Raw genomic sequence first — 70909 nt, 5'->3', positions numbered from 1 at the left:
TGCTACGCTGCACTATGAGCAATATCTGAAGACCTACTGAAAGCTGACTAAATAGTCTGTGATCAGAGTCTTGGATTCTGGAGTTCATGTAAAGTGTCACCCAAGTTTTATCTTAAATTCTCCTGAATGTTTCCATATTTCTTCCTCAACCACAGACACGTATCAGGCAGTTGCACAACTCAAAAGGCAAAGATGGAGAATAGTAGAGGACCGGACCGATGGATTTTAATGCAATGATAAAATACAGTACTGTATAAGACAGTAAATATAAATATTGAACCATGCCGTGGAGCAAATACTGTAATCCTTGGTTTAAGAGCTCTGAGGTATGTTTCATTTTAGTTGTTCATTATTAATGTGAAACAAACCATGCCTCCGGTTTCACCATCCAATATAATCCTTCATCCGCAATCCTTCATCCACAAAAGCTGTCAGCATTTTGCAACAACATGGCTCAGGATTGTTCACAAAGGTATCAGTAGTGTAAGTCCAGCTGACTAAATTGTTCTGGAGCAATGTTTTTTTCCAAGTGCAAATATGATTATGGATTTGGTCATGGTTAAAAAAGAAAATAAAACTTCACTCATGTAAAACAAGAACAAAAAAGAAAACCCAATTATTATCTGGAAAAACAACAAATGTTCAGCAGTTCAAAACATTTCTCTCAGGGTCAAAGCAAAGTGTTCCTACACTCAACATGCAATAAACTGAAGTGCCAACATTCAAGGTCTCATCACTCATTTTGCTATCAACTCATTTAAATGCTCCAACAGCTACTTGCTAACTGTGTACAATGGCTTTTTAAGTTTTCTTCGCTAAACAAAACAGCACCCTGTTGCAGCTGGAAACATCGCTGAGAATGAGTCAAAACAGTGAAAAAATTGGGGTACGTAAAACCAAACCAAAGTGCTGAAAGACGCAAAAACAATCCATAGAGTGACATAGAACTTCATGCAGCTTTGTAGGTGATAAGGTGATTTTTATCGGAGCGTTACACATCCTTATGTGAGCCACTCTTAATATAAAACTATTTATTAGAGCAGCTTTTCAGTAGTATGTTAGATCACCATGCATTGTAGCCTACTCCTCCCGTTTTGTAGCAGCTCTGTGTCGCTCTGCACCTTAGTGATTACTCTGTTTTATAACTACCAATAGTTAACAGTGCCACCCAATGCATACTGAGGAACAATAAACCAGATATATGACCACTTATTAAAGGCCCTGTACGCCCACACTGGAGTTTCCACTCATTCTGTCTGATTAGACCTCTGCTCGGGTCGTAGTTGGGTGGAGCTCTGCTCATCTACACAAGGTCACCAAACTTCATGAACCAATGAGAATGATAAAGGTGTAACTTCTCCCATTCAAACCAAATTAAGAGGTTCAGATAGATAATTAATCAGGCATGCACACACAGTCAAATTAGGCAAAATAAGTTGCAGGTAGAAATAGTGTATATCATACAAAAATAATAACAAAGCAACCTAAAAGTCCAATAAATATTGCCTGTTTCATGCATATTGAATAAAACATACAGTTTATTATTATACATATGACAGTAGAGTGCAGTTTTCTCAGTTCCAAATTGAGCGACGTTATCAAGACAGGCTGGTCAGAATGAACCAAACGATAAATGGATGAAGTGTCTTTAAGGTGACACGGTGTTCCCCCACCGCTGTGTTGGAGGGCCAAGTTAATCTGATCATTATTGTCTATTATTATTATCTGATTATTGGTTTTACAGCAGGAAGGCTGGTATGTCATTACCGGCTGCTGACGAGTGAAGGTCCAAAGTGGCCAACCGACAAGTGAGGACACACCGTGACTGTGGTTGGACACAATCAGATGTTCATTCTTAAGGTTCATGCGGCTGGAATGCAGAGTGAAGTCTGTATGTAAACTTGCTGTTTTGCCGCAAATGGTGGTGTTTGTAGGCCTTTTCCATGGCAGACATTTTGACACGTCACAGCAGGCAAAGCCCAGGTTGAATTAATAAGGACTGCATTCCATTTGGTTGTGCCAGCTCCACTGTATTGGTGTTGCGCAAGTTGGGCCACTGACATGACATACTGGGAGACTTTAATGAAACTTTATTTAAAGTGTGTTTCCTTCTATGAAAAGTCAAAATGTGAAAAAGACTATTATTGACAATTATGCAGCAAAGCCAAATTATACCATTGACCAAGGAAGGCTGAAAATGATACTCAGGATCTGTGTAGTATGAAAACACTCCTGTATGCTTCATAGAGAACAAGTTCAAAGGGAGACTTGAACCACGTATTTTATTGTTTTATTTATTACTTAATCACTTAAGTAACAGTCAATAGGTGTCATTTATCAGGGCAGTGGACAATGCTCGCACAGTTATGCAATTGAGAGATTTTCAGCTGTAGCTTTGAATGCCATTTTTCATTGTTATATGCCAAATGAGACATTTACAATATCTTAATATATTACCAAAACGTGTCTTTTTTTGTATGAAAATGCTCTATACTTAAAAAGTGGTCAACAGAAGTTTCACCTATTCATAGAAGAACAGTCGCTGTAGTCGGCTTATATTCATGTAGGTTACAATCGATTCCCATTATGATCCAGTTTCACAGTGAAAAAGGAGAATGAAAATGTCCACAGAAACAACTCCTGCAGCATGCTCCATTTTTCCTCTGTCCACTAATGTACTCAGTAGTCCTCATATTTCCGTCAAAATATGCAGAAAAATGGCGACATTTTCCATTTGCAGATAGTGTCAGTTGTTCACATTTGTCACGTTTCGACTATATTTGCTTGTGTGACCGACATAAAAAGCCCACTATCTTATAGCAACAAAGAGAAACAGCGTTCTGAGCCATATTTTGATGGGGGGGGGGAAAGCTCCAAAATGTGCCATGTTTGATATTGATTCATGGTATTGTGTCCCTGTGTGATGTGAAAGGGTTGTTGTTGCTAATCACACAGAGGACTACTCAGCTCTTTGCAGTGGTAAGTTGCTTTCACTTCTTGTTGCTCTGAGATTGTTGCGTAAAAATCAATGAATGCACCAGAGAGTACCAGGGAACTTTTCAAAGTCTTGGCGCTAGCTAATTTAGCTACTTATGAGCTTTAAAGAGTAACTTAATACCAGACAGAAAACCAGTGTTTCACTACCGTCTCTGGTTGACCAGGGTCAGAGGTGTGCTCTGTTGCACCCTTAACCACACCCGACAGTGATGACGCACTCTGGGGTACACTTCTACCTCACTGCAGCACTGTCAGAAGTTGCAGCACTGTCAGAAGTTGAACCACTGGAGGTCAGCAAAAACAACTTTTCACCTTGTGTTAAGTGGCACTTTAAATATTTTTCAGTCCACTAGAGAGCAGGGCACTGGAAATGATGAGGACATGCTCGAACAAATCTTAAACATAAATCCTGCAGCTGAGAGTACACTGAATCATCACTGTTACTGACCCAATCAGTACTTTCTGATGTGCGAGGATGTGTTTGAATTGTGAACTGAACTTAAACAATTTTAATCAGCGAAAGAATTTGTAATTTTCCCCTCAACAGTGCTCTTGTGCCTGCTAGTATCGTGGGCAATGACATTCTTTATTATTATTATATCATGGTTATTGTTATTATTTCTTATTTTGTTTTCTTATTTAAAATTTTCAGTTGGTGATTCCTAACAATTCCACTGATATTTTAACTTTCCAGAAAATACATGAAAATTTACCAACACTTTTCATTTTGTATAATGACATATAAGTGTGAGATGATATCGAATAATAAAGCACACATTTTAAATAAATAGAGGCTTCAGTATTGTCAGCACATCCAACAAAACAAGAACCCCTACCTACCAGCAAAGCTACAGGCTGTCATGATACAATTAGAAGTACAACACTTGAATATAGTACCTGCTCTGCAGTGGTACATGAATACCAGCCTCCCACTGACACTGAGAACAACTCTTCCTGGCACGTCGCCTCCCCACCAAATACTTTTTATAATTTCAAGTAAGCTAACACTGCCAGTAATTGCAATGAAAGCATTGCAACTTTCATTCGGTGTGGACAGAATCACTCTCCGGTGTATGAGTTACTGCGAGAAAGTGTAGCTTACTTTTAGCAATGCGGGTGGTGACACATGTTTTCCCCTCGAGGCTTCCCGCACAAACTCTGATGCCCAGATGCACTCAGTCTCGGCACAGTGCATCAGGACTGCAACTGCTGAGAACATTCAGTGCTTTTATTAGCTGATGACATTTTTAGGCTAAGTGGTATTCTGACCTTGAGTCAGTCGGGGCTCAGGGTCTGTATCATTTTTAACTGTTGATACTGTGTAAAAAAAAAAAAAAAAAAGGCAAAAGAGAGAGAGAGCTTGTTCCACAGGGCACCAGAAACCCTGATAACATTCCTGACTTATTTCACATTGTGCTCTCCTTCATTCACTCACATTCATTTGCTACATTTACACACGTTTTAGAGTTATGAAACTCATCCATGTGCCCAGCAGCCTCTGACCACCAGGGGCCTCGCCCTCTGGTCAGCCACGGCTAAGGGCCCATGGGAGCCCCTGCTTGTGGACTATAATGCAATAACATCTATTAAAATTGCCTGTGTGTGTGTGTTGTGCCTAGTACTGTAAGAATTAGTGCTAATTGTGAAACCACCAAGTACAGTAACTAATTTCACATGAAATAAACTTATGAAAGAAAATGTCCGCAATGCCTGACTCATGTTGTGTAAAAACAAACCTGCCCAAATGACCAGACCCAAAGCTAAATGTTTTCTTTTAAAGGTTAACACATTCTTTTTCTGTTTCAGAGCTCAACTCACATGAAAAGGCACTCACTGTGAACAGAGTAGGAATTTCAATGGAATGTCAATGGGGTGCTGGATTTAATTGCATGTTACAGAAGCCATTTGAGAAGAAGTGAAATTTAATTAGATGGTTACAGAATGTATCATCAAAGACACACGTCTTTCTTTGATTAAAAATTACTCTACAGTAACTTTAATTGCACTCTATAGTTGTGTAAAAGTGAATGGTGCTGACATGATTGTGTGTGCTTTTGTGACGTTTGTGCACATGCCATGGCCATGTGACGGCCGATGGTTTGAAACATCAAGACTGTGTAACATGTACAAATCAAATATTCATGTTTTTTCTTTTTTTCATGACAAGAATGTCTCCTTGTCAAAGGTTTGTACCCCTCCATGTTAATCAAATACTCTGGAGGGTTCAGTGAGTTTAATTCAACTAGAAAAAGAACGAACAGTGTAAAAGCTGTAAATCAATTGAGAGATGCTGTCAGCGTGTAGTTAAGCTGGTCAAAGTGTCTGTTAGCCATGAACAGTATACTGCAACAATTCAAGGTCACATTAATCGTGTTATGAACTCATTAAACAATCAAATGGAGATCAAGACTGTTCGCAACATAATTTAAAACCACTTGAATAATTTTGAATGAATAGTTTTATCGTATGCAACTTCAATCAAGGGAAAAAATGTTTAGCAAAACGTTATGACGATGATGTGAATTTAAATATTTTCTACAATATCAAACTGTGACTTGGCTCGAAATATTTTTTGGAAATACACTTATTCACGTTCTTGCCAAGAGTTAGATGAGAAGATTGATATTACTCTCGTGTCTGTATGGTAAACTGCTAGCAGCCGGATAGCTTAGCTTAGCAATAAAGACTGGAAACAGGGGTAAACGGCTGGCCTGGCTCTGTCCAACGGTAACAAAATCCGCCTACTAGCAACAATAAAGCTCACTAATTAACAGTAAGCTTCACTTTTATATCTCTTTTATATATCTTTACGTTATATAACGTAAAGACATAGAGACATAAAGGTGAAGCCAAAACGTCTCAATCGCCGCCTGGTGGCGGGCTCAATGTTAGCGGATGGGACTAAAAACTCAAAGTACATGACAGATAAAGTTTTGGAAAGAAAGATGGTTTCTGTCATTTTAGATAGTTCTTATCACGGTGGTGTTTGTTCAAGTGTTCATTTTTCTGATAAGTTTGGTTTTAATTAGTTATTTGATGCTATAAAAAGGGGGTGTGACGTCATGATTGACAGCTGTGATTGACTGTGGTGTGCTCGCGATTGGGTCGGGCGGGTATATGGGCCTCGATACCGCGGCTCCACTCATCTTTCACTACTGCGCAGACTCTGGCTCCAAATGACGTCACCAGCCCAAGATGGCATCCATCTTTAACAAACTATTCCTTTGAAACAAAGCTTCCTACATTGTTTTTTGGAATTTTACCTTATTTGGGGTATCAGCGTAGATACTTCTCAAAGAGATGGGGTATCAGCGTCAACACACAACTTCATCCACAAGCGTTATAGTATCTAACATGTACATTTCCTTTTCACAGTTGAGATTCAGTGTTAAGCAATTACCTATGGCAATACCAATAGAAATACTATCACATGAACTACAGAAAACGGCTAAAAGATTACTACAGTGCACATGTGTTACAGTGTGTAATGTTTTTGTTTTGGTGACCTGTCCCTTTAAAGAAAGAGCCACAGACGGACGACATAAGGGAAGAGATAGAAGACGGAAGAGGGAGATCATTATTCCGTCTCCAAATTATATACAGACTTCACTCTATACTGCAGGAGCTCCACATGGTGCTGTTTACACTGTGAAACTCCTTATTTAACTAATGACAGCTCCATGAATACCAGGCAACAACACTCACTGCTATAAACTGCACATCATCACAAGCCACCCGGAGCTGTAAATAACTGTTAAGAACTGACTAACCCTGTCTATTGGCAGCCATAGAAACAAAATCCCTCAAAGGATATTTCCCATTATGTTATCTTTATGAATACGTTAACAACAGCACCACAGAGGAGTATTACTTTTTGACTAATGCCCCAGCAGCTGCTATAAAAGATGTGTTTGAGGTGTCTTCCATTGCCATAGTAACTTATCCTTTCCAAACTTTTCTTGTTATTGTCTCCCATAGCGATGGCTAAAACTGATATTGTCTTATCTTATGTATCGACCAGGAGCACCTGCCCTGCCAGAGACTAAATCAATAACTTCTGAAATTCCATCGCTCTGGCCTTGTACAAAATGTTTAAGTGCCCCTGCATGCTGTTGGTGCATGTCCAGTCTCCTGTTAGACACTTATCATCGAAATGTCACTGATATGACCAGGAACAAGTCTTAATAGCTGACCTATTAGACCACAGCTTCCGGTACAACGTCTCCTAATACATCCATCTCTGAGGCTGATCTTTTATGCTTTTAAATGCGCAGCCATAGGCAGAGTATTTGTCTGTCAGTTTTAACAGTGCTATGCTATGACTGAAATCGAAAGAGAAATTACTGAATTCTAAAAAGAAAAAATACTCAAGTGTTTTACTGGACTTACACGTTGCATAACAGGAGCTTCACTCTCCCTCCTTGGCACCACATCCCCAAGACAATATAAACTGTAGGCCGGATTCAGCATTAATTAGATGAACTGCATGATAAGTACTTTAATTTTGCCGCAAACAAAACAATGGAAACATGGTTACTGAGGAAACATTATCAACACTCACTTCTCTCCTTCCTGTCTCATAACTTTAAATGAGTCACGCAACCTTCGAAACACAAATGTGTCACATGAGTAGTGCTGTAACTCATCCGCTAAATGTATGCTCTTACAATATGTAGTGTCTGGGGCTTTTGCTGTGGCTATTGGGTCACTGTGCTGGGTATTTTATGTCATAAGAGATGATAGAGGAGTGTGGTCCAGAAAGCACACAGGCACACACCCGACAGAGTCACAGCCAAATCGCCGGTCTGCCGGAGCCACTGCTTGCCATTCAGGATGGTAAGCCTTAGATTCCCTGTCGCTCTGTAGGTTCCTCCCATGATGCCATCTTGCTCTCTGTTCAAGTTGACACCATCTTGGCTGTCAGGTGATGTGCTTGTCCTCAGTGGAACCACAGGGTGACGAACCATTCGTTCTGTGTTAATTTGCAGATGAGGAGGATGAAAGGAGGTAACTTGTCGTGGCGGACACACACGATTACACAGATCATCTTTTGATGTACAAGTCAGAGCAAGAGGTAGTAAAACTAATATGTGGGGAAATTGCACCATCTTGAGGAAAATATGTGCAAGTGGGTGCAGTAGAGAAGAACACAATTACTTACCAAGACAGCTCTGCAGTGGCACAACGACAGCAATGACAAAGACAGAAAGAAGAGATGCATATGCCTAAAGAGAAATAAGAAGAATGATTTAAATAAATTATGATATTTTCTTTCTCAGAATAGCAGCCTATAGTGTCTTTAATGTCTTATTCATGATGAAAGTCCAATTTGCATTTTCACGTTTCAATAATTAAAGGTATATCAAATTATCAAAGGATAATAAAATATAGGAGTGCAGCTTCTCTTACTACATACAGTATGAGTTGATTGCCTTATGCCTACCAAGAGGAGCTGTGCACCGTTCTGAGTCATTCTCCTCAAGGCTTTTCCCATCTGGACTCCGAGCAGAGTTAAAGAACAGGGCGTTACTGCTTCTTCTTCCTCAGTCTCCACACACCTCAGGAGATAAAGCAATGAAAACTGTGTTGCACATGATAACAGATACCTAGACTTCATGTTTTTGTTAAAATAACACCAGAAGCACATCAGTAGTAAGTGCAAGAGCAGACGTGGGGGTCCGATAACAGCAAGTTAGCTAACTGACTCTGTCAGAAATTTTGGGAAATATTCCCTTTCTTGCCAAGAGTTTTAAGAGAAGACTGATGCCATTCTCATGTTTGTACAGTAAATATGAAGCCAGTTAGCTTAGCTTAGCACAAAGACTGGAAACAGGGGGAAACAGCTAGCTTGGCTCTGACCAAAAGTAACAAATACCCCACCTACCAGCAACTCTAAAGCTCACGAATTAACATGTTATATCTCACTTGTTAAATCTTTGAAAGTGTAAAAACGACAATGACAACAGCCAGATGTTTCCAATGATTTCTAGTCTTTGTGCCAAAGCGAATAAGTAACCCCCTCTTTGGCCCCCTTTTTTGTTGGAGTAACAGTAGAAGCACATTATATCCCAAGTATCATTACTACCAAGTACTATAAACAACCCTGGATCACCCAAATTATATTTGTGGTCATTATTCATTGTTGTGGCAGTTCATGGATTTTAAAAAAAAGTACCTTTTTAAGATCTTCTCCCCAACAATGTCCTGCTCATCATGATGTGACACATTAAAGAAGCTGTAGATGTTCAATGGAAGAACGTGCCCTTGTTGTGCCAAAACAGCCAAGCTGTACATTCCCTGTGAGTCCGTGTGAAAATAAAATCATAACAGGGCCTTATGGGTTATTCACAGAGAAAGACAGTCTCCAAATAATAACACTGTATAATGCTGTTTGTTGTTTTTATTGCGGTGGGCCTGAGCTCGTGGAAGTTTAATTAAGTTTATCATAGGGTGATGAGATTACAGCCCAAGTAAATCTGTCACCTGAGGGCTGCCTGCTAGAGCTGCTCTGCCATACATCGATATGGCCTGACCAACCAAGGATAATGAGTCTTCTCGCGTGCTGGAGGAAAAGTAGTAGTGGTCTCCCATTTTCAGCAGAGCTATAAAAGAAGATAAATACTTACTGTTTATCGACCAGATTGACAGAGAGAGGAAGAGGTTAAAGCAAAATGAAATGAGAGGAACTCACCAGACGGATGGGGATCATAGTTTAATATAGAGTAGTTGCGATATCTCCACTGACAATCATGACTGAAATTCAGTTCCTGCATTTGGGAGAATGAGTGCAGGGTGACAAAGAGCAGGACAATGATGAAGGTTATGTTATCAACCGCTAACAATTTCCCTCCGGCTTGGTTTTCTTCTTTTAGTAGGTGACTGAAATTATGTGCAATTTGTTCATCAGCTACCTTCAAATTGTTTTCAGAATAGAGAATTTCAGAACGGTTGAAAATCAGACTAAAAGAATAGTCAATGTTTTGTTGAGGACAGACACAAAGGGTTAAAACCTGAGAAACAGCATCCATTTACCTCACACAGGTGCGCAACATTGCTTTGGGCCAAACCCAGACCGGTTTCAGCTGCCAAAACATATTTCACAAAAGCTTCCTGCCTGTTTGCAACGCAATAAAACAAATGTGAAGAAACGGAGACAAATAGTAAAGTGCAGATAAAATGATTAAATGAGGACAATTGAAAAGTAATTGAAATTAATGTCCTTACGGAGAGCCCTGGAGGTAGGCCTGGAGAGCCTCTCTGATCATAAATCCAAGGTGTCCGTTCTGTTCACAGACCTTTTTTAGCATTCTGCATAGAGGGTAAAGGATGGGTGATGAATTATGGAATATAATTTTCTCCACATAAACTGAAAATATTTTAACATGATCTAAAAATAGTTTCTGATTTGTTGAGGTCATTCTTAAAAAAAAGCCTCTACAGCTGCAGCAGGAGCTTCTTTAAATTCATAAGATACCAGAGGAACAATGGTAAGCAGAATCTCTCTGTGCCAGACAATAATGCAGTGACAGTGACTCTTATTTTTAGATATGCAAATACTAGGTTCTGACCTTGAATTAGCCACTGTCATTGAAATTAGATGCCACTGAGCTGCAGGCTACAGTGCAACAGCCCATAACAAAGCTTTCTTCACCAAGCTAATGAAAGCCTCTTACATCACAGCCCTCTCAACATCCTGAGACACCCCTTCCAGGACTCCTGTCGAAAGGTACCAAGCTGCCTCCACTGATGCAGCTACATGACCGAACTGCGACGCATTCAGAAACTGCTGGAACGCAGCCGTCTGTGGATCATATAGAAAATATATAAGCTCATTGATCGTACCAGATCAGCGATAGAACAAAACTCTGACGGGGGGAGGGACTCGAACCTCATTCCTCCACGGGCTGTCCGGGTTTTTCCCACTGAGATGATAAATTCCCAGGTTGAACATGCCATCCTCACTCCCATTTAGAGCTGCTTGCTTAAAGTATTTCACTGCATTTTTGTGGTCGTTCAGTATAATCCCATGGTACCAGCCCAGACCATTCAAGGCATTAATTGAGCCCTTAAGCAAAGAAACAGACACTGGTATAGTGAAGGCAGACACTGTCAACACTCGGATTGATTACTAGGAGTACACACGTACCATTGCTGCAGCTTTCTCCAGCAACCAAAAACCTTGGGTGTAGTTTCTTTTCACTCCCTGGCCCTGAAGGAATCAACATCAATCAATGAATCAATAACTGTTGAAACACAGACACAGACACACAAACAAACACAAACTATCCAGGGTTCAGTTTAATTAGTCTTTATAATCGTACAGAACCTTCATCAGTAGGATGGCGTAGTCGTACATCACTGAAGGATCCTTCATCTGCATAGCACTTCTTTCAAACCATTTCACCGCACTCGCTATGTCTTTTGGGACTCCATGATGTCCCCAGTACAGTATTGTTCCCAGGCGTTTCTAAAGATAATACGTTTTTATAGGCATGTTCTGAACACCGACTATGTCTGCTGATCGTTAAGGAGGAATAAATGTGGGGTTTAAGTCAAACGTACCTGATATTCTGTGTCTCCTCTCTCTGCTTGGAGTTTCAGATACTGAAAGACGTCACTTGTCTCGTGTGTGAGGCTGTTTAAATCCTCTTGATTGTTTAGATAGATGTGTTCACTTGTGTATTGCTTCAGGAAAGACGAATGGAAACATTAATATAGTAAACTATTAGTACTGCTACTATTACAAATAATACTGTAAAAGTATTCTCTTAGTAGTTGTAATACTACTACTGCTACTGTAAAGTAGTGTTCACACCACAAAGAAGCTTGGTGATGGAGCGACTACTCGCAGGGCTAGCTGGTGGAGAGCTGTAGCGGGTCAGCTAACCGAGCTAACCTTGCCAGCCAACTGGGCTAGCGGTCGTCAGTCACAATAGCTCGGCGTCTCCCCATTTTCTTTTCTGTTTACTTTCACCGGCATTTTGTTCACCATTGCACACCATTTAGTTCAATGAAAAGTTATTGAAGAGGGAAAGTAAAGCTTGCTAACAGTCACTTCGCAAACTCGTTGACATCATATTCTTCGACTGAGCTCTGTTCACTACAAACCATTCAGAAGAGCTCAGACAAAACATCACAGACAAATATCGCTCGATTGAAATAAATAAAACAGTTCCAACTTTGGCAGAACATTTTGTGGTAATTTAGGACCATAACGCTTATGATAAGAAGCTGATTGAGAAAACAGGTTCTCAGTGCCTTTAATTAAGATTGGATCCAGATGGATTATTGTACTATCATCTACTCGGAAAGTTTCCAAGTTGGTCAAATTACAGAAGCTAGTGTTTTCACAAACAAACTTCAGCACAATTGTTTTCTTGGTGCATTGGCTGCCTATTCAAGGTCGAGCAGACTGTGAAGTCTTTCTGTTGTCTTCACGAACCTCTATTCATGTGATGCAGCTTATTTAAATATTCCAAGAATAAACAGGAAATCAGTCTGAAGTTTTCTCATAGCGAGCTCCTTATCTTTGGAGTGTTCTTCTTCTATTCATCATGACAGCTAACTCGTTCACATTTTTAAATTAAGATTTAGGACCCACCTATTCTCTCTGGCTGGACCTACAAACACACTATTAATCATATTGTGGAGACAGTCCCTTTTGTATCACTGCTGTCATGTACTTGTACGCATGTGCACAGTATGTGTTTGTGCATGTGTGTGTCTATGTACATGTTGATCTCTATGTGTTTTAATAATTTATTTAGAATTTAGTCATCATCCTTATCTGTACATTTCTTTATAAAGTTTGAACATCTGGTATAGTCAGTTTCTATTAATTGTTTGATGTTATTATGAACTAATTGTTGTGTTTTACTTCAGTTTGACATTTTGGGAAACTCACTTTCTTGCCAAGAATTAAAGATTGATACCACTCTTATACTTGTGCATTCAATTTGAAGTTGGAGCCGACAGCCAGTTAGCTTAACTTAGCATAGAGACTGGAAAAGGGGAAACAGCTAGTCTGTTTCTGTCTGAAACTAACAAAATTTGTATAAAACTGTCCTTTAAAACTCACTAATTAACATGCTACATTTTGTTTGTTTAATCCATAAAAAAAACTTAATGTAAAAATTACAATTGTTTTATGTTTTATGTGAAAGACTCTCTTGGCCGGGTGCAGTGGTTACCATCTTACAGAGCCCCCTGTTTTCAGTACTTATGCTAAGCTAAGCTAAATAACTTCTGGCTCTGGCATTATATTCAACTGAAAGATATGAGGGAATTATCAATTTTCTCATCTAACTCTAATGTCAACTATTCCTTTTAATACACAGAGATAAATTGTGTGTAGTTTAACATGGTAACATTTTGAATTTGAAATAATATGACCTGGTGGGGGTGCTAGATGTAAACTCAGGGGTTCACCAAAGTTATTACAATTCCTCCTCTAGGGAGCGAAAATGTCTGTTCAAAATTTAGTTGTCAGAACATTTTAGTCTAGACCAAAGCGGAGGACCGACCGACAGGCCGATGTTGCCATCCCTATAAATAATAATTCCTTTTTCGGTTATTTCAGTTATTCAAACATACCTTCTTTTCATGTGACCTGGAATTATCAATGCTGCTCTGAGCCCCAGCGTTGGAATAGTAGCTGTAAGCCATGTCCAGGTCTTTTGGAAACCCATCAATTTCTTGTGTGTGCTTGTAGCCTGCATGCATCAGGGCGAAACGGTTATCACCCGCTGCGCCAATCAGACTATAGACATGACCCTGAAACACACAGGAGTCAATATTATCAGTCATCGTTACAGAAGTGGCGTTGCGTGTGATAAAGTAGCTATTAAGGAAGGCATTGACTCTACCTGTTGTTGATCGACTGAGTGTTCCAGGCCGGAGATGTGGATGGTAGCCAATAAGAGAGATGCTTTGTGATTTCCAAAGCAGGAGGATGCTTGTAGAAGAGCAGTTGATTTGGATGTGATTTCACTTTGGACCTGATCCAAGGTGAACATTGCACGAACTGCCTGCTCGAACAAAGCACTCCTGAGGTCCTTCATGCCAAAAGATCCTACAGGAAATGATACAGAAACTGTGAACTGAAATGGTGTTGGAGTTATATACGACTATATACACATGTGGTCAAAGAGTGCAACAATCTATAACACCTGTTCTGATTTCCTCCTCTTTTGTTCGCAAGAAATGAAAAAGACTGCCGTATTTAAGTTGCTTTTCCCACGTCCATGTTTGTGCGCAGATTTTCTCCCCAAACTGACCCCACAGTCTTACAAAGTGAGAAGTACAGACACCTGAAAGAAAAAATAAAAAGCAACCTGTCAACAGTAATCTTCACATACTTAATAGGTGTGCAGTTGTTGTATTGACACCCTGTATATTACATCGATATAAGGTTGATCCCTGTAGAATAGTTGCAAGAATGCTTTAAAGGACTTGTCAAAATAATATTTCACCTTTGTTGATTGGTAACAGGAGGTGACTTTCAGTTACTTCTTGGAGAAAAGCTCTTGTAAATACTTTTATTTCTTGACATTCCTGATGAGTCTTATCCAGTTCCTGTAACGTTGACTTGGGATGAAGGGGATTTCTTACCTGTGACACAGATAATATTGTATTTCAACACACAGTTATTAAAAGTATCAAAAAAATGAAGTTTTACTTATAATTAAAAAGACACTTTACCTCTTCAGTTCCAAAACGATAGTACTTGATAGGCCCAAAATACCCATGGATGCCTGCCATGTACTTGCCTCCTCCGATCACAAAGTATCCATCAGTGTCATCATAATGGATACTGTCTGGAAATCTATAAGATATTTGTATCAGCAACAGTTGTATTTTGCTCACAACGTTTAAAGTAGAACTGACATGAAGCATCTTTTAAAAAAACACGTCTTACTCATATAGGTAACTGCGGGTTTCATCGTCCCACATTACTTTCAGCCACACCTGAAAGTCAAACATAATAACGCATAAGCTCACGACACACAGAGACAAGAAACCCACTCAGCTGTGAACAACTCCAAATTGCAGTATACACTGCAATCGCCTGGAGTTTCCCAGCTGGAAAGGACCCATCTTTCAGGATGTTACCGCTTTTCGAAAAAGGAAATCAAATACTGCAAAGTAAGGCCACCAAACGAAAGTCAGAAGAGAAAGGATGACTAGCAGATGTTGCTCTGAGCTGTATTTTGATTTCAGTTCCTTATCCCACCTCCCAGAGGCACACACCGAGGTGCTATACCTTTGAGTCCTGTATGTAACAGTCCAATCTAATCCATTTCCACAGGGGCAACACTACACTGGCTTGGAAAGCTTCATCTTCTCCTGTTGTCATGCGTGCCTGAATTATGATGTCCCCTACACAGGAGATATGACAGTCATATATTTCACCACAAGAGATCCAAAGCTCTTTATTAATACATAACACAGTCTGTTCCACAGTCTCACAAAACACACATCATCACTCACAATCATCTCATGATACCTCAATCTAATCCCCTAAACTGGTATCAGGTGTACCCACAAACTGCTGTGACCCACCTGTGCCTGTAAGCTGCATCAAAACGGAGTCGTATACATTTTTCCTGTCGACGTGATGGATGATCCCGCAGAGCTTCTTGTGACACCATTTCAGTAGGTAGATCCACACGGATAAGGTGACGCTGGAAACCAAGCAACGAAACATAATTTGACAAATGCTTTCTTTGGCCACTGAAGCGTGAGGTTGGATTTAAAACACAGCGCTATCTGCTAAAAATGACTGACCTCGCTGTCTGTCGTTGACCGTAAATAAAAAGCTTATATGCTCTGGTGAAGAGGCTTTGTGAAGCTTGTAAAGTCATTTGTAATGACAGTGAAGTAAAACTAAAAGTGGAGTGTGTTATAACAGCTACCAGCACTGAAAAGGAAACACTCACTGAGCCGTGGCCCATCATCTGCTGATATCAACACAAACCACCGGCATATACTGCACATCTGAGGCAATATGTGGTGGTTTGTCAGGATTATTTGGTTTTATAACATCAGAAAGTTCTGCTATTCTTTAGTATTTGATGCAACATCTGAAGACCCTTTTCATGCCGTGTAGTTGAACTTCATCCAGAATAAGCTCCAGCTAAAATTAACTGAATAAGAAGTCAAGTGTGTGAAGTTTAAATCCAACCTGGGCTGTGTCACAGCATGAAGACGGTCGCTCTCCAGGGCTCTGTCGATGAACGGCCGGAACCTGCGGACCACTCCAAAGTGCTCGCCAGTACTTGCCAGGGGGAACTTTAGCACATCGATTATGTCTATGTACAAGTAAAACAGCAAAAGATTACACACACAAACAATAATAGAAGCTTTGGCAATAAAGATGGGACGTGAACAATGTGAAAAGATGCGATTAAGCGTCTGACCTGACTCGTGTGGACAGCGATAAATCCTGTTTCTCGTCATCTGCCACATCAGATGAGCAGACCACGAGGGGCACTCAGCTGGAGGTTTAGTCGGACGCTCTGAGAGTGGCTTCACCTGCAGCACTTTATAAATCCTCAACATGGAGCCATGGTATGTCCCAGGTTCACTACCGTCATTAAGATGGTCTAACCAAGCACGAACTGTCACATTCCTGACGTCCAACACACGCCTGTTGAAAAAGTCCTGTTGATATAAAATGGATGGAGGCAATCTGAGCAGCACCTGGCGGATCCTGTAGACTCGGGCTGTGCTGCTGATCCATTTCTTCTTGAAGACCACTAAATCTGTCTTCCTTAATGTGGACACCACCACCTCCACTGCAAGCTGACATGGCCTGGAGCACTGATACCGCACACGGACCCCTGAGCCATCTACCACCTTGTCAGGGGCTAAGTCAAACCTTATGAAATTGTCAGGCAGGCTCTCACCAGTGTGGGATGAGGAGGCTGACATATTCGGTAACACACAGTGTCCCTGGAAGTGGAGTGAAATATATGTAAATAAAATTAAAAGTGAATATCAAGAAAGGCTAGCACACAGTCTTTCTCACTCAAACAAATTAGGCAGGACGGATGGATATGTTGCCAGAGGACATACTTTCGATGCTTAAACCTGCATTAACTGATTTTCTTGGCCAGAAAAACAGCAGCAACTGTCTCCCATGCAGTAGAATGAGGCTCTTCATCACCTTTTAAGTTGACATGAACCAGAAAACAGTTGCCGTTTTACACATCCAGCAGTTAGGAAGCAGCATTAGCTTTTCTATCAACTCCTGAGGGAAATATCTGTCTCTTTAGCTGCTAAATGCTCCTTTGTGTTCACCAGCTAGTCGCTAACTGTGTCTGTCTGCTGTTAGGTGCTGAGCAGGATGTGTAGAGTAGATTTTTTCACTGAAAGCAGCTGCCTGCTGCAGCCGAAAATGATCCTACGAGAGCTGGAACCTGAACAGTAAAGTTGCAGCCAGACAGCTGAACAATGAGCTGAAACTCTCTGTTACGCTCAGTAAAGCAGAGGGGAGCTTCAGATTCAGGTGATGATTCATGACGATGTAGGTTCATCACATCAAGTGAACCCACATTCAGTTCATATCAGGGTTATCACGGTAATTACAGTAAAGTGTAACAGAATTCCTTACCAGCATAATAGCAGCAGTGAAGACATATCCAAAAATGACGGAGTGTAACACGTTCATTTTTAGTTGTTTTGGCTCAAGATAAATGAAAACGTTAAAAGCAAACATGTAATCCATTAGTTCATTATCAATCCATTCGACAATTAAAGTCAGTAATGTGTAAAGTAATGTTACACCTTGGCAGCGTACGTCCCAAACAGGTGGCCGTGGTGTGAGGACATACCCTGTGCGACCAGGATTACCTGATATTCTGGAGTTGCAAGTTCAGCAATTTGCATGAGATGCCTTTAGGGCTTGGCTACATTGACTCTGCTGTGTAACAAAAAAGTTGTTTTACTCTTTTAATTTCTCCTGATTCTGTTAGGGAACTTTCCATGAGAGCGATTCATCAAAGCTCCGAGTCAAACTTAATTTGATGTGCTCGAGCGAAGGCCATGCAATCGTTCTCTTTGGCCTACGCCCACACAGGACTTTGAAGAAATCTGATCTGAAAAACAACCTGATATCGCAGCAAATGCTGCTTTAATGATGCTTTAAAGTCAAACGAATGAGGTATTGGTAAATGTTGCTGATGGGTTGTTTTAGATGACACATAGATGAGCGTGGTCTTGTTACCTATATAAAGGGTGACTGCTGTTAAAATAGATGATCTACAACTCTAGGTGGCAGACAAACCTTTGTCAGACAACTGATATGAATATATATGAAAAAATATTCAATGGCTTTACAGGATCTGTGCAACTCCCAGGACATCTTTCTGGACAGCGTAACCACCGAATGTTCTTCAGTGCCTTTTGGAAAGAAGACTGGTTGTGACTATGTGAATGGTTTGCCCTTTAGCAATAGCACAAGTCTGTTTAATTTTTATATACCAGTTGCAGGGTACCTGGGAGAAAGTCCGATACAGTTTGGGCAAATCAGCACCGTCCAGAGCTCCAGCACCGTCTCATGTCAAGACTCCATCTCGCCATCCCTCTCCTTGCCCACAAGCCTTCCTCTGGCCTCCTCTCAGCCTGTCCCTCTGCCTTTTCCCATGTCTCATGGCACCACCACCCTGGCCTTCATGTTTCAGGGCGGCGTGTTGGCTGCCGCAGACACTCGTTCCAGTTGCTCAGGGCTCGTGGCGTGCCCAGCCTCCCAGAAGATTGTGCCCATTCACAGTCACCTGGTGGGCACCACTTCAGGTACTTCGGCCGACTGTGCCCTCTGGAAACGGATTCTGGCTCGAGAACTGCGACTTTATCAACTCCGCCACGGCCGACGGTTGTCCACAAGCGGAGCGGCCAAATTGCTTTCCCACATGCTTCACCCGTTTAAAGGAACTGAGCTGTGTGTGGCTGCCACGTTGTGCGGGTGGGATGGAGGAGAAGTAGATGCATGCCATGACCACGGAGGTGTAAAGACTGATTTCAGGGGTCTCAGAGAAACAATAAAGAGTCAAATGACTGATCTTGGAAAGTCTGTAGATAGCAGTCTTGAAAAGACAAAGACTCAGAGCTCTTCTTCAACAATCGGTGGACAACAGCGCTTTGTCAGGAAGAGAGTGGGTTTCTCTGGACCCAGTCTGTACTATGTGTGCAGTGATGGTACTCGCCTGCAGGGAACGCTCTTCTCTGTGGGCTCGGGATCTCCATATGCCTACTCAATTTTGGACCAAGGGGTTCAATGGGGACTGACAGTGGAGGAGGCCACATCAATAGCCAGGGAGGCTGTATACAGAGCCACACACAGGGATGCATACTCAGGAAACTGTGTAGACATCTATCACATCTCCTCAAAAGGATGGACTCGCAGGAGCAGAGAGGATTTGAAAGAGGAATATTACAGAGAAAAGGAAAGACAAGAGAGGAGAGGAAGACAGGACGTGACTCTGTCTGAGTAAAGACATGAAACAAACAAAAATGGCATGAGAAAAGAAAGGCAAACATCGGGGAGTATTTTGGAGAGACGTGATGGCATCTTTGCAGCAGATACTAAATTAATGAACAGGACAGGCAGTTGCATCCCCCAGGCTATTTCTCAAATGATTTGGGCATGCATATCGTTCCCTCTAATAAACAGCTGATGTTTTGTTTGCGCGGATGATAAAATGTATTCTAACAGCACACTGCTGGCTGGCATTTTGATTTAGACGTTAAAACATTATGAATCATTTCAAGTATTGTGAGATAATTACATCCTACACCTGCATGTGCTTGAATCACGTAGACAGAGAGAAGCAGAAAAAGTGAATAGTCCAGGTCTGGAGTCTGAAGGTCATAATGTATTGCAGTGTGTAAGAGAAGTCATTTAGCTGTAGTAATAAACAGTAAGGAGTTGAAAACTGATTTGTGTCTGCTGTCAGAACTCGTTTCTTCGACACTTCAATAAATTAATAAATTAATGAATGAATGAAATTCTGCTGAACTTGCCTGTTCATTCTGTTTGAGCAGTCTGGTAGTAAATTAAGCATACTAGTAATAAGTAAAGTGACAATGGCTGCAAAGGATTTTAGAGCATAAGGTATAGAGCTGTTCACCCTCGTCCTCGCTGTCTTTTCAGACTTCAGTTAAGGCAGCAACAATATGGTGGTGAGAGTTTAAGAAGGTGAGGCAACTTACCACACGGGAGGAAACTTTATAGCATATGAATTATGCTACTACATGTCAAAATGTTGGAGTGGTGCTTAAAGGTTGTGGCTCTACATGCTGACACAGTGAGCTTATTTTTATAAAGCGCCACATATGGACGAGGTTTGGATGGCTAATGCGTGGATATGTGTGCATCCGCCTGTATATCTGTGAGTTATCCACTACAGGAAATAAACTACAGGCGGGGTTGCGTGATGATGCTCAGCAAATCTCCAGAGCACCAGAGCGGAGTGTCGTCTCAAACCTACAACTGTATGACTGACAGCAGCTGTGAGAGGGAGGAAGAGGGGAAAGCCTCCCTTCCTCCCCAACCTCATCCATAATTTCATTAACGACGAGTGAAAAACAGAAAACGAGGGGAAACCAATTCGGTGGTCCAGATTTTGAGAGCTTGCAGGGACGAACTTGCAAGTACCAGATCAAATCATGATTGTAATCAAAGTTTTCGAGCCTGCAAGAAGAGCTGTGACTCAGTGAGCGTTAGGGCTTCCTCTGCTTGCCCTCTTCAAAGCTTTTTCATTCCGTTTTGGCACTTTCTACTGCTTGCATGCAAACTCCTGCAGAGAGCAGAGCAAACTCCACTGGATTTGACCAAGAAGTGAAATGTGACAGTCCCTGCATTCAAAGTTACATCAGTATATCTTTTTTTTTTTTTTCAATCGCCTAAAAGAATTTTGAAAACATATGACCCTAGCTGCCAGAAATTTGCCAAAAAGTCGTTTGACAGCCCCCGCTCGCAGTCGGGGGTCAGAACGTGTTTTGCACTTGTAAATGTGTCCCTGTGTGCTCTCACATGCGGCTTGGCTTTGGGGTTTTTTTTTTGCTTGAGCAGCTGTTTTGGCATTAATAAACCTCCGTACCGAGCCGGGTACAAGGGATCTGAGGAGTGACCTTAGGGTTGCAAGTTTGCTTTCTAGTCATATCAGTGAACTGAACACGTGTCTCACCAACTCTTGTTTCTTAGTCAGGAGACAGAACTCAAGAATGATCGAGAAAACATCGTTGTGACTGCGCTGTGTAGATGAATGATCACTTTTTACAGTATTACAGACGCCCAAAGCATGTGATCCTGCCGCTGCCTACTGTTTTCATCAAATTCTGTTGTTTTTATCAAATTAAAACATATTCTGTACCAGGAGGTATTGGAGAAAATATGTCAAATATTATATAATATACCTAATATTTTTGAGGTAAATCTAATTTTCAACAGATACACTGGGTTTAATGTTTAGACCTTGGGCATTCAAAGGACTTTACAAATATAGACAAAGTATGAAAGTTAGTACAAATGTATATTGTCTTGTCTTAAATTGCTCATAAAAAGAAAATAACTTAAAGTGGAGACTTAATGGACGACTGAATTACAGAGATGTACTGTATATTCAACTGACCATCCGTTTTCAAGAAAAACACATTATGAACAATCCATTTAGCTCACTGGACAAAATATCCCATCAAAGTGGGAAGAAGGGGGGTAATTACAGTCATGCATTGTAGACGTGTTTTTAGCAAGTGGGAGAACACTAATGGTGAAATTTCATCTTTTCATGCACCCTTGAGTAGCAATTTTCTGGTCCAGCTTCTGGGCGCAACAACTGGGAAAATGCTAACTTATAGAGGATGATTATGCAGACTGGCGACACTTGAGCAGATTACAAAACACTGGATTGCTTCAAGGAAACGACACAGCCTGAACAGAAGATATTGAACGATGCAATATGGTGTCAATATGATAACAAATGTGACTATTAGAAAACAAGGCAATGTTTTTCGTTTTAAGAGGAACAAAGTGAGGAGACCTCAAACGGTATCTGGTCATGGGTGTACATGTGTGGTGCTGTAGTGGCCACTGCGTGTATAAAAATAGTAGGCTTTTAAGGTGACTGTCGTCTTTCTGAGATAGTTGGAAACTACTGGAGAGAGGAGAGAGAGGGGGGAGAGAGAGAGAGAGGGAGAGAGAGAGAGGGGGGGGGGAGAGAGGGGGGGAGAGAGAGACACGGAGAGAGGGAGAGAGAGGGGGGAGAGAGAGAGAGGGAGAGAGGGAGAGAGAGAGGGGGGGGAGACACGGAGAGAGGGAGAGAGAGAGAGACACGGAGAGAGGGAGAGAGAGGGGGGAGAGAGAGAGAGGGAGAGAGAGGGGGGGAGGGGGGAGAGAGAGGGAGAGAGAGAGGGGGGAGAGAGAGACACGGAGAGAGAGACACGGAGAGAGGGAGAGAGAGGGGGGAGAGAGAGAGAGAGAGGGAGAGAGAGAGGGGGGGAGACACGGAGAGAGGGAGAGAGAGAGAGACACGGAGAGAGGGAGAGAGAGGGGGAGAGAGAGAGACACGGAGAGAGGGAGAGAGAGGGGGGGGGAGAGACAGGGAGAGAGAGAGAGAGACACGGAGAGAGGGAGAGAGAGGGGGGGTGAGAGAGAGGGAGAGAGAGAGGGGGGGGTGAGAGAGAGGGAGAGAGAGAGAGAGAGGGGGGGTGAGAGAGAGGGAGAGAGGGAGAGAGAGGGGGGGTGAGAGAGAGGGAGAGAGAGAGAGAGGGGGGGTGAGAGAGAGGGAGAGAGAGAGAGGGGGGGGTGAGAGAGAGGGAGAGAGGGAGAGAGGGGGGTTGAGAGAGAGGGAGAGAGGGGGGGTGAGAGAGAGGGAGAGAGAGAGAGGGGGGGGGTGAGAGAGAGGGAGAGAGGGAGAGACTGGGCTAAGTGGACAGACCTCACGTTGAGCTCAGATGAACCTCGGCATCTTTTCCCACGTTGGATCATTTCAGCTCCGTTAAACCAGAGAACCGGCAGAGCAGAGCCGCAAACACACGGTAAGCTCGACTCTACTAAAGGACTTTATATATATATATAGCCAAACTCTATATATATATACATATATATATATATATATCTTCACGAATCTTCACGGTTATCTAGTTTAGTCTAGGAAACTCTCTCACTCCCACACAGAGTGGGAGTGAGAGAGTTTCCTCTCCCCGGCTCTTCCACTTTATCGTTCAGTTTTTCATTTTGTTTTTGGAGGGGGGGGCTCAGTAACGGTGCGGCGGTCTCCCAACTGTTTCACTGTCAGTTTGGATGTAAGCAGAGGCAAACCTTTCGCCACGAGCAGATGTTACCACGCGCGGGCTGTTACGGTGAAATGATTTCCGGCAGAGAGTCAGGTTTGTCAAAGAAAACCACGGCTTGAGTGAGTGAAGTGAGCGCCAAGCTTTGACAGATGGTGCGGATAATGCCGCGCTTCCCTTCTAATTTTCTGGCGAGATGCTGTTTGTGTGTGTGTGTGTGTGTGTGTGTGTGTGTGTGTGTGTGTGTTCTCGCGCGCTCGGCATGTGCGCGACATACTCACCTGCCGCGTGCACTTTCACGCGGGGACGCTAGCTTGCCAAAATTATGGGGGGGTGGGGGTGTGTGTGTGTGGGGGGGTGGGGGTCGCTGGACCTTGGTCAGTAGCCGATAGCAATATTTTGGGACATTGCATTCATTATAATGGTTAGCCCAAGTGTGTAAATCACATTAACATGCATCAAGTAGGTCATTTTTTTCTGGCTTCCTCTAACACGACAAGGTCACGCTCCGGGCTGTTTAGTGTATCTCTGCTAGATATGCTAATAAGCGGTCCAGATGTGAGTGCGTGCGTGTGTGCGCGACAGGGACCAAAGAGAAGCAGCAAAGAGTCATCGTGTGCTTTGGGAGATGTAACGTCCTCCTGTGTGTTTACAACGCAATGTGATGTCAAAGAGGAAATGATTATCTACAAGTCCTCACGCAGATAGATACAGACCTGGTGACCACAAGCATTTTGATATGACAGATAAGTGGGCGGCTAAACACTTGCTCAGCACAGTTGTTATGCTGTGGTTTCACTTAAGGTTCAGCTGTGTCAAGCCTCGACTATAAAGAGGTGACTGATGTGCTGAGTACAGTGGGCCTCTCCTCACCAGTCTGATTTGGATAGACTTAAGAGATTTCCATGTGTGCGCGGAGCAGGAGAGAGGCAGTGAGGATGGATGAGAGCTCTGTGAGCATTAAGACGAATGGCAGAAGGAGAAAGCCAGAGATGCTCAAATGGAACTGAATCTGTCCACGTCTCAGTCGTTTAAGCCAGCCAGGCTGGCCCCCTCCCAGCGTACTTCTACCACCACCATCACACCCGCCCCCTCCCCACCCCCCCATCCATTCCCTCTCTGCCTCCCATCTCCCATTTTTCCCTATGTAAAAGGCCTGACATGCACAGGCTATTTTTAATAAAAATGAAATAGCCTCGTTGCAGTGAAGCGACTCTTTGCAGAGTGAAGTGAGACTGAAACAGCGATTTGCAATTTAGAGCTATGTCACCACTCATCATTCCATTCTGAGCCGGCAACAGCAAATCGTCCTCACGCTTTCATCCTCTATCCCTGCCTTACGTTTCACACATATCTCATGCGCGCTCATACTCTAAAGACTTCAAACAACAGTGAATGACATGTACTGCTGGCAACGTGGTTTTTGGAGCAGAGCTAGCAGGGAGAAATGTAAGCCGTGAGCTCAGTCTATGCTAATACACAATAGCTGAGGGAGACAAAAGTGTTTTTGGAAGAACCACTGCTTGTATTTTGCTAGATTTAAGATGATGGTAAGCAGATGCAGATGCTGAACACAAGGCATTACATGCAGTATGGATGACTTGGTATAATTAGTTTGCAAAATGAAAAGAAAAAGATTCAAGGATGAATTTCCTTTTAAGAAGAGATGACGTAAAGAGAGTAGTGATTATTATTACTATTACAAATGCTCAAATTGACTATGTTCTCAAGCAGACTTTTTAGAAAGTAGGTCAGTCTCTCAAAAGAACATTGGTTTAATTTTCATGTGCCCGTCCTTCCACATGAAGCATATCAATTTGGATATATCAGAAAATGTTATGGTTGGTATTATACAGTGCCATCAAAGGCTTGTGCATTGCTATAGAGTAGGCCCACTCTGGGCTTATTTGCATCTAAATTAATCAAAGCACGTGTTTCACTGCACACTTATTTAGTCCGAACACAGATGAGGCCGGAGGATTTATCAGATCGCGCATTTATGCATTGATGTTCTTTAGCCACCATGTTGATGATTTGCACAGCATGACAGGTCATGCAGAGAAATCCAGTGTCAATCTTTCACTTTAAATCTGTTCAAAAGAGATACATGAAAACTTTATTCAAAATTGTTTGAAGACTGCATCCCTGTGTACCTATGACTCATGCACTGTGTGTGTGTGTGTGTGTGTGTGTGTGTGTGTGTGTGTGTGTGTGTGTGCGTCCATGCGTGCATAAAGGATGTCAGGACATTTACATTCCTTGCAGGAAACTGTGAGGAAGAGTGATGGATGCAGGTGGAACAGGGATGGGAAAACTGTGATTACACAGTTTCAGTCTTGTTAAGCTGCCGACACTTTTCAGTACATCAAATTTCAAAGATCAATGACCGGGATCTGACTCAAATACTAACGAAACTCAGATCATTAAACTTTTGGGAAATGAGGACAAGTCATTGATTAAATTATTTATGAGTCTAATTAATCTCTTAAGGGGGGAACTTCTTTCACTACTGGGCATTGAGGCATGGGGAGACCATCTTTAGGGATGACATCAATCACCTGATGTCCAGGCAATTGTGTGTGACAAGGAACAGTAAAGTACCTGAGCTCCACCTCACCGCAAGGCCCCCGGGCTCCAGATTAATTGAAAAATTTTAAGACCACACGTCACTCTCTGAGAATGCCTGAGTGATCAATAACAGGATTCACAGCAATGAGAATAATATGAATAGCAGCATCTGCCATGAAGGGAATTCTCCGTTTTATGTAATTTCTTATCAGACCGTAACGTGCATAGTTTCAGTGCAAAACTCGCAGCTATTTTTACAGCAGCTGGCAGAGAGCTCCGATTAACAAACAGCCGTTCAACAAACAGTAAGAAAAGAAACATACCCACAAATTTCTCTCAAAATATCAAACCTCCTCCAAACATACTGAGTAAATTGTCCACTTGTCTCCTTATCTTTTCACTTCTGTATCTTGAAGTGTTTGTTTCCCGCGTTAATGAATACAGTCAAGATCACACTAATTATGTCTTCTCTCAGGTGATCCTGTGCAGCATGTGTACTGCATGGGGGAACGGGAGAAAAGAAGGCGAAATGAAGACTCACTCTGGGGAGAAGAAGCCTGAAGGAGACGAGCGGCGCAAGAACACAAGATGGGCCGACATGAAAACCTCCATCTGATCGGCCATTCATCGGTTATTCTTTGAAACAAACTGATCAGTTAATCTTAGCAATGGCAGCACATATTGTGCTTCTTTTTCTTTTATTCTGTAAAGGGGAAAGAAGTGGCAGTTCAGTGGCTGTTGGCCTTTTAGACCAAGAGCAGGATTTGCACGTAATATCAAGCAAAAGACAGCAAGTTTTACCTCATACAGAGTCCGTGGGCAACTTTTTTGTGAGTTTCAAAGAATTAGAAAGCCCGCTTCAGAATGCAAAGGATGGTGGAAGAACCCTGCCAAATGTGGCTTTTAGACTAAATGACAGAAAACCTAATGATTTTGACTTTAAGGACAACATGGCGAGGCAAACAGTCATACTTAAACGTCCAGAATCTGATGCCAAGTCCCTAAAACCTAAACCTAGCCGTGAACTCACTGTGAACCGCCAGAAAAGAAGCAATTTGACTAATGGAGAGGTTGAAGGTGTAATTAATGGCCACCGTCTAGTACCGAGTTCAGAGGAGGAGTACGCTCTCCAGCCTGAGCTTCATTTGGAGACAGGTGTCGGTGACGTTCTGCCTGAGAGGACACGCTCTAAATGGGTCACGGAGTCTGAAGGCGGCGGTCGGTACCTGCCGCGCGTGGAGCCTCGCTCTCGCCGCCGGAGGAGCTGGCTCTGGAACCAGTTCTTTGTGATCGAGGAGTACAGGGGGCCCGAGCCTGTGCTCATTGGACGGGTAAGCTGTTGTCACAACCAGTCAGCATGTGAATAACCTGTATTTGTGCGTAATGGGACATTTTGAGCAGCAAACAAAAATCTTTTCTGAGCTGAATACATTTATTTACATGTTTTCGTAAAGCCATGCATTTGTGTGCTATTATCCACGTAAGTGCACATGGATAACCTCTTTCACTCAGTTTGACTCATTTCCTCAATTTCCCTGCTCTGTGTGCTCACTAACCCTCGGACGCTCGCTCACAGTGTCTGTCTTGCTCTCAGCATCTCACTCCACGGATGTATTATGATAACTGGATACCGGACTCAAAGATGGTTCCCACTCACTTGAATGAAAACTGATTGCCGAGCACATGAGCACAAAAAAGTTTTCTGGATTCTGGGTTGTCGTGTCGTCCACTGATCATACGCATTAGTGCTTCGCTCGCTGGCCCCGGTCCATAGACTTTACAATGAGATCAACTCATGCAAATAAGACTAGCTTTTCAAGGCTCTGGTAAAGTTTTACAAGTATGGGTTCAAAATTCACTACACAAAAAGTAATAACAGTTGTCACAAATGTGTCTTTTATAATGGTGGTCTATGGGAAAAATGTGATTCAGTATTCTAGTAGCTGGAGTCGGTAATCTGTTGGTTACATACCAAGTTTTATGAACCTTTCCAGCAAAGTTCCATTTGTCAGTCACTTCATCTGTACTTTAGCTTTATTATTTATTAGGTTAATATTTGTATAGCTAGCTGACTTATTAATTACCATTAACCACCTTATAGCATGAAATCAATGCAGCCAGTAGTCAAGATAGCTAGGTTTCAAGCTATAAATTTGACAGCTGGACCTTTTGTGTTCATTTGCCCCAAGCAGCCAATGTGCCAACTGTACAGATATTAGGTGTAAGCTAGCTACTGTGTAGGAGTGTGTCTGTATGTTTGAGTTCAGCTCTGGCTCTGACTGAACCCAGCAGAAACTTCCCTCCAGTTTCTAATAAACTTTATGATAAAGCTGATCCATAAATCCCCAGGACACGTGCACATTTTTCACTCAAGTCAAGAAACATTTTTTTCCTCAAGTCAATTTGTACAGCAAAGTGGCACCCATTTGCACCTTTTCATGACTTTGTATGCAATCTCGCTGCCTCTAAAATGCCTTTCACATTCTGTCTGAACAAGTCAAGCTGTGTGAGCGTGCAGGCAAACCTGAGAGCGCACAGAGCAGAGATGTTGAGAGTAAGACAGATACTGAGTGAGTGTCCAAGGGTCAGAGACATTGACAGAGGGCAAATGAGCAAATTGTGCACTTGTGTGGATATTAGCAAAATACATTTATTAGACCAAATAGATTTATTTTCTTTGCGTGATAATAATTTCTCTCTGTGATTTGTGTGCTTGCAAAAACTCTCAAATTGCCTCAGGAAAGAGGCACAAATATAACTCCGAGTAACTGCAGTGTTTGTGCAGCAGTCCCCCCCCACGTGTCGTGTCATAGACTTGAGTTTTTACAGTCGCCACACCAGCAACCTTCAACTGCTGTCGGTGTCGCAACACGAAAAGTGCCTGAGATGATTTAATCCACTGCACACCTGAACCATTCACATCCCAGGGGTTTACTTGTAGCATTTCACAGTCAGGCGCTCCGCACTAATGCAGCTGCTGGCAGCTACAGTATACTCAGAGTAGGATTATATCAGCTGTAACGCTAACAGGGAATGCTGCCAGCCACTTTGTAGCTAGCCGTATACTTTATAGCGACAGTCTAGATTGGATTCTTACCAGTGCAGTATACACCTCATAAATGTTTAATCTTCTTCTCTGGTTGTTATTGATACAGTCAGGGAGGGGTGTTAAAGCAATCAGTAGACATGCGAGACTGCTCATTCCTCTGCAAGCAGGGTCCTGATGCTGATATTCATGTAATAAAGCATCCCTGCATTGCGAGGGGGGTTGGAAGCACGTTTTCTCTCAGAGGCATCTCAGTTTTGTTTGCCAAAAATAGAGAGGTGATCTCTTCAAACCCATTGCCAGTGCAAGGTTCGAGGTGAGTTATCAACAGTTCCAATCACAGGTGCCTCAACCCGTGTGGAAAAAGGAAGAATTTGGCTACAAAAGAAAGCAGTGTGAGGCAGATATAAACCCAGAGGTGGATGTACTGCATGAGTGAGAGGAGGGGAAAATTCAGATTACAGAGTAGGAGAGAAAGCGACAAAGGAATTGGAAGAGACAATTTCCCCTTTTTCCAGTTTTGTTTGTACGGGGCGGATAAATTTCTTCCCCACCGTGAGAGTGTTTTTCCATGCTGACTGAAGCACAGCAGGACTGAGCCAGCAATTAGACAGTGAGGAGAGGAGGGCTGGATAGAAAGAGAGAGGATAGAGTGTGGTGGGAGGGTAGGGGGGGGGCAAAGAGCAGGGGAGCGAGATAGGCACAGACTCTGACAAAGATGTCTCATGGTGAAGTGTAGGATCAAAATCGAAGCTAGCTTTAAGGAAGAAAGAGAGGGAGAGGGATGTGGGTGTAGGGATGAATAAAAAACCCTGAGTCCCTTATCTAGCAATTTGTAGGGTATGCTATCATGAGTTTCTATAATCCCCAACTTTATCCTCCAAGACATAGACACCACACACACACACACACACACAGATACACTAATCTTATATTTTCCCCTAGCCTCGGCCTGCATGCTGGGAAGTGTGTGTGTGTGAATTGCACTTGCATGAACATGTGTTGTTAACATGCATTGAGCTGGAATATATAGACACTTTCAACTGGGCATCTGTCTTAAGCACACAGACGATTTAACTAATTGTACACTTATTGTTATACAGGCAATTAAATTTCTCTATTTCTCTGTCGCCCAAATCGATTCCAGGTAACAAAATGAATATGCCCTGCAAAATAAATCATTAGACATTTGTACATTTGTAAACAGTCATTGTTGCAGCTGAATTCAAATTGAGGCTTTAGTTCATGAGTATCTAAGGACCACAGCAGAGGTTGTGAGTAAGCCTTGTGGATTATGAACATGTGCAGATGCGCCTTAAGGGTAGAGAGATGTGAAGGTTCCTGGTCAGAAAGCTCAGTATGATGAAGGCTGAGTAATCTCTTTAGCTTTCTATTTCTGTGTGTTTGGCCTTTTACCTATCTAGCTCACACTAATATCCTCTCTGCCATTAAATACCAAACGAGTATTCTGCACCAGGGAGCAAAACAGATAGTCCGAGAGAGAGAGAGAGAGAGAGAGAGAGCATGGGGGGGGGGGGGGGGGGTGAGAAATGTGAGCAGATGGGCATTCTGTGTAACCGAGGTAACTTGATGAAAAGAGAGAGACACAAGGGCTGGAAACAGAGGTGGTTTAAGAGGTACAGGGAAGTCAGGCAGATGGATTTACAAGAAGGGGAAAGAAGGGACAGATGGATAGAAAGAAACAGAAAGATTTACAGATGGATACTTAGCAGAATGCATCTGTGAACATACATGTAGGACATTTGCAGGGCCACTGTCCACGTTGATGTGGTTTTGCCCTTAACAAACCCCCCATGGCATGTTTGGTCCAGTGAGTTAATTAGCTGTATGCATCAGTACTCATCCTGGTCCCATATGTATCTTCCACACCTGGTGCCATTCGTTTCAAATTCACTGAGCACATCCCGTCTTAACATAAATCACCCATTTCACATACTCGTGTTTGCAGCACTTGCCAGACAAATAGATGAGTGTTAATGAGCGATACCTGCATCAGCACACTGGGTCTGAAAGTGAAGTTGCCTGAAGGTATCACAGTCTTTCACTTGGCGTGTTTTTATTTTTCCAGCTGCACACAGATATGGACAGAGGAGACGGCCGCACTAAGTATATGTTGGAGGGAGAGGGAGTGGGCTCTGTGTTCGTTATCGACAGCAACACAGGCAACATACACGTCACCAAGTCTTTAGACCGCGAGGAGAAGGACCAGTACCGTCTCATCGCAACAGCCACAGACCGTCAGACTGGCCGAGCCCTGGAGCCCTCCTCTGAGTTCATCATCAGAGTGCAGGACATCAATGACAACCCGCCTGTCTTCCCCAATGAACCCTACGTTGCCATGGTACCAGAGATGGCCAACATAGGTACAGCGCTAACACAACATTAAAGTGATACTCCGCCCAAAATCTCTCGAAAGGGGGCTGCTGATAGTGTTGTCCTTGGGGAGCAGCGGCTGTGATCAGCTTGAATTTATTTAGCTTTCAGTGGATTCCAGTGGCTTTGTCCAAAATATCTATCTTGTTCACTCATCCACTACTCGCTGTATAACAGACACTCAGTAGTTTACTTTAGATTTCGTAGCACTGCATTGTGGGATTGTTTGTAGTGTGCATGCCATGAACGCTACTTTTTTTTCTTTTTTTGAGTTTGGTATAGTGGATACATTTACACTCTTAGAATTCGGACTGTAATTATAGTGTAATAATAATATAAAAAAATGAAAATAAGAAGTGATTTCGGACACAGACTGAGTCTACAGCCATGCTAGCAGCTCTGTGAGGCTGTACTTAGGCACAGTGAGCTAAATGCATAAGTCGCCATGCTAACATGCTCACAATGACAATGCTAAAAGGCTGATGTGTTGCAGGTAATGTTTAACGTTGTCACCATCTTAATTTCAGCGTGTTAGCATGCTAATATTAGCTAATTAGCACTAAACACGTGGACATGAAGCAAACCATTGAACAAACAGAAATTTGGACCTGATGATGGCGCTAGATGAAAATTCAGGGGGTCACCAAAGTTGTAACAGTTCATCCTGAGGGGGTCGTGAATGTGTGTTCCAAAGTTCATGGGAATCCATTCAATAGTTGTCAAGACATTTCATTCAGAAACCCTCATGATGAAGAGTAAGGATTGTTTGGATTCATCCTCGGGGGATCATGAACATCTGTACCAAAGTCTTGGACTGGCTGACTGATTGATTATCATATATGATAAAGAAAAGCATCACATCTTTGCTTGAATAATAGCTAATTATCAAGTCTAATCATTGCAGTTCCAAGCGTACTCCTGCAGCATTCTCAACTTTCTCAACTTGCAAACAATCATAACTTGCCAAAATGGGACTAAATACACTGCACAGCTCCAGACATTCAAGGAGGGAAAATGTTCAACATGAAAACGGATTATTTAGTCATATTTTGTCTAAAAGATAGACAGCAGAGAAGTGCGTTATCCTTTTAATCCTACAGATGTAAGTACTTGATATTCGGAAGATAGATTTTGTGTGGAGGATCACTTTAAGCTAATGAACCAGCCACAAGCTTTAACTGCTGTACTTTGAAAGGGTCGTAACCTGTGTTGCCTCCTCTCTTTTACAGGCACGTCCATAATCCAAGTCACAGCCAGAGATGCTGATGACCCGACGTACGGAAACAGCGCCCGGCTGGTGTACGCCATTACTCAGGGCCAGGACTATTTCTCTGTGGATCCTCAGACAGGTCCTGGTCACAGCCTCACACGTCCCCTCAAAGCTGTTTACCATAAAACGCCTCTCCAGCTGATGATTGCACTTTATAAGTAAATCCCAGTGGTCCGGGTTAGACCACCATGCTGTGTCTTTGCTACCATATGTCCAGTGTGGACAAGAACATTTGAACTCACTCAACATTTTATATGATGTGTTCAGAAACAGCAGTGGCCTGGAGTCATATGTTTTTCCATGTCCTAATTCTAAAATGTATGCATCTGACTCGCTTTGACAATAATTTGGAGAGACGTTGTGTCACTATGAAATCTGTTGCTGTTGTGATTTTTGCTCCATGTCCCGCTCTCCACTCCACCAGGCGTCCTGCGGACAGCAGTACCTGACATGGACAGAGAGACTCGGGATGAATATCTGGTCGTCCTCCAGGCCAAAGACATGGGAGGGCATCTGGGGGGATTATCAGGGACTACAACCATCACAGTGAAGCTGAGTGACGTCAACGACAACCCCCCTCACTTCAGAAGGAGTAAGCACTGCCGTTATCAGATCACCACTTTACGTTCGGCTGCTTTCAATCTCTGTAGCTTTAGAATATGTGTGCGTGTGTGAGTAAAGATTAAAATGATGAAACATCTTGTAATGGCATTTGTGACAGCAGTCTGATATTTTTCGCCTCCTTTGAGCCCTAGTTGTCTTGACAGGTTGCAGATAAGATATAAGCTCTAAAGTAGCTAAACAGCTTGTCAGTCCGGCGCTGCGCTTTTATTTTATGCACTCTTCCTAATCATTGTTTTTTAAAATAACATAACCTTTGCCAAGATGACTGGCATTAACATTCATATAAACACTCCCGTTTGGTCCCTGAGGTTCAAATGGACTGTGCGTCGACGTAGAAGAGTGAAAGATCATGTCCGCTTTTTCTTATCCAAGCTTTTCCCTGTTCCATGCTATTAATATTTCATCCTAAAGTTCAGTGCTTTCCGCTTCAATAGACAGTAAAATCACTGCCGAATGAAACACTTTGAGACATATACTGCATTTCTCTATATACTACCTCTCCTCTGTTCGCTGTTTTCCCCCCCTCTTCCCTACTTCCTCTTCCTGACAGTCTCTGCTTACTGCCATTCATCTTCATGTTTAAAGCCCCCATTTCCCTGTGCTGATATATTGTGCTGCAATCCAGTGCTTTATAGAAGCAATTTAATATTTCCAAATGCCAGCAGTGTGTTATTTATATACTGATATCTGACTATATCTTCCCTCCCTCGCCATCTTACTCCAGGTCATTATTTTCAGTTTGACAATAATGCCACAATTTAAGCAAACGGCTCATTTAGTATGCTCTTTGGATGCGAGGGGTGTGGCTTTTAAATGTTCTCCATAATGTGGAGGATTTGAGTGATAAACAGTCAACAAGGTAGCGCTGCTCTGATTCAAATGAAAGCCTTTCTCTGAATTTACTTGTGGGTGTGCAGCATCACCAGTAAGTAAGTAAATGACATGACCTGCCACAGATCACTGGCTGCCAGACTGTGGACACACTGTAATCCAAGCGGAACAATAACATAAGAGCAGATTAACTTAATGCAAATCTTGAATTATCCATTTGATCAATACAACTCTTGAATGGGACATATAACTATCAATTCATTTGTAGCTTTACAGTTCTATGAACTGTATGTTTGTGACATTGGTAATGGGATTAATGGAGTTGATACTTATTTTTTAATTTAGAGGTTAAACAAAGAAACAAGGCTACAGCTAACGATTGCTTTCATTAAGTCTTTAAAAATGACAGTTCAAAAAGACATTCTATTTACAATTACACATAACTGCGAAAAGTACCTAATGTGCACATTTTAGTCATTTGAGCTTTCCCTGTTTTGCTTGATAAACGACAATTAAACTATTATGAAATAGTTAATAATATCCATCAAGTTCCAGGAGACCAAAGTGACATTCAGGGTACAATGATATATTCTGTCGAAAGTGTATTTTGTCCCCCATCTCTTACCTTGGGACTATTGCATTAGGAAGGATCTCTTTACAGCCGGTATGGACAGGTGGAAAGATTACAGCGACCAATAACTCTTCCACTGTACGCACATGTGGGCATGTGAATAATGCGTTAAGATAGATGCAAATGAGACCCAATCCTTTAAACTTGGTCATGAAGTATGTGAATGGAAGCCATAACAGCCACATGCATTATATTAATAACTGCGTTCTGACAGAAGATTTATCCAGACACCATCCTGCGGTTCTTTTTAGTAGTTTATTTTTTCACATGGCGTCTCATCAATATTCAGAACTCGGAACCATTATGTTCATTGTTTTCTTCTCCGCAGGTGCGTGGTCATTCTCTGTATCGGAGCTTGCTGCGCCAGGTGTGGAGGTGGGCCGTCTCACTGCCACTGATCCCGATCTGGGGGAGAACGCACAGCTGGAGTTCACTATGCTGGACACGGAGGAGGCCGAAATATTCAATATAACCGGCAGAGACCAAGAGGCTGTTATCGTGCTGAACAAGGTACAGGGTGATTGTGTGTAAAGCAACTTTAGTTCCTTACGAACACAAGTTTTCATAATAGCCGAGGATCTGAAACTACAAGTAGGTGGTTTTGCTTAGAGGGTCACATAATGAGAAAAATATCTAACATTTGAGGAGATTAAATAAATTTGCTTCTGTCTGGTATTCCAAATTAATTTTATTTGGTCATTTAAACACTTCATTACTCCACTCAGACACATTCTGTTGCTGACAGGTTCAGACCCCCGAGGCCAGACACGAGCAATTAATGAATAACAAAGAACTAATAAGCAGCTGGTGAAACAATTGTAGCTCATTTGAAGCGAGTAGGCCAATGTTAAATGCAGCCAGTGTGCAGTCTTTTTACTTTTAAGGGTTTAACAGCGTTGGGTTTTGAAAGATAATTATTGCTCGGTGAAATCTTAAATTAAAAGGTTGTGGAGGGTGAGGGAAGAAGAGGCTGATGATTAATTACCCAAAAACTGTAAGAAAGGAGTAACTCCAAAGTGGAATATTGTGTGTGTGTGAGTTGTATACAGAGATAGAAAAGAATGAGAGACTGAATAATGAAGCGCTGCATATAGGAAGAAATCTACAGCATCTATACATATGAATCATATATGAAAGACCTTCAATAAAGTATAGCCTACGGACTGAGGCTGCTTTATTCTTCACCCAACAGCTGCTGGATTATGAGACCCGCAGTTCATACACTTTCTCTGTGGAAGTTGCCAACCCTATAGTGGATGCCCGGTACCTAAGGAAAGGTCCCTTTAAGGACCAGGCAACAGTCCGGGTCATGGTCCTTAATGCTGATGAGCCGCCGCGATTCTCCCAGGCTCGGTACCATCTGGACGTGTCTGAGAACTGCCCCCCTGTCTGCTCTGTTGGCCGGGTCTACGCTGTGGACCCAGACACAGGACAAAGCACCAACATCAGGTGGTTATTACACCATCGCTCACTCATTTAGTCACTCGCTCACTCAGGGCTCACATCTTTTTTTCCTCCCCGTTCTCGCTCGTGCCTGTTTCTGTATCTCAGGTACTCCATCGATCCCCAGTCAGACCCCGAGGCTCTGTTCCGCATCGCCTCTGACACGGGCTTTATCAGCACGGTGATGGAGTTGGACCGTGAGCAGGAGCAGTGGCATAATATCACAGTCATCGCCACACAGAGGGGTATGTCAGCCCCCTCTGCCCTCGGGCGCCATGAGCAGCAGAGCTTACCGGAGTCATATATCACCGAAAGCACCGCGTGGAGTTGGGAATACAAAGTGAGGAGTAAAAATTATAGAAATTCAGTGATAATTTCAACATTAGTGTCGGTTTCCTTCTCTTCCAGACAATCCAAATCTTGTGTCAAGGGTTGTGGTTGCCATAGAGACCCTAGACCAGAATGACAATGCGCCGGAGTTGGACAGGCAGTACACAACGTCTGTGTGTGACTCCAGTGCCCCCGGTCAGGTCCGTTCTTGTTAATGTTTGTCTGATATTACATTTAACTTCAGATTGTCTTACTGTTTTTATCCATTCTCTCTCATTTTTTTCTTTCTCATTTTTGACTTGATTTTAACAATCTGTAGTTAAATCATTAATAATATAATAATAATATACTGTAAGAGGTTGTGTTCGTCAAAACGTAACTGCATTAAGTTACACTAAATTGGCAATCTTGAAAAACCAAAACATTAGTATGACTTTAAAGTTGTAATCCTTAAGATTTCAGCTCTGGTTGAATTGGTGGCACCAGTGGTTACTGTTAGTAAGAGCAAGTGTGGTCTAATACTACAGCAAACACTCCCTGAGCAGCTACCTGGTCAGAAATACAACAGAAGAGCATCTGATGTGTCTGTTTACAGAGCAGCCAAACAACCTCACATTGTTTTATTATTTTAATGAACAATATTTTAATTTGGTTAATAATATTTGCAACCACAATCTGATTTTATGCTGCGCTTTTTCTTGTTCCAGTACATGCTGCAATATTTAAAACTGACCCGCTGTCAAAAAAGAACTGTCTTGTTTTGCAGATGTATTTTTGCTTCACAATAAAAAACAGCCAGACTTTTGCCATTTGAATACTTTTAATGTGAAGCAACAGTAGTAGGAAATGTTGGGTTAGCATTAGCAGTAACTTAATACAGCTCTGATACAGTGTTAGGAGAGTGAACAGTAAACAGTGAAACTCATATAAAATTAAAAACAGGAACGCTGGATTACATGCATTGTTTCCTGTTAATTCCTTGTGGCAGACTCCGCCAATAACAATGAAAACTACTAGACAATTAGAGAATGTAAATACACCGAATGGCTGCTTAAGAAAAATGCCAACAATAGATGGTATTAAAAGGGGGGTTGATTTTATTAAAATCATAAGGATTATAACTTTAAATTTGTTTCTGCAGTCAAATTTAAGCAGTCAGCTGTTCCACCAAAGAGATAAAACTGGGAGAAAAGTCAAAAATAAAAATGTAATTCCATCCTGATCTGTGTTATGCAGGTCGTTCAGGTTCTGCGAGCCATCGACAGGGACCAAGGAGGGCAGGACACCCCGGTCCACTTCAGCATCCCGCCAGAGTCCAGCTCTGCCCTCAACCTCACCGTCAGGGAATCTGGAGGTTGCACCCATTAGCTCCCTTTTCCATTTCATTCACAGTCCAGAAACACGATGCCAGCCAGAACTGGTGCGCCGTTGCTGTGCAGTGACCGTGGTTGATGTGTGTGTGTTTTTTGCCACGTTATCAGGTGTTACAGCCAGCCTGGTGCTCCAGTCAGCCTTGGAGCCCCTCCCTGGTTTCTCCTCATCCTTACTCACCCTCTACGTGCCAGTTGTGCTGCGCGACGGGGCCTCGGGTCTGACCAACACTGGCACGGTCACTGTGACCATTTGTCCCTGTCTGCGAGGGGGCATGCAGACAGAGGATAGGGGGAGACAGAGGGACCGGAGATGGGAGAGACACATGGTTTGTCTCCCTGTGCCGTCCGCCTCGACGTCTCTCATATTCAGCTTGGTCACCTTACTGGCCATGCTGGCTTGTGTCACCACTCTGCTGGGTAGGTCTGACCGGTTCCCTGAAGCGTCTGAAGCACCATAAATATGTTGTTTGTGACTGTTTCAACCATGATGAGCAGTTGTGTCAGGTTGTTTCTATAATGTTTGAAGAGTATGTGGTCATGTGTCTCCTCTTTGCCCTTTAGTGGTGTGTGCACTCTCGCTGTCATTGCGCCATCAGAAGCGAGACTCCCACTCACCCTTCGAGGAGGATGATGTCAGGGAGAACATCATATCCTACGATGACGAGGGGGGAGGGGAAGCAGACACCGCAGCTTTTGACATTACAGCGCTGCAGAGCATGCACAGAATACAGCACATGCACAACAACAGAAACATGTGAGCTGGTGCCAAAAATAAAATAAAAAAGTTCATCCTTGCGACGGTGGCTCATGGGAGCGCGTGTGTGTTTGTGACTGTGTGCTTCTCTGACATTTATCTCTTGGCACAGATGGTACACCCAGCAGAATCAGCCGAGGGCTAGGACGTACAGCTGGAGTCGTAACCTGCGCCCAGGCCTGGACCCTCAGCAGCGGCCGGGCTCCGCTCCGCTCTACGGACGCCTCTGCTACGGTGTCCACACGCTGCCTGTTCTCAGAGATTATCCAGCCGGGCCACTGGAGGCAGGTCTGCAGCTAACGCAGCTGACCCATGGACTCACCGGAGGTCACATCGGCAATCCCCTTGTCATCCAGAACCAGAGCACCTTTGCACCTCTGCTGCGCTCTCCTGAGATGAGCCCTGCTAGTTACGAAGCAGAACACATGCTGGCGAAGAGCAAAATAACGGACAGAAATGGAAGCAGCGAAGCAAACGCTGCTGACACAAAAGAGAATCAGGATCAGCCCATGGTCAGATAATAGTGTTAATGCTCACAGATGGAAATATGTAGCAATTATATGGAAGCAAACAAAGGCTGTGAGGATTTGAAATAAATAATTGTGTTTCCCTGTAATGTAGCCTAAAATGTTCACAACTAAATATGTAACAATGTAATTTATCAGGAAGTCGTGGGTGTGGTTTAACCAGATTTGAAATGTCATCAGATTCTGATTCAAATGTTGCTGCATCCTGATTGGTGCACGGGAGTAAGTGACATCACTTTTTTTTCAACCGAGTCCCGCCCACCTCAAACCTGGGAGAAGAGCTCAGACAAAATCACAAATACAGAAATCTGTCATGTGAAACAACCAAAACTGTTCTAACTTGGAAGAAAATAGTGTTCTTTTAGTATCCCGTCACTCATAGTAATAAGCTGATTGAGGAAAATAAGCTGTCAGGGCCTTAATGAAATTGAAATGCCATTGAATTTATAACATTTAAACATTTTATTTTGAAAACCAAATATCTTAATTTGGGTGGCTTGAATTATCCTGTTTTAAAATTTCATTTTCTGTTTTGTTTGTTTTCACAAATTCACAAAGTTAGATGATGAAGTGTCAAATATTCAAAAACCTATATTCAAAGTTCAAATTCGATTAGTAATTTCTGGATCTTAAAGTTCAGGTCAGGTCAAAAAATGTGGTTGCTCAAAATTGATTGGTTGAATTCAGACAGGATCTGAGTGTGGCACTGGGTGCAATTTATTTGAACAACTTTTTCAAGATGAAATATTCAAACGTAAACATCTGGTCTACCAAGGGTGGGAAAAGGAGTGGAAATGGGATCAATGAGACCTCTGACCAATCAGGCTAAGTCCTGTCAGTCACATGATCCAAGAGAGGGAAGTTTAGGTGAGCGCATTTTAATTTTCTGTCTGAACTGAGTGAAATATTTAAATACAGTCAATTCAGTGGTATTTAAATTTCAACATTAAATATTCAGCCGTGATTAAATTTCACAATCAGCTATTTTTCAGCTGCATAAAAAAAAAATGTAAATCATCATGGCCTTTTTTTGCCTCCATACAATTACTCCTGCAATTACTCTGACATCTCCCTTCTACTTTTCTGTCACAGATAAACCCGACAGAAACACAGCCAACACCAGCCAACAATGCTGCGAATCTGACCCACTGTGACCCAAATGAGTCTTCATGCCAGAGTCACACCAGCTCCTCATCAAATCAACAAGAGGGGCGACCGGGGTCATCACAGACTCAGATCAGCACTGGAGCCACCAGCTGCACATTAGATGACATTGATACTGATTCCTCCATCCCCTCCGTTTCAGAGCGAAATTATTCAAATGGCAGTCAAATCAACTGTGTAAACCCTCCGGTTTACCTGACAGGAGACACATACAGCATTGTGGGCTCGCTGAATCCAAACAGCAGAGGGACGTGTATGAACGGGACTAGCGGCAGCGGGTTGTACCCAGCGGGAGTGCAGCTACTGAACATGTGCAGACTCCAGAGAAAGGATTTGACCTCGCAGCCTTTGTCCTTACCTGGGGGGTTGTTTGGCTACAACAGAGGCTGGGCATGCGGGACGGAGCCTGCGAGCGCAGAAGCCGCCAACCCACAGCCTCTCCGCATGGAAGACCTCCTGAATATCCGTCTGGATCAGGTCACCTTTGACCTGTCGCAGCCGCCCTATGACTCACTGCAGACTTATGAGTTTGAGGGCCGTGATTCAAGGGCTGAGTCACTAAGTTCACTGGAGAGCGACGGAGAGAAGGACGACGGGAGAGTGGTGGGAGGGATGGAGGAGTTAAACCAGAAGTTTCGGAGGCTGGTGGAGATCATCAGAGAGAGAGAGAAGGAGAAGGAGGGAGAAGGAGAGACACGAGCGGCCGAGGGAGGCGAGACTGCAGAGGCCACTCTCGAGGAGACTCATAAACAAAAGGAGGACAAAGAAAAAGAACAGCAGAGATGGGATTTCTAGATTGCGGTAAAAGACAAGTTAGAGAGAGAGGGGGACTCTCTTGACAGTGATGGATTTTAAACACAGCAGGGGTGGCAAAACAGGCTGACAGTATAGTCAAGACTCGTGGTGGAATCAGTGCACAGCGTATAGTTTTCACCTCCACTATGTTGATAAAACGCATATGGAATCTGTCACTTTTCACACTGCTCTTGTAACTGATATTAATAATGCACTTGGGCTTTCAAAGCTAAAGTTATGAAAAATTAACTTCTTTTTTTTTTTAAATATTGATTCTGAGCCCTGAAAGCTGCATTGTTAGAAAATAGGCCTCATCAACTATTGACCAGAGTTGTGAGATTTAATATTGATAGTTTAATAGGGGCACGCTCACTAGAAAATCCTTGGAATTTGCATCTGAATTGGAGAGTTTTTAAACCACACAAGCGTGCAGCACTGTGGGCCTACACTGCCGCGTGTTCACAGAGCATCTCCGATGAGTCTAAGTGTATCCATTTATATTCTGTAGCTCCATAGAGAGAGTTCCACTCCAGCAAGTAGTCACCATTACGGTAGCAAAAACCTGCTCACTATGCAATTTGCACACAGTTAGAGATGATTAGTTTGTCACTGTCATACACTTGTGTACTGTTGTGAAAGTGCAGTAAATAATGTCCATATGTAGATATCAACTTCCGCTTTAGTGGTTATTGCTCAAGTGGACAATCTTTTGGGCGGTGGGGGGGGGGGGGGGGGGGGGGGGTATTTACTGGAATCCACACAGGAAATTAAGCATTTGATTTTCAGTCATTAAAGTGTTGCAGACTTACAATACATAATGTTCCCCGTAATTTCTCCCACACAAGATTATTTATAATTCACTATTGTGTTTGCGTCTGCTCGTCTAGAATTATCTCCAAAGGCTTATTTATCTCCCACGTTTTAAAGAGACAAAATTAGGCAAAAGCCATTACGCGATGCGGGACACACAGGCATTGTTTTTGTGATGAGCCCAGAACACTGAGGCAACAGCGAAATAATAATTTACTTTGAAATTGTGTAATGTTACTCAGGCAATCTGTCATTTGACAATGACTCATTTCTATAGCTATTTCAAACTCATTTGTTATTCGGAAGGTATAAGGTTGAGATATTAAAATAATGACATTATTTTCAATAATATGATCAAATGTATTCGACTTTCTGCAATTATTCCCGCTCTCTATCCTCCTCTACAGTGGGAATCTAGGTCTTAATCAGCCGCCGCTCTGCCAAGATTGCGATGCTTTCAAACTAAATTTGACAGGAAATCTTTGGCGTCCTGACAAGAAAAATGAGGTGTAAAAAAGGACTGGACTCCTCAGGCGAGAAAATGAAATGCAGAGGAAACAGAGTAGGATATTACATGAAGTGCCAGTGATAACTAGTCGTCACCACACTGCATATTGTCAGTTCACAGTGGGTATCTTCTGCCATAATACTGACTGCTGCAGAAATATCATGGTACAAAGACATGTCCTCACCTAGAGATCAGGAGCAGATTTAATTTAACAATGAACTAAATATAGACACAAGAACTTCTGTATTACCACTTTAAAAAAAAAAAGTTAGACCAAAATAGAAAAACAGTAAATTAAAATATGTTTGAAATCCAAATGTTTAAAAGGCATATTGCCATTCACACACACTTTAAAGGGTGCTAAGAAGAGTGCTGTGAAGTAGAGGACAGCAGCGTCTGTCCAGGCAACAGCAACTGACAACAGTACAATGGTGCCACCTAAAGTTAAACACATGGATTGCATCTGTGCCATCGCCCAAGCAGTGAATAGTAATATCACAACATAGCGGCTGGAAGTATTGGTAAAAACAAGAGAAAAATAGACAGTTTCTATAAAGACAATAGTTCATGTTAATCTATGAAAAGATAAAAGACTGGTTTGATTAACTTTGATTTTCAAGAAAGGTTTCGTTGGACGCTTCCTGTGTGACTGTCACGCTGTTTATGGCTCACACCCATTAAAAGACTTCTTATGGAGCTAAGGGACAGTATGAACATGATGGGGGAAGGAATATGTTTTTTTTCTTTTTTGCTTTCATATCTTGTTAATCATCTCGTAATTTGCAACCTTTGTCAGGGTCGACAAGGTAGGGAACCACTAATGCAGTAAGTAACTGGTAGCTACAAGAGGAGCTAATTAGGAACTGTACACGTGATTGGGGTGGGAAGGAGGGAACTCAACAAACTCCTCCAGATAATTCAAAATAATGTACAACTCGCTTTGTCAGAGCATGATATTTTTTACTAGCCTACAATAGCTCCTGCCTTTACTTCTGAACCAAGAGCTGTCACCGTCACTTTATGTGACACATTTAACACGACTTTACTGTAGTTCTGGTTTCTGTTAAGATGCAGAAAAATGTATTGACTGGGATGTTTGGTAAACATGGTGCATCATTTTGTTTTCCCTAATCTTTGTAATTACTAATTGCGTCACTCATGTTGTTCGAATTGGATGTGGATGTTAAAATCATTATTCCATTAGAGTTCATGATCTTTGTGCACTTTTAGTTATTAATGGCAAAGTGAGTTGTGCCAATTCAGTTGTGTCATATTATTTTGAAATGTTGGGGGGAGGGTGCATGTAATCTTCTTATAGCTCCCAGTTACTTACTGCATTTAGTGCTTCCAAACCTTGTCGGGACCCCCATAAAGTTTGCAAAAAAAAAACATTCCTGCTTCACAAAACTGTGTTCATTTGTCTTTTCCTCTACTTAATACTGTTTACCTCCTCAAGCCTCCAAATATTGTTCACATAATTGAATTGCAAAGACATTGGGTTGCAAGTCAACATGGCTTTGTTTTAGCCAAAAAGGTTGGGTAACACTGGACTAAAGGGAGACACAAGAAGCCTTTTTCACTGTAGTGTCCACAGATTTAAATTTAAATGTGTGTGTACATATGCAAACAAAGATACCTTTAGAGGGCATCTATGAAACAAGATCTAACCTGAACTAATGCAGAGACACGGGGGACAAAAGGGACAAGATAGTGAACATATTACGCTCTTACTCATAATGGCCTGCAGGAGGCAGTGCAGTGAAACTGACCACTTGAAATCTTTTTAAAGTTGGCTTTAGTACATGTCAGAAACTCTACTTTGAACAAGGATATCCAAATGTTATACCATCACAACAATGAGCTTGACCACTTTTCATTTCAACAGTAATTCCATTTTTGCAATTTAGCATTTCCTTTAGGGACACTGCTACAATAGTGCAGCTGCTACTGACTCCTGGGGGTTTTCCACTGTCACTCAGTCGTCTGGAAAAACAAAGAGGATGGCTGCAAACAAGACAGTAACAGACATCTAGCAGCAGACATCGCTTCGGGGCCCTCATTGTGATTTGATCACATCAAAACCAATCAAATTTTGGGGGGAAAAATGCAGGTTAAATATAGCAAACAACTCGTTCTATAGCCTAGCAATTGTTCCAGATTAGAAACATACAGATACAGATAGTACACAGACTTGTACCCTCTCACACAGAGATCTTTAATTCATCATTCCTCAATACTTGAAAATGTGTACATTCATTTAGGAAAATGAAAGAACTGGCATTAAAGATTGCAAGTGCTTGTTTCTCTTTGAGGCAGCAGGTAATGACAGAATAGAAATGTTCTCCACAAGAAAATAAATCATGGAAATGTACGGAATCATTTTAGTGACAAACTTATAATAAGCTCTTAATTTAAAAATTATTTTGCAGATTAAATATTACAGTGCAACAAAAGTCCACCTTGTTGCTGACATATAAGAGTTTTTATAGAAGGGTTTTACATCTGTGTGAATCGCTCATCATCTGAGAAGGACGTGTTGTAAATTCCTTCACTCGCAGCGCCATTTGTCACCCTTTTCACCTGCGTCTCTTCTTCACGGTCCTTGTCGTCAGTTTTCTCGTTCTTTTTGCTGGTATAAGAAGCCAGAAACAAGACTGACTAAGCTCGGTGATCACATTTTAAGAAATGATAAATGTCATGCCACTGCAATCATCTGCTTACCGTTTCTTTTGGACAACAGAGGACACGAGCAGAATGACGATGCCGGCACCTACGGCACCCATGACCACCCCAAACACAATGAGCCACGGAGGGGTGTCAGGGTTGAGTGGAGCTGCCAGGGTGGGAGGGATGCCGATAAACTCCAGAGTTTTATCAGTTAGCAGAAAGGCACTGTTGATGCGATTCCTGGACTTTCTGTTGGAAAAAAAAGTTTAGATTTAGAACAGATATAATCATTCAAATTCTGACTGTTTTCACTGTTTTTCAAGCCAAACGTGTGTCTGTCACGAGTCAAATTATGTGTGCCACGGATGCTTAAATGTATCTATCCATTTTTGAATTACCTAAGACAACTTTATTATTTATGTTGCTCAAAATCACAAATGTCCCTGTACAACATACAACACCCTAACCTCCCAAAAACCCTTCAAGACTGCTCCCCTATGCACCCTGCAAGTAGGTGAAGTGAACCCGGGTGAATGTTTAAGTCACTATCCATAAATTGGTTTAGCAGGTGAGGGTTGCTACAAACATGTACAGCTTTAGCTTGATTGTTGCTTTATAGCTCAGCACTCCCTTCACTGAAATCATCAATACTAACGTTACTTGATACAAAACCTTCATCACAGCAGTGGCTTTCCCCCAAATGTACTGTAGATACATCTCAAGATCTTTTTTTACCATCACTTATTAATAAGACCCCAAGATAAGTCTTCCACTTAAGGTTGCTGAATCCAATTCTACCTGTGTTAAAGAACAACTGAACACACGTGAAAGCTAATGTGAGCTACACCCCTCCATATTAGAGAGTACAAAATATACTAGTAGCTCTTTGCTCTTACAACCTTATCAGCTTTTATGGTGGCTAATTCCAGCTAATGTTAGCAAACATATTAACATGTTAGCATAATGACATTTTCTCCTAGTTTACTATAGGCTACTCTGGAGTTTTGTTGCTACAACCTTACTTGTTTTGGTATCAGCTTATATGGTGGCTAATTTCAGCTAATGTTAGCAAACATATTAACATGTTAGCATAATGACATTTTCTCCTAGTTTACTATAGGCTACTCTGGAGTTTTGTTGCTACTACCTTACTTGTTTTGGTATCAGCTTATATGGTGGCTAATTTCAGCTAATGTTAGCAAACATATTAACATGTTAGCATAATGACATTTTCTCCTAGTTCACTATACGCTACAGCCTTACTTGGTCTGTATGACCAGTAGCTTATGGTGGCTAATGTTTGCTAATATTAGCAGAGGCTGCTTTAGATATCTATTGCTGTGTGACTCATTTTGAGTTGCCACAATAGTGCCACTGTGACACAAAGTTTTAATATTTAGCATTATCCAACAATTATCACGTAACTGTTATATATATATATAACTGCATAGTCTCACTTTAACTAGCTAACCAGGGTATTACCAGGGATTAGCATCTGCAGTGCTAAATCGAATTAGTGCCAGCTCAAGGAATTATGTTTGTGTCCCTGAGAAATTATTAATTATTGCTTATCTGGACCCCCATTAACCATTAGACATTTTGGCACCACTATTTCTTCAGTTAAACTGTTAAAATATGTATAATCAATAAAGTAAGTTACAGCAATGAGCCCCACATATTAAGTCAATGCCACTACAGCACCAAACAATAAAATTGCATCAAAACCAAACATATGAGAAACACAGTATTAAATGGAAAAAACAGAAAACAAATGGGGGTTTTAAAAAAAGCTGCAGTGCCACCGTATCATGTGATTACCTTACAGCCTCCTCCACATCTTCTTTATCAACAAGGCGAGATGTGTTCAGCGGTGACGTCACCACGAACCAGAAAGACACTCTTGGAGTCTCATCACACACAATGATGTTGGACACGCTGGTGAAGACCCACACGACAATAAAGGACGCGTCAGTGTTGTAACATGTTCATGAACCATGAGTCACTGATTTTATTGCGGCAACAAGAGATTATATTTTAGTTTTATATTTATTGTGCCCATTTTACAAACACACAAAAGTGTTCTTGAACGCTTTATTCATTTTCATTCATTATTGTTAAAAGAGAACACACTTACTCAAACTCCTGGCCGCTGATGTGATTCCTCATGGCAAACGCCAGAGTTGCTCGGAAAAGGAACATTTCATTTTCATTCCAAACATACTGCAACCACAACAACACCAACAGATCATATGCCGTGTTCAGTAAAGGCCTTTAAGGTTCATTGATCACCAGATGGACCTTGTCTTTGTATTGAGCAGTCACACACACTTTGAGTGAATTCTGGACAAGATTACTGTTTATAAGGGTAGTTGGTTGCATGAATGATCCGTTGATTAGGAATATGTTACAGTATTAGAGCAGCATGTAACAGAGTAATGCATAGTGACGCTTTGATCATTTTGTGATGAATATTTAAATATATACATACAGCTTGATCTCCCAGAGCACTTTTGATGCTGAGTCGAACTTTGTAGCCATCTGAAGCATCTATACATGAAACATATTTAAATACACTGTTGGGAGAATTTAACATCATTTCATGTGAGCTTCATCAGTTACTTCCTCATACAGTTATAGAAAGATGGAAAATAGACTGGGATGTGTTTTAGAGTAATTGTTGATGTCAAATGGAGGCTGCTGTCATGAGGCAAACATTTGAGTTATGCATCTAATCTGACTTTGTTTCAGATGAGAAGCTGCGTTCCACACTCGAGAGGCGACAAAAAAAAATACAACTGGACAGTCAGCTGCACAGTAACGACGCCTGTGTTTGCTCACAGTATCTTAGTAGAAACACCATGTAGGATAACATGCGCATAGAAAATATTTAACCAGAGGTTTTGACATTTTAAGGTATTGAGTGTGGTCACTTACCTGGTTTACAGCGCTGCTCTGCCAAAGCAGATGACAAACAGAGCAGGAATAAGATCTTTTCCAACATATCTCCAGAGAATGAAATGAATGAATGAATGAAAATAATAAAATGCTGGGAACAAGCTCCAGTGAAACTCCCAGTGATCAGTGATTTGAGGAGATCAGCAGACAGAAGCACTTCATTGGATAAAGTCTGAGGTTAATGCTTAAACCAGGACACACCTGAACTAACCAGCCCACATGGCTGTCCCGCACTGTATAACATGGAAACTGTGAAGTGTGTGCTGCACTGAAAGTGCTGCTGTTTGTTCAGGCCCTTAAGGAGCCAGGTAGGTTTGCTAAAGCGAGAGAGGCTGAGAAACACAACGGCTCAGCCTGCTTCTGTTTACTCAGCACAGCACAGTACGTGACCTAGCAATCCAGTGAACCTTTATTATGAGTAGCCATATTTTTCCCTCTCTTGTGGCATGAAAACAGGAACGCGCAGATTGTGTCAAATCTAACCAACTGGAAAAGCATCTGACCATATCTTCTCATTAGATAAGCTAAGGCCAGCAGTAGCATTCCTTGTAGGGCATTTTGGCAAACAGGGTACCGGATGCTGACGGTACGCACTACATTCAGCACATAGTGTCAGACTAAGCAGTTATTCTGCCTCCTTCACTTGTGCCACATCTTGATTTTCATGACAAGTCGTCCTGCACTTACTCCCTATCTCTCCTAAACATGGTCAGTCATCAAACAAACATCAGGCCTAACCTCGCCTTATTATCTGAGGCAGACAATAAAATGCTGAATAATTTCAACCAAATCTCCCATAGTAGACTCAACTCACTGTACAAGGGTGAGAAAAGCTTTGATAGACAATAGAAAAATGCAGTAGCTATGCCAGTTGGGACAGATATTTAAGGTTAATCATCCATTCTGCCCTGACAATCAGGCATGCAGTGGTTCATTGTTTAACCACTGCCTAGTGGCGGATGCAGGCGTTTATGAGAAACGAAGTTGTCACAAGGCACTCAAGGCAAAGTCTGTTGCCAAGTTTGCTTTTTAAGTCTCTCTCTCTCTCTCTCTCTCTCTCTCTCTCTCTCTCTCTCACGATATCTGACTACATATCTACCATTTAAAACCCAGGCTATAGTTGACTACGTTACAGTGTGCACTACAATAAACGATCTTTTGCTCCCATAAAATGCCTTAAGTGTTTTTCCATAAAACAGACAACACCCATGCAGAAACAATATGGCAACATCTTACTGAGGTTTACGGAACAAATCCAGTTAAACCACTCACCTTTAAAGCCCTGCTTTATCATTTGTCATATGACCGGTTATAGAAAAATAAAAATAAAATATAAATATGATGCAGTTTAGTGTTGTGCTGTTCTTTTCTATCCAAGTTAAAAGTCTGTCTGGAAAATCTAAAGCTCTCCTAAGACTTTGGAGATATCCCATAATGTGAAGACGAGTCAATCTTAATAACTAGTAACTTTAGATTAATTTTGATTTTGAATTGCACCCAGTTCAGTCTCTGCTGAAGACATGAAGATTTACATGAACTGCTCTTGCTGTCGTACCACAGACTGCAGGTGCTTTCCTGAACAGATGATGGCAGCAGAGGCATTACAGGGGCTTTAGGATTTAGATTTAAGAAAGCAGGAATAAAGTTAGGCTATTTCCTGAAGTTATTATGATGACTTATTATGTCATGATGAGCGACATTCATTATTTTAGCACAGGCCTGTCTTTGAAATGTCCATCTTTGGCTGGTGCTTCGAAAGCCCCATTCGCTTTGGATAATTGACTGGTTTCAGTGTTGCAAGTTGGGTTATAGGTGGTGGAAGCACACTAACTGAAGTACTGTACTACATTTCCTGAGTGTTTCAGTTTAATGCTACTTTAAATGTCTACTGCATTAGAAAAGGGAAATGTACTTTTTACTCAGCTACATGTATCTGACAGATTTTTTGTATTTTTCCTCTTTCCTGCCCCATTAATCATCCCACGACCCCTCAGATTCATCTTGTGACCATGTGGAGGGGCCTGACCTCCATACTACGTACACATTGATGCATCTGTATTTACAATCTATAATCTATAATATATCTGCCACAGGGGGCACTTTTATTCAGAACTCGTACTTGTATTACTTTAAGTACATTTAATGCTTTTGTACTTCGACTCAGGTAGGGTTTTGAGTGCAGGACTTTTACTTTACTTTACTTGTAATGGAGTATTTTTGCATTAACATATTGGTACTTTTACTGAATACTTCTCCCACCAATGCTGACAAGTGTGAATTAACACAGTGGGCTCTTTCACAGATTTGAGGGGTTCCACCCCAACATAGACCTTTTATTTATTAGTATAATGAACCTGATCTGATTTTTTTTACATTCCTTACATTATACAAAAGATCACAATCACACATTTGAGCATAATAAACTTCAAAATAAGCTCTAAGAGAGTGATCCCCTGAAAGAAAAAAATCTATATTATAGTTCTCCTTCATTACGGGGTGGTGAGACAAAGCAGCCCCTTATTTCCCAGACAATGCCTCCCTCTCCTTCCTGTGCTCTACCGCCCCCAGCTGGCGCAGGCCGGCAGCGCTACAACCAGCCACAATAGGCAGTAGGAGTGGATGAGCCCCGAGCCGAGCAGTCAGTCTGTCTTCACAAGGAACACGCCTGTCGGAGGTGATACCGCCCTCCTGCTGCCAAACCCCCACCTCCGACCTGAAACTGGAGCCGGTGTCCGGTGCAGGATGTATCGATCGGTTTGCTTGTAGTGCTTCTCCCGGCGGATCCCTCCATGCGCCAGATCCCTGGAATGGATCAGGAATCCGGTGCGGCGTCTGCGGGGAGTTTCATCTCCCTGAACGAACATGAACAGAGGTGTTACTCAGGTCTCCACGGTCTGTGCCAAGCCGACGCTTCAGGGAAACTGTCGTCCAGCAAAGTGGCAGAGCTGCTGAAGGCGTCTCAGCTACCTCCCGAGTCCCTGCACAAAGTGAGTGTTGCCCGTGTCGCACATCTGCGCCTGCCTGGTCATCACATGTTACCAAGTGTGAAGGGCTGGGAGCTGCGGCTGCTCTTCACCAAGCCTCGGTGGTCTGCAGGGGTCGAAATGATCAGGCTGTGGGCTTAATGTGTGATAATGAGCCATGATATTTGCTTTGTGGAGTGTCTGCCTGGTGGTGTGTGTATATATATATATATATATATGTGTGTGTGTGTGTGTGTGTCAGAGAGGTTTTACACACCTCCTCTGTCACACACAGGAAGGCAGCCCCTTCACTTACTGCATTAGCTGTAAATGTGTCTGCATGTCCCCTCACTGCATGTGTAGTCCAGTATGTTTCAGATTATATCCTACAGTCGGTTGAGGGTTAGGTTTTAGTTGTAGGAGTAGAATTAGAGATTATGATGTCATCTCAGTATCCACACACAGGTGCAGATGTGTGCACTAGTTGTCCACATCATAAATCATTCTTTGCTCTGTTCAGTTCAATTTGTGATGACTTTGTTTACAGCTGTGGGCAGAAGAATTGCAGATGTTTCAAGGCTGGTGTCATTCTCACCTGCCAGTAAGAGCAGAATCTGCTCTGTTTAAAGGACCATGCAGTGTTTTTGCATTTTAGTCCATTTATTACAAACTACACACACCTTACATCATAGTTACATCATTGTTTTCAGTCTCCATTAAACTGCCGATTACTTTCTCAATTAATCCATTGATAGTTTTGTGTATAAAATGTTGGAAAATAAGAGCCCAATGTGACACATTCAGAGTGTTTTTTTTCTGGCCAACACTCTGAAATCCTGAGAAATTGAATTTACAGTGATTTAAAGTTGAGGAAAGTCACAGTTTAGTTGGAACCAGAAAACGTTTGCAAGAAAAATTATTTGAACAATATTTTGATAATATTTGGCTGATTGTTTCAGCTCTACAGATGACAATTTTCCAAACCATTGCTGCTGTATTTTAGATTTCTGGTAGTACTTTTCCTATGGTCCAGGCAGCCATTGTTTTCCATTCATTTCTGTACAGTCTGAAAATCTAATAGCAGACTCTTGAAACTTGCCCGAGTTGTGTAATCCACCACAGAGAACATTAAAGGGGGACTATGTAACTTTTAAAGGAAGAAAGTCTAACTCTTCCAAATCAAAAGTTAAATTCCTAATTCCTAAGAAATTAAATGCACCTTTGCTCAGTTCAATACACTCAGGGGTTTTGCTGCTACAGCCTCACTTGGTCTGGTATGACCAGTAGTTTATGTTTGCTAATGTTTGCAAACTTTAGCAAGGTATTACTATATAAAGGACATTAATGAATGAGTGTTTTGACTTATTGACTTTTCTCCACATGTGCTACATTTACACTAAGTTGTAGCTTTTATCAGTAGCCTGTAATTGTCACATGTGGCCACGGTAAATTTGAAAAAAATCAAAAAACACCGAAATGGTCCTTTTAAGTTTGCACCCACTATTTTACTCATTGCTGCTTTCAAAATCTCGTCATACAAACTCTGGGAGTCTAATTCAAACCTGGAAAAAACATGTAAGATTAAATCTGTTTGTTTTCCACCTCATAGATGGAAATATTTCTTTCTATCTCTTTTCATATTATTTATTTTCAAGGGACGATACTATGCATGCTTGACAGTGAAGATATTAGCAGTGGCAGTGCTAAACTGTTTTTCATTGGCTCTAGAACTCAGTCATTTTGCTGACCCATCACAGGGGCATAAACATATTTTTCCAGCTCAGATGAACACAGCAGGTTGCCGCCTCCATTCACGCCACTTACTGTCCCGTGGGGTTAGCTCCCGGCGATCGCAGCCTATTGTGTCTCTGCGTGGGTGTCAGGAAGCTTGGCATTGAGCTCTGCTTCCTTCCTGTCCGGCCTGGATGGCCGCCACCACACAGGGGTGATTGACACACAGCCTTCTGAGCTGTGCTTGGCTGTGCTGCAGGATGCCTGCAGGATCACTCTTGGACTCAGTGCTGACTTCTGGGTCATTATGTCAAACAGTATCAGAGAATCATAAATGGTGTGTTTCCCCCAGGATATATGATGACACAGACGCTGTGTTACAATTTGACTTGCTCTTTACTATTTGTCAAAATAAGGCTAATTTTCCATCATGCAGTATGTAGCGTTGTGTTTTGTTGAGTCACGGTTCACCTAGATTGACCATATTTACAGAGGAAGGATCTTTATGTGTAACCTGTGTTTACAGCAGATAAGTAGTAAAAGCTTGTCCCTTCTTCCTGCTGAGCTGTCATTGCTGTCTGTGAAGCTGGTAGTCAGTACTCAGCTTCCCACACACTACTCAATTAATCAATTGTTATAGTAATTTCATGGATTTGGAGTACAGCAAGTGTTTCCCCATAATGTTTTATGATGATATGTGAACAGCCAGAGTAGCCATTTGGAGTACATAGAGGAAGGTTAAATTTAGTTGGATGCCTCCCCTGTGTGAGCAACTTACAACATGTAATTTAAATAAAGACTCGTAATTGCGTGAATTACCCATCAATGTCTCTGCTTACATTGTCAAGTTGAAGATTAAGTCTCTGGTGTGTGCTGAGTTTAGTGACATGCTGAGTTACTTTACTGGTATGTTGACAGACATTGCTGTCGAACCTGTCTGGTTGACTAAGGTGTGGCCTTCAAGTTCAAGACATAACTTTACGGAACTCAGCTCTGGTGTTGTCACATCCAGGGCTGGTAGTGTAGCTCAAATCCCAAATACTGGGCACATTGATTTTGGTTGAATTAACTACATTGTTTTTAGCCATGCCAGCGGCGAGGCTTGACGTTGTTGCCTTTTGGGTCAAATGTCTCAACAGCTATTGGACGGATTGCCATGACATTTAGTACTGACACTCATGCCCCTCTCAGGATGAATTGTGATAACTTTAGTGATCCATTTATAAGAAAATACTCCACTGATTCATCATTGCACTCCTATAACATTGTCACACTCACGATGGACAGTTTAAAAGATTTTTTTAAAGTATCAATATCAATGCAGCAGAACCAGAGATATCGTCTTTTATATTCCACTCATTCGTCTTCCTTGTCAAAACCTGGCACCTACATTACCCACAATGCAACATGACTGCCAACAGTTCGTTTGGAGATTCCGGTGTATCATGTTAGTGTCATCTAATGTAGCCTTGAGCTGCTAGCTTCAAGCAGAGATGAGGAGCAGGCTACAGCAGTCTGGTAAGATCACTTCTTTGTAACTTCACATCCCCAGATTTTTCAAATTCATGGTCTTCAGCCCCAACCGACGCTGACTCACTTGAGGCAGTTTATCAGATTTCACGCAGCTTCCTCTGGACCCACAAAAGGCTTTATACAACTTTTTCACATATGCATTAGTACACCCCAAGACCTGTAAACAGACTTTGATGTGTAAAATCGGTGGACTCCCCTTTAACTTTAAATTTTGCGCCATCATCAGGTCAAAATTTCCAATACTTGTGTCCAAATACTTTGGTTTATACGACTAAATACTTCCAAAACGAATTACATTCCCATCAGCCTCAGCTGTACTTTGTTTTTAGTGCCAATTTGCATATTTTAGCATGCTAACATGCTAGACTAAGGCTGAACTCAGGACACGCTATACCTGTTTAGCATCAGCATGTTAGCATTGTCATTGTGAGCATATTAGCATGCTTGTTTTTATACTTCAACAGCATCAGGTGAATACAAAACACGTTCTCTTAGCTTCTTTGTTATTTTGCATTCTTGAATAACAGAAGAGCTTTAGTCATAGTTTAAGGTGATATGCAGGAAAAACCTACAAACTAAAAATCAGAACATGTGATTTATTGATATCTGTGAAGTCATACCGGTGACATTATGTGCGCTGAAATGTTTTTGGCATTTTTCCACCCTCCTTAAATAACTTTCCCCCTCAGGCCATAGATCGGACCTATCAGTCTGGTTCCTCAAGGCCCGCACTGGTGCTCCTGAAATAATCCCTTCATTAATCTTTCCCTGCTGACCTCAGGTGCACTCACCAGCACTGCAGACCTGACCTCCACTGTCTGCTCAGCCTCTCACTGGCCTGTAGTTATTTCGGATCTCATCTCACTGTGAAAGCTGTTAAATGAATACAATGCAGGTCAAGCAGAAATAATGTCTCATGAGGCGATATGAGCCACACACCCTCCACCCGCCCCTCAACCTCATTAGACAATGGGTATTAACGGCACTGCTGTCATTCATATTTCATAAACACATACCAGCCAATGTTCTCTTACTCCTGTGACATTGTTGTATGTTTTATAAGGAAACATTTTAGTGTTAAGCCATTGTTGCCACAAGAAGAGCTTAAGCTTTTCTCTTTTGTTTGGTTTGTCATCTGTCAGTCAGCCTTTCCATGTTGAAACTAAAACAGTCCATTGGATGTTCTTGTGATTTTGAAGTGACTTAGGAAAATCAAGCTGTAGCCCTATTGCTTTTTTTATTTAACAACGTGTTGTTCTCCACGTGTCCGGGCCTTTTGTCATAGTCACAATTTGGGAAATGAACTCTAATGCAATTGAAATGTAATTAAAATTAGAGCAAATCTCTTCCCTATCACAAACATTGATACGGAAGAGAAAGAAAAAATGCACAGTTCAGAGTGTCTGGTTACAGTTTGAGGGTTATTGAAGCACCAGTTAACCAAGGCAACTGCCCCCGGCCCCTGAGGGCTGGAGGACCCAGAATGTCTTTTGTGGCATTTGTGGTAAATTTGGAGAAAACTCACTTTACGAAACTAACTGTTTCAGTTAGTAAGCTAACTGACTGCTAGCTCTTAGCTTAGCTTACATGAATATCGAACTACCCCTTTAATGTTAGTTAATTAACATCTTATATCTAGTTTGTGTAATCACCACAAAAACCAAGGTGTAAAAGCCACACTTTGATTTTACGCTATGAGCTGCAGGGGCACTGGTAAGTGGACTTTGTTACCTTCGGACTGAGCCAGGCTAGCTGTTTCCCTCTGTTACCAGTCTTTATGCGAGGCTAAGCTAATTGTCTGGCAGCTCCAGCTTCATATTTACTGTGATACCGTGGTATCAATCTTTTCATCTAACTCCCCGTAAGAAAGCAAATACGCATATTTTCCAACACGTCAAACTATTCCTTTGTGCTTCTTTACCCAATCTTCCGCAACATGTAAAAATCCAGTTTGAATAACTCTAATGTGTCAGTTGATGTTATGTTTACATGGATATTGTATGTTTAAATTACCCAAAAGTCAGACATACCGTAAACAAACCCAGGGCAGGTCACTATTCCAGTGTAGAAATTGGTTTCTCTGGGAAAAATGGGTTGAGGGGAGAGTGTGTGTACTTCCATGTCAAAGAGGGATTACTGTTATTTAGGGTTGTTTTGTTTTAGTATTATATTTAAGTGCCACATGTACCTTTACCCATAAAGGAGCTTGTGTTCACATCAGCACAGTTTTAAATTCCAGTATAAACAGTCTTACTTTTCAGGAAACCTCTTTGTATTTCTTCTTTCTTTTTTTTTTTCAAGAAAATTTCTTTCAGTTATTTTTCATTGACTGTCCCACATAATCATAATCTCCTTTGCTCTCCCAAAGCAGTCATTGTACCTCTAATCAAAAGAGTACTGGATAAACAGATCCCACTGTGCTGCTTATCCCTTACATACTGTTTCTTCTAGCTTTACTCTAATGTTGTGCTACACATTATCTTGATGGCGGTGTAAAATAATCACATGCTTGAGCTTACTCTGGTCCTGGCTAGATTAGTTTTCTGAAAAGAGGAAATCACTCAGTATGAACGATGAGATTTATCAGGGTAATATATTGTTGTCCTTTGAAAGTTATTCTAAACTTTCTATCTTTTTCAGGTAACCGAAGTGTGTGGAGCGAAGCGTCTGGGCTACTTTGGTACACCTCAGTTCTATGTGGCCCTGAAGCTGCTCGCGGCCGCCCAGTCTGGTCTGCCCATCCACCTGGAGAGTATAACGGCCAGTAAGTCCGCTGCTCAGAGAGGAGGCGTCTTATGAGAGCAAAAGGGGATCAGGAGATTATCTTAACATGGCAGGATTTGGTCTAATCTGGATGAAAGGGGAGTCGCGTGGAAAGGGCTAAGTGGGTTTGCCCTTATTACAAGAGCACACAATCAGTCACACCCTGACCAAAGAGAAAATCTGTTTTCTACATAGCACATGGTAACTTGATGGATTATTAGGAAAATTATTAGGAAATCTGTTCAGTTTCATATTCACCGTGGTGTGGTTCAGTAGTAGCTCACCTCGACAGAATAAAGACACTCATTGTGATTAAATCCCTCTGTCTAATTCTAGTATCTAAAGTCATCGTACAGGAAGCTCCTCATCAGACTAAAAAAAATCTTTTTATATATTTGTTTTTTACTTATTTCCAAGGAGAAGAAAAATAAGAAAGGCTTTATAATGCAGGAAGAACAAATCCCAAACTAATATGGTAAACAAGAATCAAAAAGAAGCCTTATGTCTCCCTCTAGATCTACCTCTGCCCAGATTTGTTGGGCTGAAGAATGAACCAGACATGCGATACTCAACTGTCCCTGCAAGCATAGATGGTCAGGGGGCTCAGTGTGGGACCATCACCTGGACTCCAGCAGACAGGAGTGCCTTCAGACACCTGGAGGCCAACGTAGAGAAGAAGGTAAGCTTGGGATGAAATTTCTAATGCTACAAAACATTATGCGTTGAATATCTCCCTCACCTAATTTTGAGTTTGGAAGAGAGTTTAGAATAAAGCATGGTGTTAAATTGTCTTAGAACAACAGTGAGTGGGTGCTATGCCCAGGAGATGTTTGGAGTTGACCAAGAATGGCGCACTGAGTATCGACCCTCCAGTCAGCTATGATCATTAAGATAGACTTAATTAATCCCACAGCGGGGAAATTTACAAGTCACAGCAGCAAAGACAGAAAGGTGCAGAAACACACAGCAGGCAAGCACTGTGTCAATAATAATTAGAAGTATTTTTCTTAAAAGAAAAACAATATACAAATAATAAATAGAGATATAAATAAATATAAAGAGCTGAAATTCCTCGTTGCTGAGAGATTAGAGGAGAAGGGCATCTCAGAACACAAACCTAAGAAAAACGAGTTGACAAGATGTTGCCTTTTTCTAACAATTTGCAACAACTTGCTGATGGCGGCAGAGCCAAAATTTGGCATTAATGGCATGAATTTGGGTTCTTGGTGGCAGTTTACCACTATTTTAATGCTTAATGCTTAAAGGAAAAGTTCACAATGTGCCCATTTGAACCTTGAAATAGGTTTTGCTTGCTGTAATCGTTCCTGTTCATTTCTGGCAATGAAAACATTCCTTCCTAATGTGCTTCCAACGTAAGTGATGGGGGACAAAATCCACAGTCCTCATTTTGTGCAAAAACCAATTTTAGTGTTTCCCTGCTGAGCTGCAGTGGAAGGATAGACTGTAAGATATCCACTGAATTTGATTAACTCAGACTGCTGAAGCCTCATATTGACGTCAGATTAACCTTGGAATACATTTTTGCTCCTTCTGGTTCTGTGTGTGTGAAATAACAAATATTCTGTCCCTGAAGGAACCTTGGTCCCCGCCACGATCACCGTGCAGTTCACCACCTCGCTCTCCACAGACCTACCGCAACTACTCGTACACCAAGCAGAGAAACGGGGCTGACTCACAGATCAGTAAGTCAGTTTACATAAGAAACCTATCAGCATTGTAGGTTTCATGGCCTTTGTTTCATGATTTTTTTTATACCTTGGTTTTGTTTAGTTTGTTTTGGTTTTCAAGTTACCACTGTTGATAGAAACAACTTTTTTTAACTCAACTTCACTTGTGTTTTCATCACTAGGAAATATACTGTAATTCAGCATGTTTAGACCATTTTCAGTACATTGCTTGCTTGTGGTCTCCTCGATAAAGCACTTTCCTTGTTGATTGCTGCTGTAGGTAACTGATATACTGCAGTGGACTAAAACTGCAAGAAGTTCATGTCTTGCACTACTCGTGTGTTATGAATTAGAAATGAATTGAAATGAAAAAGACGAGGTTTTTCTGCATCTCTGACACCTGTTAAGTCCTCCCAAATGGGAAGCTCTCTCCTCGCTTTGCTCTCTCCTGGTCCTTTGATCTGTAAATCTGTCGTTCTCTCAGATCACATTTTTTGAGGGGTGCAATCGGAAGGAAATCATTGCATCGCAGGTTTTCCCTTCAGTTCAAAGCTGTGTTTTTCTCTTCCTATCCGTCAGCCTATGAAAGCAAACATTCCTCACGGCCGATCGTTCAGCTAGAGCAGCACTCCTCGCCCAGCAACTACGGGACCAAAGTCACTGTGGAGCATCCCGCTGTGGCTCGGGTAAAGCCAGATTTCTTATAGCTTCATGATCATGTTAATAGTTCTTTAGTTTAGTTCATTAGGTCTGTATCATGATTTCTGTGTATCTTCACAGGCTTCCTCATCAGAGAGGCTGGACCAGCAGGGTGTAGAGGACTATTGTGACGATGACCCCTGGAGGATCACAGAAGAACAGCTGGAGTATTACACTAATCAGTTCAAGAGCCTGCAGCCTGACCTGGGGGCTCTCATCCTGGGTATGTACCCCCCCCCCCCCCCCCCCCCCCCCCAACCCCACAGCTGCACCTATTTATAAATTGAAAAATCACTTTACCACTGTGTGACTCTTTTGTAGGAGCCATTGCAAAGAACTTCTTCACAAAATCTAAGCTCCCAATACCAGAACTTTCCCACATTTGGTAAGTGCTGACTCATAGTGTTGTCTGTCCTTGTTCTGAGGTCAGTTGGGTTTATCAGCCAAGCACCTCAGCATGCCTGCTGAGTCAGACAGAGGGATCTTCTTAAAGGTGCAAACCTTTCCTGTCTTCTCATCCTCAAACAAAAAAGCTTTCACCACAAGTATGTTTTCTCATGTCTGTACAGTAAATATGAAGCTACAAGAGAAACAGAGAGCCTTGTTCTATCCAAATGTAATAAAATCCACCCTCCAACACAATGTGTCATTTTTGCTCTTCAGTTTCTGTATTTTGTTGCCTTTGGACAGAGCCAGGCTAGCTGTTACCTCTAGCTGCTGGTGGTTAGCCTTGCTAATTCAAATGTCAAACTATCTCTTAGTTAGTTAATTAATTAATTATATGCTATATATAGTTTGTTTAATCCATTTAAAAACCAGAGTGTAAATGCGACACACACAGGGGGTTATGCACTTTAGAGGTGCTGGTAGGTGGGTTTTTGTGAACAGAGCTAGCTGTTTCCCCCTGTTTCTAGTCATTATGTGAAGCTAAGCTAATTGAGAATGGTATCGAACGGCAAGAAAGCAAATATGCATATTTTCCAATGCGTAGAACTATTCCTTTCAGTTTTGGCAACATTACATTTTTGATTGCATTAAACATTTTCAAGATGTTTCTCTGCTATATGATAATACAGTATCATGTTTAAGAGGCTAAAAATAGTGGTAGCACTTCATTTTACTCATTTTTCCGGAAAGAAAAAACTTCTTTCAATTATACTTTTCCAATTAGCAATTGCTAGCTTAACTAGCGAGTCATTTGGTCAGTGCACAGGGAGCATGGAAATATTGTGAAAAAAATTTAAAATTTGTCTATAAATAATTAATGAATATTTACTTTTTATTTAAATTAAAACATTTAATTAGATTTATATTTAAATTTCTCTTTTTCTTCAAATGAGTACCAAATTACATAGTTCTTTCCCTTAGTGAGTTGTTTGTATGTTTGAGACATAATTCTACAACTCCACTCTCAGATTTTGCAGATATTATTGATTTTTTTCAACTATTGTCTTTAAGGGAGTTGAGTGATGTGGACAGAGATGGAGCTCTCACGTTCTCTGAGTTCTGCACAGCCTTTCACTTGATTGTGGCACGCAAGAACGGTTACCCTCTCCCAGAGAGCCTTCCTCCAACCCTGCGGCCAGGGTTCATGCAGCAGGAAGAGGACATACCGGATACTCCTGAAGTAAGGGAAACAGCCATGAATCTGTCCTCTGAAACATGTCTTTGTCTCTGTCTTTTACTCTTATTTCAGAATTCAACTCTTTAAACTGTGCTTTCTTTCAGAGTGCAGAAGCTCTTATTGTCTTTGAGGATCCCGAACTGAGGCCTCAGATGGTAAACCACAACCTCAGATACTCTAATGCCGGATTTAAAATAAGTTAACGTGGAGTCCCTCTTTGGCAGTTGTCAAAAGTAACTAAGTACATTTATTCAAGTACTCTACTTAAGTACAATTTTGAAGTACTTGTACTGTACTTGAGTATTTAAATTTTCTGCTACTTTATACTTCTTATACCACTAAAATTCAGATGCCAATACTTTTTACTCCACTACATTTATTTGATAACTTTATTTGCTAGTTTCTTTGCAGATTCAGATTAATAATACAAAAAGGATTCACAAGCTACCCGGCAGTATCTAAAGTAATTCAAATTAGCTCCACCTTCACCAGCTGCAACATTAACATGATGTACACGATAATGCATCATTAATTATAATCCAATAATATAATATACATTACTCTTAATTGACATTTTAAATCCAGGACTTGTAGAGTATTTCTACACTGTGGTATTGCTACTTTTACTTAAGTAGAAGACCAGAGTACTTCTTCCACCACTGCTCTTTGTCACCTGTAGGGGTCACTAACGAGCTGAACATGAGGCTGCCCGAGTCAGTCAACATGTTGAGCTTAGTGCACGAGCCTGTCCTTCCTCAAATGCACTACACACTTTCCGTTATTTCAGTCTTTGCAGTGATGTTGTGTTGTTGTAAATGATACAGCAGATCATTATTTTTGCTGTGTTTCTGTTTTAGGATCGGGGCATTATAGAGAGGCTCCAGCCAAGCCTGGCCACAACAAAACAAGATTTGAAAGAAGAATCATGTAAACATGGTAAAATGAGATTTTCCAGTTTATTTATGTAAGCAATTCATCTGAAAATACTGAAAAACATTATATATTATAAAATCAGATGAAAGGCACATGCATTCCTCTGAGTGAACTGGGAAGAAGTAATGTGAACTGGGATGGAAGCAAAACCTCAGAATATGTCAGGAAAGCAACATATTCATACAATAATTTTTGGACTCAGTTTATACTATTAAAGTATTGTTAAACAACTTGCTGTAGCATCTGTCTCCAGACATTTGTACATGCTGAAGCAATCAAGTCTTCATGCAGCTAGTCCTGCTGCTGATGTCTTTATTCCTGCGTCTACAGATGTGGGTGTGAAGAGGGTGACAGCGTCTCAAGAGAAACAGACTCTACAGCTTGATGCTTTTCCTGAGAGGCCAGGTGATACTAAAACTCCTTTTAACGTGGGAAAATGACACTGAAAACATACTATGTACCACAGATACCCCACTACCCTCAGTACTTTCACTGCGTTGGGAATCTTTCCTCTTTTGTCACATTTGGTGAAAATATGTGGTTAGTTCAAGAGTGATTTAGCATCGACGGACTTTTCAGAAATTGAACAATACAGTATTCTGTAAAAACACTGCTGCGTTCAGGCGCGTTAATATATTTTGGTAATAAAAAATCTGCAAAAATTACACTGAAATTAATTGCAGTGTTGATTGAGCTACTTCACACACGTGAAATTACAGTTTGCGGTTCCACAGGGAAGTAGTTGTTTCTCATTTACAACAAAGACCAAAAGTCTGGTACGCCTTTGTTCATTTAGCGTGTCCTTCCTCACAGAGCGGCCTCAGGACCTGGACCCACAGATGAGGACGAAAACTAGACCGAGGTGAAAATCACAGAAATGGATTACAAATACTCAGACCTCCCGCATTGCTCATTAACCTCATTGTGCTTTTTGTTTTTTCCGCCCATGTGGCCTCACCTCCAGGTCCTACTCCAGCACTTCTTTTGAAGATGCGATGAAGAGAGCAGAAGAGCCTCCCACCCCTCCACCTCGGCCCCAGAAAACCCACTCCAGAGCCTCCTCGCTGGACCTCAACAAGCTCTTCCAGCAGGGCGCTCCAGGTACCATTTACACCCACAGACTCTCTCGTCTTCACTCAGCTCCTCTCACAATATTAGTTTTCTACCACACACTCGCCCATGCTGCCCGGAGCTACGGTGCATTTTGCAACCGAGTTATTGTGTTTTGTTTATGACAGTTCTCCTTTCATGGGAGAGCAAAAGGGGAAATGGAGATGGTGGTGGGTTTTATTGTTCAGTCTGAAAGGTGATAGGCTCACAAGAGTGCAAGTCAGTGTCTGATTATGAAAATATGGGTGGTTTATTTGTGAAATGTGACTCCTGAGAGCATAATAGAAAAAAACAGACACACTGCTTCAAAGATCAGATCAGATTATGTTTGGATTTTAGGGGTAAAAAGTGGATGGTTGCCACCTCCTCCAGCCCTCCCTCCTAGACCATCAACCTCACAGGTAAGCATGGTTTGATTATAGGAGGAATTCTTGCTAATGTGCTTCTATATGAGTGAACAAAGCCTTTGTTGTTCCTCTGAACACCACCTGTACAAATGTCTCATAAATGAATGATGGAGGAAAGCTTTGGCTAATCAGTATGTATCATCTCTCTCGTCAGGTGTCTCATTTTATCAACGTTTCAGAGAAAACTCCCCAGAAAAAAGTGCAGCAGCCAAACTTTGCTGACTTCAGTCACTTCAGAGAGGAGGTGAGCATAAAATCAGATTTTCTGCTCTGATTTGTCTTGGTTGGAGTTTGAAAATGTAGCAAGCAGCAACACGAATTGTCTCAAAAAGGGGGGAAAAAAACAATAGCAGGCAAACTCAAAATTCCATCCCAGATTGTCGGCGTTTTCCACTCCCAGATTTTCCGCCTTCCATCTCAGATGTTGCACCGTGAATGTGTCACTGAGGTCGTGTTTGTCAAATATACGGGCCTCTATTTCAAGACACAAAGGAGCTCAAAGGTTATGACAGAGGTATACATCAAGCTGCAAGCGAGCGAGTACATCAAGGATTTATTTGTGGCTGAAGTGACGTGTCGCTCTTTTAGTTTAGCCTTTTCAACCTCGTTCTCTTTGTCTTTGACACTTGTGTCCTGTTACACAACACAACAACCCAGTGCACGTTTAATATGCATGACAACACATATTCTTGCACAGTAAATAGTGATAGATAGTTAGAGGGAGGGACATAGGAAAGATGGCAAGATAAATTAAACAGTTGCTAAGTACTGCACCACATTTGGGAGTCTGTCGATACACGGAGTAAAATGGAAAGTACTTTGTTCAAAACCTCCTATTTGTGAAATTAGCTGTATGCCAAACAGACATAATAAAGAAAATGTGCAGATGCTCAACTTTTGTGTAAGAGTTTCCTGGTAAAGCTATGTATATACAAAGCTCTTCTCCTTCTGGGAGACAGCCTGAAGGGTTTCTGTCTTTGTGGCGTCCACCCCTCTGACTTCTATTTGACAAATCAGATGTAGTTTTAAGGTCAAAGGCCGCTGCAGCTCCTGCTTTTATTCAAACAGACTGGCTCGATCCTTCCTCCCTTATCTTGGATGTCATATGATCCCTCAAGTCCTTCCCCCATTACTGAGTTAGACTTGATCGCGCCGTCTTTTTAATCACTTGTGGTTTGTATTTGTCGAGTCCAGCAGACCTGCCCTCTCACTACTACTCTTGTATCTTTAACTCCTCCTCTGCGTCACTGTTGCCTGTGCAGTAAGACCATCCCTCTGTCTTCCCGCAGGATGTTTAACTAAGTCTTAATTAAAACCAAAAAGACTGGACGATCTCAAAGGTGGCTGTACCCTGTATGTATGTTTTTCACTAAGTAAGACAAACTGAAACTCATACCTGCCCAAAGTTTCAGAGAGACATAAGTGAACTATAGGCGTAGTTAAAAATAACTTCCGTAACATAAAACATGTCAGGGTGAATATTTGATACCTGCTTCTGCAGTGAGCCCTCGGGAGCTGTTCAATTTGCAGTTATGGTGAATGGAAACAGCTTCCCATCTGCAGACACATACTGTTCATTCTTTGTTCATTTCATGATTTGTGAAGTTAATTTCACTTTACTTCACTTTATTTAAATTCACTTACCTTCACGTCACTTAAGCTCACTTCACTTCCCTTCACTAAACAGCACTTAATTTCACTTAACTTCACTTCACTATACTTTTCTTTGTCACTTTACTTCCCTTTATTTAACTACACTTTGCTTCACTTTTACATCATTTTATTTTAATTTACTTCCCTTCACTTTCCTTCACTTTTACATCATTTTATTTTAATTTACTTCCCTTCACTTTCCTTCACTTTTACATCATTTTATTTTAATTTACTTCCCCTCTCTTTGCTTCTCTTTTACTTCACTTTATTTTTACTCTACTTAACTTCTCTTTGCTTCACTTTACATTAATTTACTTCGCCTCCCTTAAATGTACACTACTTCACTTCTTTTCACTTCTTCACTTCACTTCACTTCACTTTCCTTTCACAAACCACAAACTTTTCCAGGGACCTCAGCAGGGTCAGTGCAGTTGATGAGACAGTGGGCAGGCAGCCAGAAGTGATGCTACTGCAGCCATGACCTAAATGCCACATCTTTGTATTTTTCTTTCCCAAAGCAGTGCAGAGCGAAATACACATATCTGTCAGTCCAACTACCATCCACACTAACCGAGGTCCCCCGTCTCCTCAACAGAGTGGAGAAACTTGCCATTGATCCACTTGACAAGTAAATACATTCAGACAGAGAGTTCGACGGGGTCAAACTCATCTCTTCTCTCTTCTTCCTGTTGCTTTTGCTTGCTTCACTCACGGCGGCGACATCGCCACAGGAATATTTATAACTTTACTTCACCTTGTTCGGATGTGCTTTTTGCTGGTTTGCTCTTATTTATATCAGTTAAATGAGGCCAGTTGTCCTCAGAAGGTTTATGCGACAATAGGAGTAATTCTTCAGCTCTCACATTGCTGGAGTGAAACAGCCGTGACCTATGGCTGATGTGACCACACATGCTGATGACGGAGCTCCTGTGGTTTACTGCCACTGTAGCAACTACTACAGTACTTTTTAAATGTTTCCATGCTGTGGTTGTGTTTCACATCTAATGGTGCAGTGAATCTCAGGGTCATTTATTTGTGTCTGCCTGCATGTCAGTTGCGTTGCTCAGCGAAATAGATTTTTTGGGGGTTTCTTGGGTACAATTTGCAGCAGCAGCAGCAGCTTTAGCCTGTTTAAACCATCAGGAAAGCCCAGGCATTTCAACTGCCACCGCAATGGAGACAGCAGCCCATAGAAATGAGTGGATCGAATTCACTAAATCCAACATTAACAGATGGGAAATGATGTGGTGCAGAAAAGGTAGAGAAGGTGCTGCCTTGCAAGAAATACCTTCAACTTTCACAACAACTTTGAGCTACAATGAAGAAATTGACCTTCATGTGTAGGGTCGGTCACTGTTAACCTCTCTGCTGAATGAAAGCAGGGGGGTGATACTTTATACATTATGTCTAGGAGAGAATAATGGCCGAAATGCAGCAAGGAGATGCAATAAAAGCAAGATAATCCATCATGGCTGCCCCTGAGCAGGCAGGAAGCCACGGCTGGAGAGCGCTAGATCGTGGTCCCTGCAGGGATGGCGCTGATTTATCCACGGTCAGGGCGGACACATTTCATTCTGCCTCTTTAGCAGCTCCCTCATATTATTTCACCTCGTTGTGATATCAACACTCTTACGTCGGCCGTCAGTAGGAAGACATATTTTATCGTATAGCTTTTGTGGCCAATGTCCTAGCAAATTTTTTGTTTAATTTAGTTTTACTCCTGCTTTTGTGTGTGTTGCAGGAGGAGAGCAGTGTGAAACCCGAGGAACAGGGTCCACGCTCTAGATTTGGTCCAAGCACTGAAGACTTGACAAATGCTTCAAAACAGGTCTGAACTGCTGGCACAGACACGTGGGAGCCATGCTGATTTTATTTTATGAGGGTCTATGTCTCTGTTGGGGCGAGGAGGCTCATTTTTTATTCCTGAAACTTTCCTTCAGGACGTGATCGGGGCTTCTCACAGTCAGGCACCACAGAAGCCCGTCCGCAGGAAATACCACACAGAGGGCCAGAACCTGGAGGCTGCACCTCCACCTGCCATGCCGTTTCCTCCCCCCACCAAACCTGCTCAAAAGTTAGTGAAACATTTCACCCTTTAATCCTGAAATACAAACAAGTTTTCTTTTCAACTACTGATAGAATGTGAATTTTATTATTATTATTTGCTAAAACTAGTAGCAGTGGCTAAAATGTGTAAATGTGAGCCAGGGGAGAAAACTACATTTGTAAGGTGACTTACATTGAAGCTGCTCTAATCAATATTGTGATATGAAGAATAGACTACTTTAATGTTTTGATTTACTTTCCCTATTCACATCAGCATATTTTAGCGGCAACAGGCAGCTATTTTCAAAGAACGGCAGCTAAAGAGACACATCTTTCCCTCAGGTGATGGTAGAGATCAAAGCAGGCCTAAAAGGAGAGTGTATATTGTACTTATATTCATCAGGTGGAAAGAAACACAACTCCAACGTTGTCGCGTCTACTTGTTGTGTGAATAAGATAGTTTGCTAGCCGTTAGCCATATCAACTTCATAAGGTGATAACGTGTCAGCGTTGTGTTCACAGCTTGTTACGTTGACCCCAAGTGGCTAAGAAAATAAATGAATGCAGGTTTAAGAACTTCTTTAAAGTAGGTGCTGTAAGGTGATGGTTAACCCCTGAAACCTATTCCGAAAGGGGAATTCATCAGACATTAACCCACCGTAATGACTCTAGCATATGTGCTCCTGTCTCCTTATTGACCAAACAGCCCATTCAAACTGTCAGTGCAGTAGAGGGTGACCATCAATAACAGTAGTGACTGCTAGCAGTGGCTGGTTGATTGATGTAAAACCTCAGTGCTTTGGTCAGGTAATTTTGGTGTCCACCGTCTTTGAGTTTTTTCAGTTTCACTCGAGGCATTTAATCCCATCTCCAAGTAGAAAGAGAGAAATGGAGATAGCTCAGGAAGTATGTATACATTTATATGTTCCCTTAAGTTGTGAAAACCTGATAAAAGTGGACGAACTTCTCTCTCAGGCTGCTGTCCAAACAGAAGAGGGAGATTCAGATGGCCATCCGTAAAAACAAGGAAACCAACGCGGTGCTGACACGCCTCAATAGCGAGCTGCAACAGCAACTGAAGGTCAGCCCGTCTTCTGTTTCTGAGAGCACGACACATTGTACAGTACTCGGCTGAAGGAGTGTGTGTTTGTCTAAGTGAATTGGGTGTGGACTGCGTGGCCGTCAGCAGTGACATTCCCTGCCCTCCGCCTCCTCTGGGACACTGTGAAATGGGAAAAATACACAGCTCAATCAAAGGACGAGGGCTTTAAACACCACAAGCATGTGGTGGTGTTCGTGTTTACGCTGTTTTGAAAGTTATTGTTTGTGTGTCAGAAGTTGAATTCTACACGTTCTCAAATGAGTGCGACAACAAATGCTCCCCGCTGGGTCTAACGTGGTGTAAAAGCTCCCGAGCTCAACTGTCTGCTCCCCTACCCATCACTCATAGCTGAGCTAATGGCAAAGACTTGGCTGTTTGCATTGGGGATCTGTCTGTGGCACACGCACTCACATTTGGAACACATGCTGCATGCCTGTCATTCTCCACGTAAATGATCCGGTAGTGAAACACTCACGCTCACACGTAGCGCTTTTATAGCTTTAATACAACCGAGACTAAAGAATAAAAAAGACAAAAACAAAAAAAATAATCAAGCAGTGCACAGTGAAAGTCATTGTCCAAATAAGCAGTTTGGTTTTAAGCGAGGTATTAAGCTTTTAAGCTTTTATAATGGTTCGCTCCAATTCTGCTGGTTCCTCAAAGCATCCGTGGAATTTTGCAGAGAAAGGCATAAGTGTCTTTATATAGACTCCGGGCTTGTTGAAATACCAAACAGCCATTGGCATTCACAACTGTCTTTTTCAAAATAGAGCCTGGGCTGGTCAGGCATCCAACTACAACAGGGTGTGTGAGGAGAGACAGGAGGCTGGGTGGGAAAGGAATAGCTCTTCCTTGACTTTTTCCCTAAAGTTGCAGCAACATTTGATATGAAGACGCGTGCGTAGTAACAGTTCGAGAAAATCTAAGCGATAACTCTGCAGACTTTTCATTTGGGACATTCAACTCTTTTTATGCTGCCCTCATGTCGTCTTTTCCCGCAAAATACCTCCTAATTTAATGAGCAGATTGCCATTAATTTTGCTGACCTTTAAGAACTTTTCTGTAATGCAGTGGTTTCCAACCAAACAAATAACGACACAACGTTTGTGAGCAAGTTAAGGCAGTCAACTTGAGTCTGCTGCTACACTCACACGGCATACTACTCTCGCTGCAACAGACTGTATATCCAACGCACCCTTTTTTATCATGGCTGTGTACTTAAGCCGTGAGTGCTCTGATTACTCTTTTGTTGCCATGCCAGCCGTCACACCGCTCACCGGAAAGCCGTGCTGTCACTTGATGCTACTGCTGTCGTCGCTGCTGCGTTTCTTATACTAGCAGTATGGTCACTCCCCACTCCCTGCTGTACAGAGCTTGGTGCTTTCTTGGGGGGGGGGGGGGGGGGGGGGGGGGGGGGGGGCCTTTGCTCAGTCGGCCCTTCCACTGGTACGTTTGTATGTTGTTCATTCTGTCCGGCAGCATGAACGTTAGGGGCCACTTTAGGGGATTAATCTTGTTATAGTCCCTCGTTACCATGGCAAAGCGAGCCTGCCGCTACACTTACATGGCAAACTCTTCTCACTGAGTCTACGTTACGCTGCAGAAGTTAGTATGGCCACTCCCTGCTGTGCTGTGCTCTCTTATGGGGAATGACGAGGTCAGACTTATTCTACGTTCACATAATCTGTTCCACGTGAGTTGGCTGACTGAAAGTGCCACCCTTGTCCGGAGGGTGGCACTTTCCTCTAGTGCCACCCTCCGGACAAGTTTTACATTTTTAGCCCTATTATAGGTCAGGTAACCCATATTAAGAGTATAGGGGATTGTATTGTATGCTGTTCACTCTGTCCAACACTTTCATATTTGGGGGTGTAATGAACATTAGGGGCCACTTTAGGGGATTAATCTTGTTCTAGATCATTGCCATGGAATATAAAGCAAATAATGTAATTACTGCCTGAGTTGCGTCTCTTGTTCAGTGTTCAAAGTGTTCATGTATTGTTTATTCTGGTTGGCTGCAGGTGGTTCACCAGGAGAGGGTCACCTTGGAGTCCCAGCTGGAGCTCCTGCGGCCTCTGGCCTCGACGTGACCGAGCCTGAAGTCTGGTTAGAGTCACGTTACCCGAGTGTCACTGAAATACAACTCTATCAAACATGAATGTTTGAGCCAAGATACGGAAAGTTGTTGTCTTTTGTCATGAATACATAATAAATGTAAGAGCGTTGACGACGGGGACAAACAGGGATGTGACTCTTGGATGAATAACTCCAGTCCCCCATCCAAATATTACTCCGTCTTACTTTTAAGATGATGTTTTGCAGGATTAAACCATGCATTTTTTTAATCACTGTATGATATGCACATGTAAAATATCCTGTTATTCATTGTGACATTCTAACTTATTCTTTTCTTTTGATTTACTGTTAGTTTCTCTCATGAATCTCATCTTGCTTACAATACATGTAACGGTTTGTGCACATATTGCCATGACTCAGACACATGTTTATGTTCTGTGTTAATGATGGGATCTAAAGTTATCTCACAGTTATTTTCAGTCTATGTATACAGTGCATTTCATGTGTATCCACGTGTGGTCTAAAGCAAGTGATCGTGCTACAGATTAGTTTCTGAATCTGATTACTTTTTGCACTTAAAAGTCTTTAAATAAACGCACATT

The 70909-nt window shown here is 41.9% G+C and overlaps 5 protein-coding genes across 5 annotated transcripts; 3 read left to right on the top strand and 2 right to left on the bottom strand.

The window, feature by feature from the left end:
- Window positions 1–7470: 7470 nt before the first annotated feature.
- Window positions 7471–17673, bottom strand: LOC139287952 (protein sel-1 homolog 3). The gene is made up of 24 exons (XM_070909171.1): window positions 17612–17673; window positions 16416–16950; window positions 16181–16307; window positions 15559–15680; window positions 15260–15375; window positions 14915–14964; window positions 14693–14821; window positions 14469–14602; window positions 14166–14306; window positions 13863–14068; window positions 13591–13770; window positions 11560–11682; window positions 11324–11464; window positions 11144–11206; window positions 10886–11062; window positions 10671–10798; window positions 10222–10305; window positions 10030–10111; window positions 9689–9764; window positions 9481–9599; window positions 9173–9294; window positions 8441–8555; window positions 8159–8222; window positions 7471–7969 (listed from the first exon to the last, which is right to left on the bottom strand). Exons 1-24 carry the CDS (start codon window positions 17666–17668, stop codon window positions 7725–7727), a joined length of 3336 nt encoding a protein of 1111 aa, XP_070765272.1. The 5' UTR covers window positions 17669–17673; the 3' UTR covers window positions 7471–7724.
- A 653-nt stretch (window positions 17674–18326) lies between these two features.
- On the top strand, window positions 18327–19490 carry psmb11b (proteasome 20S subunit beta 11b). Its single transcript, XM_070908871.1, has 2 exons — window positions 18327–18977; window positions 19068–19490. The coding sequence occupies exons 1-2, from the start codon at window positions 18327–18329 to the stop codon at window positions 19488–19490; spliced, it is 1074 nt and encodes a 357-aa protein (XP_070764972.1).
- A 7317-nt stretch (window positions 19491–26807) lies between these two features.
- Window positions 26808–41039, top strand: LOC139287706 (cadherin-24). The gene is made up of 13 exons (XM_070908870.1): window positions 26808–27188; window positions 30993–31287; window positions 32527–32646; window positions 32992–33159; window positions 34982–35163; window positions 35846–36102; window positions 36205–36341; window positions 36505–36626; window positions 37663–37780; window positions 37908–38216; window positions 38361–38553; window positions 38666–39065; window positions 40173–41039. The coding sequence occupies exons 1-13, from the start codon at window positions 26808–26810 to the stop codon at window positions 41037–41039; spliced, it is 3549 nt and encodes a 1182-aa protein (XP_070764971.1).
- A 3814-nt stretch (window positions 41040–44853) lies between these two features.
- cltrn (collectrin, amino acid transport regulator) lies at window positions 44854–48025 on the bottom strand. Its single transcript, XM_070909517.1, has 6 exons — window positions 47959–48025; window positions 47513–47571; window positions 47159–47244; window positions 46843–46959; window positions 45079–45273; window positions 44854–44986 (listed from the first exon to the last, which is right to left on the bottom strand). The coding sequence occupies exons 1-6, from the start codon at window positions 48023–48025 to the stop codon at window positions 44854–44856; spliced, it is 657 nt and encodes a 218-aa protein (XP_070765618.1).
- A 2707-nt stretch (window positions 48026–50732) lies between these two features.
- Window positions 50733–70532, top strand: reps2 (RALBP1 associated Eps domain containing 2). The gene is made up of 18 exons (XM_070909390.1): window positions 50733–50966; window positions 56847–56970; window positions 57485–57648; window positions 58564–58672; window positions 59237–59343; window positions 59438–59579; window positions 59678–59741; window positions 60815–60983; window positions 61838–61916; window positions 62244–62318; window positions 62727–62775; window positions 62878–63014; window positions 63363–63424; window positions 63585–63674; window positions 66825–66911; window positions 67024–67157; window positions 68105–68210; window positions 70253–70532. The coding sequence occupies exons 1-18, from the start codon at window positions 50769–50771 to the stop codon at window positions 70319–70321; spliced, it is 1965 nt and encodes a 654-aa protein (XP_070765491.1). The 5' UTR covers window positions 50733–50768; the 3' UTR covers window positions 70322–70532.
- The last annotated feature ends 377 nt before the right edge of the window (window positions 70533–70909 follow it).

The sequence above is a fragment of the Enoplosus armatus genome, chromosome 7 (assembly GCF_043641665.1).
Source record: "Enoplosus armatus isolate fEnoArm2 chromosome 7, fEnoArm2.hap1, whole genome shotgun sequence".
In the NCBI taxonomy this organism is placed as follows: domain Eukaryota; kingdom Metazoa; phylum Chordata; class Actinopteri; order Centrarchiformes; family Enoplosidae; genus Enoplosus; species Enoplosus armatus.
Note: the sequence above shows the minus strand (reverse complement) of the source record. Positions and strands in the feature narration are given on the sequence as shown.

Coding starts and splice junctions, on each gene's coding strand:
- LOC139287706 (XM_070908870.1), top strand. CDS start 26,808: ATGGCGAGGCAAACAGTCATACTTAAACGTCCAGAATCTGATGCCAAG. Junction 33,160..34,981: donor CCCCCCTCACTTCAGAAGGA/GTAAGCACTGCC, acceptor TCTTCTCCGCAG/GTGCGTGGTCATTCTCTGTA. Junction 36,627..37,662: donor ACTCCAGTGCCCCCGGTCAG/GTCCGTTCTTGT, acceptor TGTGTTATGCAG/GTCGTTCAGGTTCTGCGAGC.
- LOC139287952 (XM_070909171.1), bottom strand. CDS start 17,668: ATGAACGTGTTACACTCCGTCATTTTTGGATATGTCTTCACTGCTGCT. Junction 14,603..14,692: donor TTTGGAACTGAAGAGGTAAA/GTGTCTTTTTAA, acceptor GTCACAGGTAAG/AAATCCCCTTCATCCCAAGT. Junction 13,771..13,862: donor ACTCAGTCGATCAACAACAG/GTAGAGTCAATG, acceptor TGTGTGTTTCAG/GGTCATGTCTATAGTCTGAT.
- reps2 (XM_070909390.1), top strand. CDS start 50,769: ATGCGCCAGATCCCTGGAATGGATCAGGAATCCGGTGCGGCGTCTGCG. Junction 50,967..56,846: donor CTCCCGAGTCCCTGCACAAA/GTGAGTGTTGCC, acceptor TATCTTTTTCAG/GTAACCGAAGTGTGTGGAGC. Junction 57,649..58,563: donor AGGCCAACGTAGAGAAGAAG/GTAAGCTTGGGA, acceptor CTGTCCCTGAAG/GAACCTTGGTCCCCGCCACG.
- psmb11b (XM_070908871.1), top strand. CDS start 18,327: ATGGCTTTACAGGATCTGTGCAACTCCCAGGACATCTTTCTGGACAGC. Junction 18,978..19,067: donor GCGGGTGGGATGGAGGAGAA/GTAGATGCATGC, acceptor GATCTTGGAAAG/TCTGTAGATAGCAGTCTTGA.
- cltrn (XM_070909517.1), bottom strand. CDS start 48,025: ATGTTGGAAAAGATCTTATTCCTGCTCTGTTTGTCATCTGCTTTGGCA. Junction 45,274..46,842: donor GATGTGGAGGAGGCTGTAAG/GTAATCACATGA, acceptor TTTTTCCAACAG/AAAGTCCAGGAATCGCATCA. Junction 44,987..45,078: donor TCTGTTGTCCAAAAGAAACG/GTAAGCAGATGA, acceptor TTCTTATACCAG/CAAAAAGAACGAGAAAACTG.